General features: G+C 42.7%; 2 protein-coding genes and 2 long non-coding RNA genes across 4 annotated transcripts; 1 reads left to right on the forward strand and 3 right to left on the reverse strand.

Moving 5' to 3' along the window:
- Nucleotides 1-28,023: 28,023 nt before the first annotated feature.
- Nucleotides 28,024-30,502, reverse strand: LOC139813273 (putative nuclease HARBI1). The gene is made up of 5 exons (XM_071778663.1): nucleotides 30,097-30,502; nucleotides 29,337-29,571; nucleotides 28,937-29,266; nucleotides 28,720-28,864; nucleotides 28,024-28,479 (listed from the first exon to the last, which is right to left on the reverse strand). The coding sequence occupies exons 2-5, from the start codon at nucleotides 29,568-29,570 to the stop codon at nucleotides 28,091-28,093; spliced, it is 1,098 nt and encodes a 365-aa protein (XP_071634764.1). The 5' UTR covers nucleotide 29,571; nucleotides 30,097-30,502; the 3' UTR covers nucleotides 28,024-28,090.
- Nucleotides 30,503-33,296: 2,794 nt separating this feature from the next.
- LOC139813328 (uncharacterized) lies at nucleotides 33,297-34,750 on the reverse strand. The gene is made up of 2 exons (XR_011732136.1): nucleotides 33,895-34,750; nucleotides 33,297-33,730 (listed from the first exon to the last, which is right to left on the reverse strand). It is a non-coding gene; the product is annotated as an uncharacterized lncRNA (long non-coding RNA).
- Nucleotides 34,751-34,860: 110 nt separating this feature from the next.
- Nucleotides 34,861-35,971, reverse strand: LOC139813327 (uncharacterized). The gene is made up of 2 exons (XR_011732135.1): nucleotides 35,791-35,971; nucleotides 34,861-35,524 (listed from the first exon to the last, which is right to left on the reverse strand). It is a non-coding gene; the product is annotated as an uncharacterized lncRNA (long non-coding RNA).
- Nucleotides 35,972-66,707: 30,736 nt separating this feature from the next.
- LOC139813775 (putative nuclease HARBI1) lies at nucleotides 66,708-67,712 on the forward strand. The gene is made up of 2 exons (XM_071779481.1): nucleotides 66,708-66,948; nucleotides 67,041-67,712. The coding sequence occupies exons 1-2, from the start codon at nucleotides 66,841-66,843 to the stop codon at nucleotides 67,662-67,664; spliced, it is 732 nt and encodes a 243-aa protein (XP_071635582.1). The 5' UTR covers nucleotides 66,708-66,840; the 3' UTR covers nucleotides 67,665-67,712.
- The last annotated feature ends 4,377 nt before the right edge of the window (nucleotides 67,713-72,089 follow it).

A 72,089-nucleotide genomic window follows, 5' to 3' on the forward strand; every position in this document is an offset into this window, starting at 1 on the left:
GGACGGCCACGTCGCCCATATTTCCAGGAGGGTACACTTCACGCTGCACAAGCTCAAGTATCACAAAAACTCTTTATCATTCCAGTTGCGCGTAAAACTTGTGTCTGCTTTGATTTGGCCTTTGCTGGATTACTGTTCTCTCGTTTACAACGACGTCACAGACGAGCTTAATACCAAACTGCAAAGGCTTATCAATTGTGCGATTCGGTTTATCTTCAGTTTGAGAAGGGATGAACATATTACTCCTTATCGTCATCGACTCAGGTGGCTGACTGTGAGAAATAGACGTCTATACTTCCTCGGTATTGAGATGTTCAAAATATCTAATGGTATGTCTCCTAGCTATCTCTCTGAGATCTTTGTCAAGGCCGATCTCTCGATGAGGCGATCTTCACGTCTGGCGCTTCCTCACACCTTCCAAATTCCTATCCATAGAACTGAGACTTATCACAGGTCCTTCCACCTTGCGGGCATTTACTTATGGAATTCGCTACCTGTTGAAGTAGTGTTGTCGTCGTCCATCAATGAATTCAAGCAAAAGCTCTATGACTACCTTTTTTCACTTGAATTTGGTTCCGTCTGAGGTTCTGCAGGGGGCCTTACCGTTGGGTGAGACGTGGCGTGAGTGCGTGATCATGTTGCGTCACGTATACTAAGTGTGTTCTAGTCTTTGTAAATAAATTGTTGCTGCGTCAAAATCTACACTAGTGCCAAGTGGCGATGTCATAATTCCGTTTTCAGTTCTTATTCAGTTTGAGAGAGCTCAACGACCGAACTCCGTTGACTCACTAATCTCAGCAATACTTCACACAACATTTCACACAACTTATACCTATTCAACGAAATTTAGTTGTGTGATGTATTGCCATCACATCAATTATGTACATTCAGGCACGTTTCATTTGTTTATTTGGTTTTATAATGATGAAGCGGTGGCCGAGTGTAAATGATTTATTATTATTTTTGCTTTTTACACATCATTATCTTCATCGTTTCCACTTCTGCTCACCGCTTCATTACAGTTATCACACCGTGTCTTTTCTCTTAGTTCTTACTTATTCTAATTTTGTCTTTTGTATTTTGCTCTTGCCTATTACATATTTTCTTGTATTATTCATTATCGCCTAAAATCTTGACTATGGCGAAATAAAGAATCAATCAATCAATCAATCAATCCCTCTCCCTCTCCTTCTCCCTCTCCCTTTCCCTCTCCTTCTCCCTCTTCCTCTTCCTCTCCTTCTCCCTCTCCCTCTCCCTCTCCCTCCCTCTCTCTCTCTCTCTCTCTCGGTGAGTACAGCGTGCCCGTCTGTTTTGTCGTTCTTGCTTTAAACGACCATATCTCTGTCGCAAGCTGCCTTCGGGCAATTCTGTTACAGAATCGAGCAGGTCTTTTGTTGCTTGTTAAGGTGCCTTTTCATGCTGACGCTCGACGCTCATTTTCAGCGGCAAGAAGGTCGCATGACCACAATTGACGCCGGCGTCAATTGAAATTCATGAAAAGGAAAACAGCGTCAAAATTTCGGCGTTTTCGCGCTGCTTTGGCTTTGACGCTTGAAGTTGGAAAAATCCAACTTCTCTTTCTTGACGCTGGCATCATAGTGATGTCACGTGACGTCGCTCAACGCTGTTTTTCAGCGTCCCATGAATTGGCACCTTTAAGATTGGTGTTACATCTTTCTTTCCTTGCAACTGCTATCTTGAGCATTCTGAGGTGAAATATTTTTCTCATTCTAACCTCACTCTTGCCTCACTGTCTTGGATTAACGAGGACTCTCGCTGCGCATGCTCCTGCTTCTCTTATCTCGGTGCTGTCCTGAATTCACACATATTTTGCGCATGTGTTACTATCTGAGGGCTTCTGCGCGTATTGCTGCTGTTTACCGTCCGAGGCTTTCTGACGTTTTACCATCTGCTATCTACGCGGTTGACGTATCCCTGATCTCTTCACGACTGGCTTGGCGCATCACTTATGCAGTGCTTCAAGTGCAAAAGGTCAATAGCGACTACTGCTGCTGCATGCGAGTGCAACAAATTGTTTCACCCTGGTTGCATTAAGATCTTCGCTTTGACTAGATACGCTGATCACTTCTGTAAAGCTTTGGCAGCGCAACAAGACTTACCGACCACACCGCTAGCTGATAAGTGTACACAATCATTAAATTTCGAAGATATGGCTACTTCCACGGATATGAAGTCACAGTCTACTGATGCATTGTTTTTGTCTATAATGTCAAAGATTGAAGAATCTGACCAAAAAATGACTGCTCTTATGGAATCAAACAACAAACTGACCGCTTTTATAGAAGACCAGCGTGAAATAAACAGAGAGATCAACAACAAACTCAGCAAATTAAATTGTATCGCTGAGACTGTTGCACATAACTCTCAGCGCATTACCAAGCTGGAACAAGCGAGTTCAGCCCAGGCGATTGACATACAGGCGCTGAAAACAGCTCAGCCCATTGCGCATACTGAGGAAGAAAATAAGCTCATTATTTCGGGACTGCCGGAGGCGTTGTCGATTACACCAACAGAGCTCGTCAACAATATATTTAGTGCACTGGATAGTCGGAATCTCTCCAGCCACGTGATTGACGTCAGATCCATGAAATGCAGATTGCAGCCTGGTGCAACTCCGAGCCGTTCCTCGAATGCGGGCAGCCTGGGATCGACTGTAGTGACCCTGTCATCAGGTGCTGTCCGCGATGCCATTATCGCGAAGAAGCGTGCAAAGCGTGTGCTTAAGCAGCGTGATGTATGTGGCAATGACTCGGATCGCAATTTATACGTAAATGAGATGCTGCCTAAAGCCACGTACGACTTGTTGCAGCATGCCAAGCGCGTCGCCAAGGAGAAATCCTATAAATACGTCTGGATAAAGCAGGGTCGCATATGTGTCAGATCTTCGGATAGCACTCCCATCATCTATATTGACTCTATGGAGAACCTAACCGACTTGGTTTGACTGGGTCGAGACAGGCATATAGCGGCTTCAGTTATTACGAATCGCTTAACCAAGAACTCTAATTTTTGCATAGCACAATTCAATGCCAACTCCCTTCGCGGTCATATTGATCTTATCAGGCTACAATTCAACGCAAACCTTCATCATATTATTTCTGTGTCAGAAACATGGCTCAATGTGAATGTCTCTGATGCGACTGTGGCCTTGGACAATTACTTCTTGGTTCGTCATGATAGAGTGGGACGGATGGGTGGTGGAGTGGCGTGTTACGTACATAAGTCACTTCAGGTTAAGATCTTGGCCACCTCTAATTACGTCTGTGATAATTCACCTGAATACCTCCTTATCGAGGTACGTCTACCGGATGGTGAATCGGTGCTATTTGCGTCTATTTATAGAAGGCCTAAGGGTCTACTCTTACATGACTTTGTTGAGTCTCTAAACCGATTCTCTCATCTCTACAAAAATATTATTATTGGTGGTGACTTGAATTGCAATTTATCATTGACTAACTTCGAGGCGGATTATTTGCGTGAATTAATTTCTAGTCTATCGTTACATATTGTTAACTCTGAGCCTACCCACCACACTGCGACTTCTGATTCTTGGCTTGACGTGCTTGTAGTGGATGATATGGACAAAATTATATCATTCACTAAATCTCAGAGTCCTTTCATTGCTGGTCATGATCTTTTGGAACTGTCCACGTCTCTCAGCTCTAATCTTAGGCCGGTGTGCTCTATTTCTCGGCGTAACTACAGGGGAATTGTTGACACGGAGTTCTGCGATTACCTTGGATCCATTGCTGGCGCAGTACGGCCTGAAATCGATGGTGTGTCAGAAGACACTGATGTGGACAGATTGTGTGGAGTGCTGTCTGGTGCCTTGTTGGGAGCACTTGACACCTTTGCCCCTATTCGTAACTTTGTAATCAAGAAGCCTCCTGTGCAGTGGCTGACTCCTGAATTGATCGCTTGTCTACATACTCGTGATCAACTATATAAGCGTGCTAAACGAGCCAATAGTCTCTTAGGTTATGCTTCCTACAGACTCTTCCGAAATCAACTCAATGCGGATATCAGGCGGGCTAAGAGCGAATTTTATTATAAGTCTCTCATTGGTATTATTGACCTTGCCAAATTGTGGAGAGAACTTGCTCGACTAGGGCTTGCAAAAACAACTCTCACCTCTCCATTACATTTCTTTTCATCTGATCAGCTGAACTTATATTATGCGTCTGTTTCCAATGCTCAGCTTATATGTCTTCATTCTGACTTTATCTCTGCCACTGCTTTGGTCTCGCGACCTTTTGATCGTCCTGAGTTTGTGTTTTCTACTATCTTACCTCGGTCAGTTTTTGAGTTTTTGTCTATGCGACCTCTCCACTCTTACGCTTCCGGTTTAGATGGTCTACCGCTGTATGTTCTGCGCATTGCTTGGCCTGTTGTTTCGTCATCGCTTGTTCTTTTATTTAATCGATCGTTAGACACTTCGTCGTTCCCGTCAGAGTGGAAGAAGGCATATATTCGCCCGCTTTCAAAAATTCGAACACCACTATCCCCGTCAGATACTAGACCTATCGCGAATTTACCTGAGCTGTCTAAATTATTGGAACAAATTGTTGCTTCACAGATATTAGACTACCTAAACAAATACGACATTCTGAATCCTAGACAGTCTGCGTACCGCTCAGGGTATAACACACAATCTGCGCTTCTGCGGGTTTGTAACGATATCAAGCAGGGGATTGATGAGGAACTTATTACGATTATGATACTGTTTGACTTTAGCAAGGCATTTGATACAGTCTCTCATCTGCTACTGCTTATTAAGCTCAAACAGATAGGCTTCTCTGACGCTGTCTTAAACTGGATTTTCTCCTACCTAACAGGTCGTTCTCAAGCAGTTATTGATGATGAGGGCAATCTTTCTGACTGGATATTTACTTCGTCTGGAGTCCCTCAAGGTTCTGTGCTTGGCTCTCTGTTGTTTTCTTTATATATTAATGACATTTATTGGATATTACGTTATGCATCTCACATGATTTTTGCGGATGATGTTCAGATCTATCGCCTATGTTCACCGGCTAATATTCTTCAGGCTCTGGAATTGATTACATGTGATGCCAATGCTATCTTTGATTATGCTAATACGAATAGACTAAAGCTTAACCCTGCTAAATCTAAAGTTATTATTTTTGGAAGTCAAGCTTATATTAATAGCATCGATCTTGGTAGTCTTCCACCTATCATTGTGAATGATACGCCCCTACCATATGTAAATGAGGTTAGGAATTTGGGTGTCATCTTTATGTCTAATCTTTCGTGGACGAGACATATTTCGTTGATCTCACAAAGAGTGCATTACGCGTTGAATAATTTGAAGTTCAATAAGAATTCTTTTTCTACCAATCTCAGGATTAAACTAGTCACCACCTTAATCATGCCACACATTGATCATTGTTGTCTCGTATATCATGGTTTGAGCAGTGAGTTGAATACAAAATTGCAAAGGCTCGTCAACTGTTGTATTCGGTTCATCTATGACCTTAAGCGTGACGAACACATTACACCGTATCGACGTCAGTTGAGGTGGCTTTTGGTTGAAAATAGGAGATACTACTTTCTCGGATGTCAGACCTATCGTATTCTGCATATGTGTTCTCCTTCATATCTACGTGAGCTTTTTTCTCTTCCTGATCCAACACTTAGGAGATCTGACCGACTAGCTGCTTCATCCACTCAGACGTTCCATATTCCTGCTCACAGAACCGTTGCTTTCAGAAATTCCTTCCAACTTTCTTCCATATATTTCTGGCATTCTCTTTCTAGTACAATAACTTCAGCATCTTCACTTGCATCATTCAAGAGCCTACTTTTTGCGTTTTTGCTTTCGTCTGAATCGGAGTGACGGGCCTTTGTTCTTTTGTTCTTTTGTTGTTCTTTTGTTCTTGCGTACCTCCTGCGAGTATACTAGTCCTTAATTTTAAGTTGCGTTGCGATTCTTTATTAGTTTTAAGTTGCGTTAGTTGTAAGTAGCGTTAGTTTTAAGTAGCGTTGGTTGTCAATTGCTGTAATTGGCATATTGTTATTGAGTGAGAGCAGGTGCTTGCTGTTATAATTTTCTTTGTATCTTTTTGCCCTGTAGCCATTGTTTGGGCATAATAAATGATCAATCAATCAATCAATCAATCTCTCTGAGCGACACCACAACAAATGATCTCCTGTATCAATTCATGGATCAATTGAAGGCGTCAGAAGATAGATTTTCCACTTTTGCTAGAGAGCAGGAGGCTAGATTTTCCGCTTTCGCAAAGGATCAGCAACGTACTAACAACAAGCTTAATGAAAAGCTTAATAAGCTGAATTCTATTGCGAGTAGCGTCGAGCGGAACAATCAGCGCATTGCCACGTTAGAGCAGCACTAGCAGCAGTGTGCTGCTCTGTCAAACGAGATCAGCGAATTGAAGGGTGATCGTGGAGCCTCTGGCTCTTCCTTGCAGAGTCAGTCTGCGAATGAGATTATTGTATCGGGAGTGCCAGCTACGATGTCTATCACCCCCTCGGCATGCGTACGTAATGTGTTCGCGACCTTAGACATCCCTGATCTGTCTTGCCACATTCTCAACGTCAGGGCTGTCGCTCGGAAGCTTTCGCCCGTGGTGCCGCATGGCCGACCTTTGCCTGTCTCCGATACTATTTCCTTGATTGTTACTTTAGCTTCGAGTGCAGTCCGCGATATTGTAATAGCCAAAAAGCGTGTACGACGCACGCTGAGGCAGAGGGACGTTTGTGGCAATGACTCGAATCGGAATGTACACGTAAACGAGCTGCTCCCTAAAGACACGTACGAATTGCTTCAACAGACGAAGGGTGTAGCTAAAGATAAGTCATATGCGTATGTCTGGGTGAGGGGTGGTCGTGTCCGTGTCAGGCGCTCTGACGGTGAGCCCGTAATTCAGATTTCCTCCAAGGCTGATCTCGATAAACTTGTTTGATGTATGCACACATGTAGGTCACTCTGCGTTGTCTGATCATGTAATATCATTATTCACACATTGTCGCTCGGCTTCGGGGACCACTCAATTTCGGGTGGCCCAGTTTAACGCCAATTCTTTGCGTGGTCATATAGATTTCATCCGACTATATTTTAATACCAACTATTATCATGTAATTTCTGTGTCTGAAACTTGGCTTCATGCAGGCGTTTCTGATGACCTTGTGGCTTTAGATAATTATTTTTTGTTACGTCATGACAGAGTGGGACGAGCGGGCGGTGGAGTAGCATGCTATATAAATAAATCGCTCAAGGGGATCCTATAGTGGCGGTAGTTACCGACATTTTTTCATTTTAAGGAATTTTTGAATTGGCTTTACAGAATTGCAAGTTTTTGGTCTAGAATTAAAGTACGCACAAAAATCTACATCGCGTTGTACGATTTCATCGGGAACGAAAAAAAATTAAAAATTTTACTAATTTGGGCACATACAACTGTCATCTGACGACAATAACAAAAACTGCAGTTTATATATATATATATAATGACACCAAGGCGACGTAGGGACAACATGTAGGAACAATATCGTGTAAATAAAACTAAGATTCAACGTCTAGAAAAAAAGATTCCGTAAAATGAAGTTTTATTAAGCAAAAGCACATTTAGGTTGACAGGATAAGCAGTATTGCGTGTAGCGAGAGATGGCGCAGCAATCGAACAAAGACAGATGCCTCTGGTTAGACAAGGACAGACATAGATATATAACATAGAAAACAGGATTAGAAATGTTGACATTACCGACGTCGAGGAAGTTCGGCCTTCGCTATAGGATCCCCTTAAAGTCAAAATTATAGCTGCCTCCAGTAATCTTTATGATAATTCACCTGAGTATCTAATTATTGAAATACGCTTTCCAGATGGTGAATCAGTGCTATTTGCGTCCATTTATAGAAAACCTAATCCTCTTTCCTCCTCTTTCATGACTTTGTCGAGACATTAACTAGATACTCACACCTGTATAAAAATGTAATGATTAAAGGTGATTTGAATTGTAATTTGTCATCGACCAATTATGAAGCGAACTACTTGCGTAAGCTCATGTCCAGCTTATTATTAAACATTATTAATTCTGAACCTACTTATCACACGGCCACCTCAGACTCATAGCTCGACGTTTTGATAGTAGATGATGTTGATAAGCTTTTATCTTTCGCTAAATCTCAGAGTCCTTTCATAGCTGGTCATAATATAATAGAGTTATCTATGTTACTTAATTCTAATTCGATATCTGAGCGTTCTATTTCGCGGCGAAATTACAGGGGCATTGATTGTTTTGAGTTCTCAGATTACCTTGTATCCATTGCTGGTACAGTGCGGACTGAAATTGATGAGGTGTCTAATGACACTGATGTTTATAGATTCTGCGAAGTGATGTCTCACAACCTGTTAAAGGCACTGGATATATTTGCTCCTATTCGTGTATTTACAATTAAGAAGCCTCCAGTGCGGTGGCTCACGGGTGATCTTAGGATTCGGATGCGTACTCGTAATCAGCTATATAAGCAGGCAAAACGCTCTAATAGTTTACTTGGATATGCCACCTATAGACTTTTTCGCAATCAGCTTAATGAAGACATTAGACGCGCTAAAAGTGAGTTTCAATTTAAATCTTTTGAAAATATCACTGATCCTTCAAAACTTTGGAGAGAACTTGCTCGTCTTGGTCTAGTAAAGTCAACTTTAGTTTCTCCTTTACATTTTTTTTACTCCTGATCAATTGAATTCTTATTATGTTTCAGTTTCTACTACTCTGTCACCTTGCTCATTTGCTGACTTCATTTCCGCTATTGATCTGGTCTCTCGTCCATCTCAGCGTCCTGAGTTTGTTTTTTCTGCTAAAAGCAGAATCTTCGCAGATCACTGATTATTTAAACAAGTATAATCTTATAAATCCCAGACAGTCTGCGTATCGCCCGAGTCATAACACTCAATCAGCACTTCTGCGTGTTTGTAATGAGATCAAGAAAGCGATTGACAATAGACTTGTATTGATTATGATTTTTTTCGATTTTAATAAAGCGTTTGACACAGTTCCGCATCTTCGACTTCTGATTAAACTTAGAGAATCAGGATTTTCTGACCCAATCCTGATATGGATTTATTCATACCTGACAAATCGTTCTCAGGCTGTGGTTGACGATGCGGGCGGTCTTTCTTCTTGGCTATTTACGTTGTGTGGTGTGCCTCAGGGCTCTGTGTTGGGACCACCTCTATTTTCTTGTACATAAATGATATTGGCAGAGTATTGCTATATTTAGAACATATGATATTCGCTGATGATGTTCAGATCTATCGAGCGTGTCGACCCTCTGAAATTCTTCACAATTTCAATTTGATCTCTAGGGATGCAAACGCTATCTTTGATTATGTCTCAGTGAATGGTTTGAAACTGAACCCTGCCAAATCTAAAGTAATCATATTTGGCAGTAATAGAAACGCCAACAATATTGATCTCAACCTTCTACCACCTATTACAGTTAACAACATACCTTTACCATTTGTCAGTGAAGTAAGGAATTTGGGAGTCATTTTTGAGTCTAATCTCTCTTGGAGGAAGCACATTTCGCTTGTCTCGCAAAAAGTTAACTGGGCGTTATTTAACAAAAACTCTCTCCACTGAGCTTAGAATTAAGCTTGTGACGACTTTAATTTTACTTCATTTGGATTATTGCTGTCTTGTTTATCATGGCCTAATTGAGGAACTGAACACCAAACTACAGAGACTCGTGAATTGTTGTATCAGATTCATTTACAACTTGCGACGACATGAGCATGTTACTCCGTACAGACGTCGCCTGGGATGGCTTTCAGTCAAAAACAGACGGCTGTATTTTCTTGGATGTCAGATGTATCGCATACTTTATATGTCCTCACCTGTGTATTTAAGTGAGCTATTTACACCTCTTGACTCATCGCTTAGGAGATCTGAACGATTGGCCACTTCTTCAACTCACATTTTTCATATTTTTGCTCATAAAACAGTTACTTACAGAAACTTTTTCCGGTTTTTGTCTATTTATTTCTGGCATTCTCTTCCAGGCAATATTACATCGGCATCGTCTCTTGCATCCTTTAAGTGTCTTCTTCGTGCGTTTTTGTTTTTGTCTGAATCAGAGTGACTGGTTTTTTTGTCTTTGTCTGGTTGTGCAATATTATTTCTGTTAGTTTTAAGTAGCGTTAGATTAAGTAAGCTTCTAAACGGCATATTATACATATATTATCTTAGTTTATTTCGCGTTACGCATTTTTATTAGTTTCTAAGTTTTACAGTAAGTTAGTATTTTGCTTTTGCCTTTGTGGTTCTTTTAGTTAAGCATTAGTTTTAAGTAATACTCACAATGCAATATATTTATCATGCTTCTACTTTTCTTTACTGAGTTAATATTATGTTGCATTCTATGTCCTTCGCTATATTGTATCTTTGCCCTATAGCATATGTTTGGGCATAATAAATAATCAATCAATCAATCAATCAATCAATCAATATATTTCTCTCTCTCTCTCTTTCTCTCTCTCGTTAACTCGTCTATATTCCGTATCTTAGTTGCTTCAAGGTATATATATTACCTGTTCTAATCGTTTAGCCGTTAAGTTATACATTAAGTTGTCTAGTCGACGATTGAGATCGAGAACATTATATTATGTAGTATTTTGTTATTTTTATGTATTATATATTACTGTTACTTCACAACATATCGTGTCATATCGGCGCCAACCAGCATACAAGGAAAATTTTCTTGAGCTCTGCTTCTAGATCCCTAGATCTAGGGATCTCTATACCTTGAGACCTGCTCGTTTGAGCTCTGTATACTTGGACTTTATTGGTTTTTGAATTTTGTAGGTTAAACGCGAATTTTGCGGGTGTTGCGACATAACGGAAAATTGTTGCGTTCGACAAGAGCTATCCATCCCCCCAGGTCCCATCCTCTCCGCACCTCCCGTTTGAGCTCTGTATACTTGGACTTTTATTGGTTTTTGATTTTTGTAGGCTAAACGCGAATTTTGCGGGTGTTGTGACATAATGGAAAGTTGCTGCGTTCGACAAGGGCTATCCATCCCCCTAGGTCCCATCCCTCCACCACCCCCCTTCCGAAATTATGAATTTTTGAAAATTTTTAAAAAATTTTATAACGTCATTAATTGGATAAACTTACGATTCGAATTTTGGCACAGGTCCCATCCCCCTCCGACCCCTCCTTCGAAGGGCTGATTTTGACAATTTTTTGACAATTTTTTTTATGATCCTATAAATTGCGTAAACTTATGATTCGAACTTTGGCACAGGTCCCACCCCCCCACCGACCCCTCCTTCGAGGGGTTGATTATAGCATTTTAGTTTTTTGACTAACTTCTGACGGGGGAAAGGTAGAGGGTTGGGTTCTGAGGACCGAAGGAGTCTTCGATGAGACGCGTCCATCCCTCCAGGTCCCATCCCTTCACCACCCCCCCTTCCGAACTTATTAATTTTTAAAAATTTTGCAAAAATTTTTATGACGAAACCTGGAGCGGAAATTTATGATTCGAACTTTGGCACAGGTCCCATCCCCCTCCGACCACTCCTTCGAGGGGTTGATTTTGGCATTTTTAGTTTTTTGATTGTAGCTTCGAAGGGGGGGGAGGTATAGGGTTGGGGTCTGAGGGAAAGTTGTTGCCCTCGAGGAGGACTATCCATCCCTCCAGATCCCATCCCTCCCCTACCCCCCGTTTGGGCTCTGTACTCTTGGACGAAGGGGTTGAAACTGAAAATTTACAAGTTCCAAGGGGTAACTTTGGAAAAATGTCTTTTTCAGGACCTATGCCACGTGATTCAGAACGTCAATTTGAACCCCCCCTTTTTTTTGACACTTTTTTTGAAAATCTGAAAATTTTTCCAAGTTTTTAAGGCTGGGCCTTTGAAATATTACCCCTCAAGTGTCTATGCGAGGTGACTGCAAATGTCGAGAAACGTCTTTTGGACCCCCCCCTTTTTTTTAACATTTTTTTTTTTACAAAATATTTCTAAGTTTCAAGGATAGACCTTTGTAAATGGACCTCCCAGTGTCTATTCCATTCGACTGGAAATTCATTTCTGAACACATTCCTTCCTGACCCTGCAACCGCACACTTCGGGTAGGCAGGCGAGAGCGGGTGACAGCCCGCAAGGAACGAGTCAGCGGACGCAGCAACCGGAGGAGCGAGCGGAGATGACGACCGCACTCCCGGACAGCGGGCGGAGCGAAAATATTTGCGAGTTCATTGATGTTCGAGCTAAGAAAAAACGGCGCCTGCGCGACGGCGAACGCATACGATGCAAGATGAGAATAAATTTCCCGGCGAGTACGAAGGAGAGACTCGTCGTGAGGAATAGGCGCGAAATCCAGGCGATCATTCGGGTTTTCCAGTTTATTAAATAAGACCGCATCAGGCCCATATGGTGATTTCTTGCTTTGAACACAAAATGGCGTTAAGCCCATATGGCTATTTCTTTATCTAGATATAAGAATCCGACGTCGAAGAAGGCACTCGGAGACAGATATATACAAATTCATTTTATTTTTGGTTTTCTCATTTATCGATAAAGACATTCACGGTTATTTAGTTTCCTTGAGATCATATTTACGGTATAGCTTTACGACTCGTTAGAGATATAGCATTAAGTCGCGTTGAAAGCCCATACGGCCAGTTACATTTAGATTTTTGCGTATTATTGAAATATAGGCTCGGTAAGACGGCAAAGACCGCGCGTACTTATAGGTTAAGAATTATATCCGGCCGATAGATATAAAAGGAAGTTTAGTTGATACTTTGACTCACCGCCGATCAAAAAGGTCCCATATGATTTAGCGGTTGTTATAGTTTAAGTTATATAGTTTAAGCGATAATGATCGTATAACGGTAAGCGCGTTTGATGCGAAACGCCGACATAGAGTTACGGCAATATCCCGTATCGGGGGCACGGAGGAACATCCCCCGGACCCGGTACACGCGTCCATAAGGTGGGCGCCAAGGAAATATTGAGTTCTTGGAAAAAATCATCTTCTCCAGGAACAACCAGGCCGAAACGTCATCCGAGGACCTGGGACACAGCTCCAAGGGGTGCGCGCCATGACCCGGTGAAAATCCCCGGAAAACATAATTCTCCAGGGAAAGAGAGGTCCGACGGACTCGCCAGGACCGGAGAAGCCTCTCCAGGGGGTCGGCGCCATTGTCCGGCAAAATCCCGGCGAAACGCACTTTCGCCAGGTTAGGTTGTAACCGGATCACCGAAGAACAATGAAATATCAAAGTATTAGCCACTTACTACTTGGGCTAAATTACGGTCGCCACTGTATTTTTAGGCCTAAATACAGAAACCTGAGATGTATGCGTTGCCCCGTCCTTCCTCTCAGCTTAATGGCTGCCGTCTTCTACGCCGCGGACGTGTTCAAGGCCGTCGGCCACGCCCTGGTAATGCGTTGCGTAATTCTCGGAAATTGATACGGGAATTGCACTGGGGTCGCAAATAATCACTCTTTTGTTTATTATAAACAAATAACAATTTAATATTCCACAGTTTACAGTTTCTCCGTCGTCGCGGTATCACTCGCTCGCGCAATCACTCGCCACGAGGTCCTTCTCATTCGAATGTCCACGATACAGAGCTTATTGTTACGACTTATCGTCGTTTCGCAATCAAGAACGTGCTCGTACGCTAATGATGTAATGTCGCGTGGTTGTTAGGCCGTCGCGAAGCAAGCCTTCTCGAACCGAGTAATTTTATGCGTAACCGTATTTACGATTCAACGCCTCTATATTCGCACCGAATATTCGCACTTGTCGTAGGCGACCACGGGATAAGTAAACGCTATCGAGTTTTATCGCGTGCCCGATGAAACGTGTTCACGCCTCGATATTCTCGCGAAGACTGTCAGGGAGAAACGGTTCTCATTCCCCCACTTTACTTGCTGACGCAGGCGCGCCGCTCCCCATTTCGGCGGGAAAGATCACGCATCGCGCGCCTTTCTTCGTCATCCAATCGCGTCGCTCGGAGACGAACGACACGATCCTACTATTCACGGCACATTGCCCTTGATAGCTGAGCCGTTGTGATTGGCTCAGCTCCTTCGGATCAGAGAAACTGCGTTCGGATTGGACGGCGGACAAGGGCTCTCGCTTCGACCTCGGCGATGCGGCAACCAATGCCAGCCGTCGCAACGGGCACAAAGTGCACCTTCGCGGCTAGTCACTCGGAACGGTTCCGAGTGACCTCGAATGGTCATTTTGACGTTCCTGGACCTTGCAGGTAAGTAATCTTTCTACCGGAATCAAATCTATTAATTCCCCTTTCTTTTCAGGTACCCGCGTCTCATAGGATCGTCTCGCCCAATCAACGGACGTTATTGGCTTACCAGTAATGACAACGTCGGTAAGCATAAGTAATACATGACATGCATTAAAATATGATAAAATTTCATTCTCTCGACAGGGAAATATAAAATAATAATTATAATGTGTGAATTTACGCGTCCCGACATCATCTCGCTTTGTCGAGCCATTCTGGCCTCTCATTGGTCGGTTTTCCGCGATCACGTAAAAAGGTTGCGCCTCGCGCTCTTATTGGCTCTGGGCCTCGCAAAATCGTAAACTACTCTGAAAACTTGCAAAATAAAATCAAAATGCCAGGAATCGTTCCTATTGGCTGTTACTGCGTCAAGAATGTTTGCTACTGTCAAATTTATCGAAACGCTAATCTTAATAAAATTGACTGGGTCGCTGCCCATTGGTCGTTTCCGGTCGACATGACTGTCTCGCTGTCAAACCGTCTAATGTTAATGCAACAAATGTGAAACCGACTATCTCGAACCCCATTGGTCCATTCTCGTGTAAATTATCTACGCGGCTCATCATTCGTCGACGATCACTCTCGGATCGATATCGATGCTTAGCAATAAAATATATAATGTGTAAAGCGTATAAATCAATGTAACTGTCTGTACGTCTGGGAAGGATATTATTAAGGGAATAAAGATTATTAACGTTACGACTAAGTATTCCTTCAGCCGCATGATTCTGATTAGTTGTTCTAAGTTAGATAATAAGGTTCTGCTTTCACCCGTTGTGAATGGGCTAATAACAATATGGATATGATTGCTATCGCAAATAAAATGAAAATAAATGCCAAAACTACTATACGGAATTTATCCGAATCCATCTCTTTCAAAATTATGACCTTGGCCTCCTATTGGCTCTTTTCTTTACTCTACTGATTCTAATGACTCTAATGACTTTAATGACTCTAATGATTGAATAATAGGTTTTTGGTGTAAGGATTGTTGGGATTGGTCAATGTATGTGTTCTTAACGTAATATAGTCTTGTTTCAACGTCAGTCTTGTTTTAATCAGTCTCTTGTACATAATTGGCGCTCGCTTACGCCTGTTCGCGCCTTCGCTCCCACACTTCTGATAAAACTTATAAAAAACTCTACGAATATAATATTCTCGTGCTCATTGGCACTTGTCGCAATCAATCTCTAAAATAAATCAATAAAATAAAAGAAATAATAAAATTGACTCGAAACTTAATACTTCTCGTTCTGAGACTCTCCTTGACATGCGTTGCAGTAATTTGCAAACAATATATAATAAAAATGAACATATAAGCTAAAAATAATAATGCACACGAATAAGTAATATAGGAGGGTTGAATTTAGTATCGGCAGTCACGGTTCAAAGTTCTGTGAACTGCGATTGGCTCTGGGGCATCTCCGTCTCGATCACCTCCTCCGCTGCTGGTGATTGGATCGTCGCCTCGACAACAACCTCGCCTGGTCCAGCGGGCTGTTCGGCTTCCTCCTGGAGTATGATCGCCTCTGCTACACCCTCTGGTATTAACTGGAGGATCTGCGCGACCTCGGTGTCCTCCTCGACGGTCGGCTCCTCCTGATTGGCCACCTGGGTCAGTGGCTTCGTCGGCTCGATCACGCCCGTCCTCGGCACCTCTGCTCTCTGATCGCTCATCGGGTCCGTGAAGTCGGCTGCGGCACAATCAGAACTCGACGTTGGAACGAGTGACTTGTCACCCGGTTCCAAGGTTAGGTTGTGACCGTACGGAGGTGTGATCTTCCCCACGTTACGCTTAATGATTATTTTTTGAAGTGATTTTATGTCACCGACACAATCGCCACTCGAGTTTTGACCCCCCAAACCGAGAAAGGATGTTAATTATTTAGTGACGGATTTGCCCCACCTGGTTTACGTCGACCTCGCTGATTCCTCTCAACCCCTTCATCCTCTGTTTTAGGTTTCCTCTGTGCCGCCGGATCTTGGATCGCCTGCTGGACTCAGCTTCCCGGACTCTCTCTCTGGACGGCCTCAGCTGTGCACTGACGACTTCGCCCCGGACCGTAGCTGGAACGCTTCTTGGATCTCCCCGCGCGTCGTGGGATCGCCGATGATGGATCAGGTAAGTATCAGGATCAGGTAAGTATCAGGTAAGTATTCAGGATAAGGTATCGACCCGCACTCGAATGATTGTTCAAATACTACTGTTTCAAATAGTAAAATATCCTCTATTTTATTCTATTCCAGATAGTACAAGATTATAGTGAAGATGTGATAAAGATTTTAACGCGTCTGCCGCGGGATCGTTCGACGCCGAGTCTAAGTTCTACTAGAGACGAAGTATTCCTACCGAGGAAAATTACTATCGACCTGCTCGCTTGACTCTCGAGCGAAGACTTACTCGATCGCTGGATTTCGCTCGGGCTCCTCGACTCCCGGCTGCATCCCCCTGTAGGTATTTGGTACCGCAGGAGGTCGATTATGCCTCCGGGTGTCGGCCTACTACCGACGTCTTGATGAGAGGTATCGAGGAATAATTACACACTCGATTACTGCTGATAATATAATACTTTATTGCAGACCACGCAACTGCCTCGAGAGTCAGTACCATTCTAACCGTCGTCGTAACTCAGTTCTGCCAACCTCGTAACTCTCTACCCCCTTGCTAGCGCAGGAGAGGGGGCTGACCAATCAGAAGGGAGACAGATATGCTGCTCCCTACACACTCCCCCCCGAGTGTTAACGAAATAAATAATAAGTAATATTGCGCTAAGCGAATGAGCTCATGCGTTTGGCCAGGTGCTATTGTACAAGGTTAACAATACTTTAACTAAAAATATATTATACGCTTAAACGTAATTTGAGCCGACTTATATCTAATAACATTATATAGAATAGAATTCTGTCTTACAATTAAATCACTTTGGTTTAGTGGACGGCGCAAATGTGACAGTCTTACGAGAATAGGTCTTAAGCGCTGGGTTCGGATTTACATTCCGGTTGAGTATGTTCTCGGAGGTTGATGGGGGTTCGGCGGTGTCGTCAAGGACAAAATATGCCGGTTTCAATAAATCGACGGACACGCTTTTTGTGTTTCCGTTGATATCGATATTAAATACGCGTTCTGAGATGCGTTGCACTATTTTGTGCGGACCGGTGTACGGGCGCTCTAATGCTCTTTTAGCCATATTGCGTAAAAATACATGAGTACAATTATATAAATCTTTAAAATAAAAAGCGCGTTTTTTATGTTTGTGTGCGACGGGAACCGGCCGGACTTGGCGCATATATTCGCGAAACTCTTCAAGGAAATAATTAGGGTTAGGTGTAAAATCATCGGGAAGAAAGAATTCCCCGGGAAGTCGTAAAGTCGTCCCGAACATAAATTCGACGGGAGACGCATTTGTGTCAGCACGGACGTGCGACCGAAGTCCTAATAGAACGGTAGATAAGGTACGCGTCCAGCACGCATCGGCATGGCACATGATTGCGGCTTTAAGCACCCGATGCCAACGTTCAATCATGCCGTTCGACGCCGGGTGGTAGGCGGTTGTGCGAATTCGTTCGCAACCGATTAATGAAAGTAACGCCTCGAATAGGCGAGATTCGAATTGGGCTCCCTGATCCGTAGTTAGTAATCGAGGGATTCCGTAACGGGAGATCCACGCGTCGTAAAATGCTCTAGCAACGATTTGTGCGGAAATATCTTTAAGAGGAATTGCCTCGGCCCAACGCAAAAATCTGTCGATTATAGTGAGACAATAAGCGTAACCCTCAGAAGGAGGTAATGGGCCGATAATGTCAATATGCACTTGATCAAATCGCCCGTCGGGAGCAATAAAGTGCTCAGGAGTTAGTTTTACATGACGAGAGATTTTCGCTTGCTGACATTCGATACAATTTTTACACCATTTAGCGATATCGCGGTGCATGTCAGGCCAGACATAACGCTGTCGGATAGTGCGATCGGTAATTTTGCCACTCGGATGGGCTGGGTTATGAAACATTTGAAATACTTTAATGCGGACTATCGGGGACATATGGCCGAATAGCTTCGCCCGAGATTTCGCAATATACGGTTGTGTGATCTGGGCCCCACTGAATTTTCTTCAACTTTAAAGGATGATCGAGGGCGTTAGCAATCAACTTGAGTTGCTCGTCGTTCTTTTGTAGCTCGGCGAGCTCATTAAGATTAAATTTAACCGGCAAACGCAGGGAATCGATCCGCAAAAGCGAATCCGCGACAACATTTTGTGAACCAGCGACATGTTCAATATGCGTTGTGAACTGCGCGATATATGACAATTGGCGTAGTTGTCGCGGGGACGCCTTGTCAGACCGCTGCATAAACGCATACATGAGCGGTTTATGGTCGGTCAAAATTTTAAATTCACGTCCTTCTACAAAATGACGAAAGTAATTAACGGCTTCAAAAATTGCCGTGAGCTCTCGGTCGTAAGCGCTATACCGAGTCTGCGCGGGAGAGAACTTATGCGAAAAAAATGCTAGGGGCTCCCAAGTATCCCGTTTTTTTTGTTCAAGAACTGCCCCCATGGCGAAATCGGAGGCATCCGCGACTATGCGAAATTCCGCGCCAATATGGGGATGCACCAGCATTGCAGCGTTAGCGAGGCCGTTTTTAGTCTTTTCAAACGCTTCGATTAATTCGTCAGACCATACGATTACACGCTTATCGTTTTTACGCGAGTCGACTAGTAATGCATTTAGTGGTGCTTGAGCTTCTGCCGCGCGAGGGATGTTGCGACGGTAAAAATTTATCATGCCGAGGAAACGGCGTAGGTCGGCGATGGTTTTGGGTCTAGGAAATTTGGTAATCGCCTCAACTTTCTCTGGGATGGGGCTGATTCCTTTACCATTAATTATGTACCCGAGAAACTTTAGTTCATGTGCGCCGAATACGCATTTTTCAACATTAAGGCGGAGGTGAAACTCTTTAAGCCTTTGGAATACAATGCGTAAATGTTTAGCATGCTCCTCTGGAGAAGAGGAAACAATTAGGATATCATCCATATAAATAAAAACAAAATCTAGATCGCCTAAGGCGCGATTTATATATCGTTGAAAGGATTGACCGGCGTTACGAAGGCCAAAGGTCATAAATAAGTATTCGAATAACCCAAAAGGGGTTATGATAGCTGTTTTCTCAATGTTTTCAGGGGCCATTGGAATCTGATTATAGGCTTTATATAAATCGAGGGATGAAAAAATTGTTTTACCGTGTAGATTAACGGAGCAGTCATGCAAGTGGGGGGTGGGGTATCTATCAAGTCGCGTAATTGCGTTTACACCGCGGTAATCGCCGCACACCCGCCAGGTGTCGTCTTTTTTACGGACTAAATAAATGGGACTGGCCCATGGACTGCTAGAGGGGCGGCAAATGCCTGCTTCGACTAAAGCTCTGATCTCGGCCTTTGCGGCCTTAAGTTTATCGGGAAGAAGGCGCCTAGCGCGCGCAGCGACTGGAGGGCCGGTGGTGATAATATGGTGAAACACGTCACAATTGGACGGCGGGGCGAGGGGAAGGGCTCCTGTTATTTGCGGAAAGTCTTTGAGAATTTTGGAAAACTCAGAGGAAGGTTTAATCGTATTAATCGAATGTATCGGGGCCGGTTTTTTAATCGCGAGGGTATATAACTTAGTAGTGGAGTCTATAAGACGTCGTCGTTTTAAGTCTGGTATTAACCCGTAGTGCGATAGTAAGTCAGCGCCAATGATGGGGTACGGAACTGCGGCAATGCAAAAATTCCATCGAATTGACCGTCTTAAACCGAGGTCAAGCTCACGAAGAGATTCCCCAAACGTGTCGATACGCGTATCATTTGCTGCGAAGAGTTTTAATTCAGAGGGCTTTCCCTTGATCCTATCGTTAGCGGGTACAAGAGAGATATCCGCGCCTGTATCGATAAGGAACATTTGGCCACTGGTACGATCACGGACGTGGAGACGATTAGAAATTTGAAGGCCCTTGCCGACCATCTCCGAACGGGGGGGCGGGCTTAGTTTTTTGTACTTTTCCACGCCTCATATTTTGAGCACCACGTTCGACACAAAGTCGGATTATCCGGGTATTTAGTATGAGCCGGACAGAGCGCGGGTGTGATCGCCCTGTTTGGCGAGGTTGAGGTCGTACGCCTGCGGGAGTTGGATCGTGTACGCGAACGCGAACGCGAATTTACCATATTTTCAATTTCTTTTTTAAATGAGGCCATCATATCGGCGATAAGTTGCTGAATATCGGTCTTTGAGGGGGGGGGTGAGTTTCCCTTAGACACGGCGGACGCGTAATCCGCGCCTCTGAGAGTGTTCTCAGCCATACGGTCGGCGATCGGCGAGTTTATAAAAATCGGTAATTTCCGTAGATAATAGGATCGAGCGGTGTTCGCGTGGGAGTTGATCCAGGAAAATTAATTTTATTATGCTATCATCTACCCTCCCGTTATTAAGCCCGCGCAATCGACTGAGAATTAACGAAGGTTTTCCGTCGGTCCCGACTTGTCCGCTTAAAAGTTTTCGTAATTTGGTTTCGTCTGAAGGCGCGTACGTCGCGATAATTCGAGCCTTCACCTGCTTATAAATATCCGCTGGGGGAGGGTCCAAAATAATGATGTCTTTAACGCAACCTAATATTTCGACATCTAGTGCAGCGAGGACGGTGTCGGCTTTGGTGGTTTCAGCGGTAATTCGCGCATTTCTCATGGAAACTTCAGCCTGGATGAACCACAATGCTGGGTCGACTTGTGAAAACGGGGGAAGCTTGGGAACCCTGTAATTATCTATACGCGGAATTTAAATATCATCGATCGCGTCTGAGGTATTTGTGTTAGGGTCTTGAGCGTTTAGCTGAGCTCGTAATTGTGCGAGTTGAGCTTGTGATTGCGCGAGCTGGTTTTCCGCTTCTTCCGCGCGGGCTTGAGCGGCTAAAAAAGCTGCGTTCGACATTGTTTAAAATTTGCTGTAGGATATTAGCGACACAAAAGCGGTAAACGATATGAGCGTTATACGATATAAATGACGGTGCGCGGCGGATTATTATCTTACTTTACATTATTATAGCCGGGTAAATGGTGGGTAGAATCCAAAGCCCCGATGACGATAGAACCCAAGGCGCCGGAGACGTTGGCTTCACGCATTAAACGTTTCAACAACGATGGAATTCAAGGCGCCGGTGTCGTTGGCTTCACGCAATCACAGCAATGAGACGATAACGACGTTTGTCGATTCGTGGCATCGGCGAAGGAAGGCCGGTCGCACACCAGAAGAAGGCGGTAACGGCGGGGGCGGAGAAGGGCCGGTCGCACACCAGGAGATGATCGTGGTAACAAGACGGTAGAACCGCTGTGGCCACCCGGGCGCCGGTAGAGTCTCACGTGCCCGCCTCGTGCCTCGTGAAGAAAGCGCGGCAAAAAAGATGGCCGCCCGAATAATGTTTCAGCGCGGCAAGGCTGGCTGGCCGCAGCGTGGACATATAACAGCCAGAGACGCGGCACGGAAATGTACCTTACAGCTGCGGGTAGTTCAATCCGCTACTTCTGCGTCCGTTCCTCGGGGAAGTCTGGTCCACACGAGGATTTATCTCTGACTCGGGCTTCCGGTAGCAATTTGTGCAATAACCGTTGCGTGTTTTTTTAGTCGGGGTCACCAATGTAAGTATTTGGTACCGCAGGAGGTCGATTATGCCTCCGGGTGTCGGCCTACTACCGACGTTTTGATGAGAGGTATCGAGGAATAATTACACACTCGATTACTGCTGATAATATAATACTTTATTGCAGACCACGCAACTGCCTCGAGAGTCAGTACCATTCTAACCGTCGTCGTAACTCAGTTCTGCCAAGCTCGTAACTCTCTACCCCCTTGCTAGCGCAGGAGAGGGGGCTGACCAATCAGAAGGGAGACAGATATGCTGCTCCCTACACCCCACTTGGACGTGGCTCCACCCCATCGAGCATCTCCATCGGCCAGATGTTCCGTACACCTGCCAGCCAGATGTGGTCGTTCGCCGCTTCCGCATTCCTGAGTCCATTGTTCGTTCGAGGCAGGTGTTGCCGCGTACAATAGGCTCATTCATTCGATGTAAACATGTTATTCACAGCTTTCGCAAATACATGGATTTCACACTACGCAGTATTCCGTTTTCTCGATCCTTCCATTCCTTTCATACTTATTTATCTCGAATATTCATAATCACGAAATATTATCGGGGAAAGGGAATATTGCGTTAACATTGTTTTATTTATACGCTCGCTCGCCTATTCGTCTATGTTACAACGTCGTGGTGTCGTTCGCGATTGTTAAACAACCATTAATTATCGTTCGTACATGCTTGTTAACTTATTCGACAATTCTCATTTGACTTTCAATAATCGATTTTGTTTCATAACTCTCGCACGTTCTATTCTACGCGTCGCCCGTTATCTCTCCACCCTCGTGGTCCATGCCTCCACCTGATCACGCCGCTTGAATGATGAATCGATGGTCCATTTGATTTCTCAATGTTGCTTAGAACCCATATTTGTCAAATTTACGTTTTCAATTTATCACCATGTGTCGGCTAGTCCGACCGCGCCTCCGTGGTTACGATTCCTCTACTTCATTACCATTCGATGTATCATTCGACGGTGAATTTGTATTCCCTCGGTCTTTCGAATCGCGTGACAATCGACAAATCTACGATTGACCGTCGATATCGTTGATTTTCGCTTCCTCGCGTCGCGGTTCAGGTTTCGCATGTTTCGCGCGTACTCTTTTATTTAACGACGGTTTCTCGATGATACTTGTAATATTCTCACGCCGTTTTACCGCTCGAATCGTTTCGTTTATCGTCGGATCGCTCGATCGACGGTTCGCTTCGCGTGGTCGCTATTACCCCCAGTTGGGAACCCCTGTCGCGTCTCTCGTCAAACAGGTCAACTTTATTTCGATGTTCGTGTGTCGTACCAGCTGATCCGGACTCTGTTGGATCATCGGACCGGTTCTCACGGTTGCCATACCGATCGTTAATGCCATTCGATGGATAACGCGTTTTCTCGTGTTTTGTACGGGTGACGGTTTCGCTCCGGATTTTCTCAAAGATCTGGGAATCAACGTACACGCGTTCCTAAGTGTTTCGAAGTGATTTTACGTTTCACTGACGGTTTTGCCCCGACCTCGGGAAAATTGCCAAACTACCCTTATTATCGTGAATCTCAATGTAATATCGCGAAATTCCATTTGTACGATTATATTCTGTCAATGCCGTATTGCCAACTTGCCCCAATTTTACTTTTTCGCGTTGTTCGGTCAATTAATGTGTTTTCTGTGAACCGCGCTTTCGAAGTTTTCGATCAATTGATATTTTCGCGTGAATCTATTTGCTCATACTTATCCATTGATGTCATCGCGTTTTATCTTATCAAACTTGTTTCGTTCTGTTGCCTGTGGAAAAGGATGATAGGAAAATTGAGGATACATTACAATGTATTTTGTTGGGTAAAAGGTTTTTTAATCTCGAAATCTTTTTTCCTATTGTTCTGTCTCGCCATCGAATCGGCTTGTACCGCAACGCTTAATCTCTATGCCTGTAGCGGGATTCTCTAACGTGATATCGACGATTGTCGCTATCGCTTATTATCGATTTTTATTGCTTGCGCGATCGACGATGTCGACGCAGCATGATTCTGTAACTTAGCCTTAACGATATTTATCGATGCAAAATTCGTTACCGAAGTATCGACAAAATTCGGTAGCGATTCGGTAAACTTGGCAACGTTGCAGTTTTACGCCAGTAAAAGTCTAGTAACTTTCAGCAGAATTTATGAACGCGGACAAAAATGAAGCTTTTGATGTCTTTATACATGCAGATAAGTTTATGGCCTAATTGTTACGCACTCGATTCAATTGTCGGAACTTGTGAGCACAAGTGAGAATACGTCGTGAGTTCGTTAAAAAGTGATAATTATCAATTACTAATCGGCGAGGAGGCCACTATTCTTCACATTTACTGAAAATATGGCTCAAAATGGGGTGACGTAAGTGTTTATTTGAAATATGTTTTATGTAGAAAATAAAATATATCCGTTTCCAGCGAGAAATGACCCGTCTCGTCGATTAGACCTCTATAGACGGGTCATTTCTCGCTGGGGTTATGAAAACATACAATTGGACTCGCGCGAAAAAACGATTGGAAATAATTGGAAAACCATTCCCAGTAAGCAAGAAACGTCAAAAAACGTCAAGAAACATTTCAACTACATTGCATTAATGTTAAAACGTTGCTGTAATGTAGTTAAAATGTTTCTTGGTGTTTCTTGCTTACTGGGTTCAAATCTAGTATAGTACATTAATTGTTCCAATTCTTTTACTAATCCAATAGTATTTTTCCTCTAGAAAAACAAAATAATTTATATTTATACTTTTATAGCAAGAAAGCACGAAGTTCCCGGACAACAATAATCCAATATACAAAAATGTTGGATTTCTTTTATTTAAACAAAGGCCTCGCTGAAGGGAAATTTAATTCCTTACATGGAAAAGAAGACACACAAAAAAAGTGGGCAGAGCTAGCTGCAGAATTAAATAATGTTGAAGGAGCTACAAAAACTGCTGAACAATGGCAAGTGGTACGTGCATAATATTATATTATTCCAAAGAGAAATTTGCGAGTATTTCGCATTAAAAAAATTATTTACATAATAACAAAATGTATTATATAAATAAACAGCATGCAATTAATTTTAGAGAGTTAATTAACATAGTAAAGGCTGGTTTATGTAGGCCGTAACAGATTGATTTAAGCCGTAAACCCTAACAAATTGACCAATCATAGTCGAATGTAAAAAGAATAATCTGTGATTGGCTAATTTCTTAGGACTTATGGGTTAAATCAACGGTTACGGCCTGCATAAACCAGCCTTAAGACTAATGGTTTCATTGTTCATTTTGAAGTAATTTTTATTACAACTTTAGTTATGCATTTAACTTAAATTTGGATTTGGATATACTTTTTTATAAACAAGAATAAAATAAAAAATAATTGTACATGTTTAGGTATGGAGAGACCTAAAAAGTCGTACTTCTCTGAAGGCACGCAATTTGAGAAAAGCTAAGGGAATGACAGGAAACAAGTCCATCAAGCAATCTGCGGAATTATCTGAAATGGAACTGCGAATTATTGGAATAGTCGGCGTAGAATATATTGAAGGAAGTAAAGATTGTGCTGAAAATATTCCGGAAGAGGAGGTATGTACATATACATATATACGTATGCATGTATACATGTATACATGTACATATGTATGTGTGTGTGTGTGTGTGTGTGTGTGTGTGTGTGTGTGTGTGTGTGTGTGTGTGCGTGTGCGTGTGCTTGTGCGTGTGCGTGTGCGTGTGTGTGTGCACAGGACAAAATTTTATGGTTTGGAGGGGGACGAATAATAGTAAAATTAATTTTTTCGAAAATATATTTATACGTTTATATAAACTGTATATGTTTTGTAAATATTCATTGTAGAATCATTATATATGGAGCATTCATAATTAATAACAATTTCAACAATTTGTCTGACAATAGCAAATGAGATTTGAACTATTGAAAAAAATATATCTACCTACATATAATATAAAGTATATAATTGCTTACTACATAATATATGCCTTTTTTCCATGTTTATATAGTCTATACAAAATGAGCTAATCCGTGGAAATTTGTTAATATTGGAGGACATCCCACAAGTTCGCAATACTCTTCTGCAAGAAAATTTGCAAAAGGGCCCGAAAACGTCGAACGGAGATATAGGTAGTCATTTTTATTAGTATTAAAAGAGAATAAATTAATAATAAAATAAAAATAAATATGAAAGAGAAAGACTCTATTTTTATATTTGACAAAAATAAATATATTTAACACTTCATAAATTATTACATAAAATCATTGTAATTGTTTTGATTTAAAAACAATTATCAATTATATCCTAGTCCAAGAAATTTCCGAAGACTTAACAAGCAGCTTAAAGTCTGGTCTATAATAGGTGTCGTAAGTCGTGAGTCGTAAGAAATTGACCAGTCACAGTTGATTATTCTTCTCAAATTCGACTGTGGTTGGTCAGTTTCTTACGACTCACGACTAACGACCAAATTGTAGACCCGATCTAAGTATCAATGGATCATTATGTCATTATCTTTAGAACCTGAAAATTATTTTAAAAAAGCTATATATATATATTCTTTCTAATTTAGGTTGATTATCACATTAGTACTGTAAACTATTTTAATTATTACTTTGTTTTTATAAAAAAGTGGATTAATTAATATTTAATACATTATATAGTGGCCCTTAATCTAAATATACTTATTTATATTAATTGTAATATATTATTTATTTACAGTTATTCCTTTAGATACTAACATTGGCATCGACATCGCTACGATTGACGATGTTGTACTTGATGATGGAAATGCATCCGACAACGATAACATCCTCGTGCAACAAAATTTCCCAATTGTTATTGATGCTGATCCAGAAATTCAACAGACTCTGAAAACTGCTATCGCTTCCTCATACTTGAAGAAACAGACGAAGAGAAAGACTCCATGCATACTTTCTGCTTCCAAGTCATCGGATCTACCAAGTACTACTCGTAACATCGGTTCATCTGTGTTTTCAAGAAGATGTAATAAAGACATAAATAATATTATATAATAGTATTGTACGAAAATTTAAAGAAATTAATAGTTTTCAATTTTTGTACAATAACGTTATAAGATGCCTTTTTTATTACGTGTTTTAATTATTTATGTTAATAATAATGTTTTTTTATATAAAATTGCAGTAAATCGTGTACGAAATTCTACTGAGCAGTTTTATTCATCGAGAGAGCAATTTGAATACATTGCTCAGAAGCAAGCCGATGCTATGATGGTAAGGACCATTCTACAATACGTCGCAAACGCCCCAATTACGAATGATGGCAACTGTTGAAAAGTGTTATTTCCGGTTGCCGATTGCCAGTTGCTGTTATTATAAAATTAAAAGAGCCAACTCTCGTTTGTGGCAATCCCTTGCCAAGCGGAAAGAGTACTTGTCTTTTCAACTAGCAGTTGTCATCCTTCGTGACTGACAACGAGGCGTTTGCGACGTATTGCAGAATGGTCCTAAAAGAAAAATCTCGAAAATCGGAATTAATAAAATTTTTCGAAGTCGTACGTACATAATTGTATATTGTCACCTCCTAAAATATTGTGCAGATACTTGCCGAGGCCTCGAAAGCTCATGCAGAAGCAGCTACGACGAATGCTCTTGCTATGGCAGAAATGGCCAAAGCTACTACAAAGTTAGCAAATAATGCAGATGTACAGGCTGTGAACGAAGCGGATAGGATACGAGTAATGGAGAAAGTAATACAAGTATTGGATAATTCATTGCCAAGCTATATTCACTAAGAAGTAAGAAATGTCCTAATTTGTTATAAATTATGAAAGTCATACGATTATTATCTAATAAGTATTACTTAATTTCAGACCGAGTATAGGAAGTAGGATTTGACAGGAGTCAAATGGGACAAATCAACACAATACGTGATATTAACCAAAGAATGTGATGATTTGTATGTAAAGTATGCACCAAAGTTTTCGTGTTACGTTAAAATATAATATATTATGATTAAATTATGTATTTTATGTTACACTTATATTACATTACGTAAAATATGTTGCACCTAAATAGTAAATTATATATTTTATAATAAATATAAGTAACGGATTTTTATTTTAAAATTTATCTTCCAAACCTTTCCACAATAAGGCGATCTTGAATTCGACGCGCGAGTGCAAGTGGTCGCAAATTATCATCGTCGTCGATGTGAATGCCGGGCACATCTCCATTCGCGTATTCTTCAAACGGATCATCGTCAAGTATACCGCCAGCAATTCGCATGTTGTGTAGAACCGCACACGCATTAACGATTCTTCCTGCAAAACCAGGCTCATACTGTAAGACCCTGTGCTTGGAAAGGCATCTCCACGTGCTTTTAAGAACTCCAAACAATCGTTCCACGCAATTTCTTGCACTGCATAATGCCTTATTGTAGAAAAATTGTGGAGTTTCTTCAGGCTCATGAGGTAAAGGAGTTAACAGCCAGGGTTCTAATGGATATCCTGAGTCACCTGTAAAAAAAACATGTCTAAAATGAGGCGCTTACCGCAAAAGTGACCAAACTGCCAAAATTCGGCAGTTTTTCCTATTTTAAAGCGTTAATGGTTTCATAAGTTATTAACTTATAAATTATGAAACCATTAACGCTTTAAAATAGGAAACCAAATTGCTGAATTTTGGCAGCTAGGCTACTTTTGCGGTAAACGTTTCAAATATGCAACAAATACAGTGATAATATAAAAAAATCGTACCAATGAGATACGTTCTTCTTTCGCCGCAATTATATGCACGTTCCATAACACCACGCGCAGCAGAGGAACTCCAAATATAAGCGTCATGTCTGGCTCCCGGAAATCTTGCATTCACGTTCAGGATCTTGAGAGTCGGGTCGCATATCTTAATAAAGTAATACACATTATATTATAATAATTATAACGCAATAAATTGATAAATAATTTCAATTAGTACCATTTGGACGTTTATTGAATGGTATCCATTGTGATTCACATAGGCTTCTTCGTGTTCCCTAGGAGCAAGAATTGCCACGTGGGTGCAATCTATTGCTCCGATAGCTCCTTCAAATGGTTGAGGAGCATTCTGAAACTGCTCTCTTGCAAACCATCTGGCTTCTGGAGTCATGGGAAACTGCACCCATTGACAAAAAATATTTTCATTTATCGCGTCTGTAACTCGATGAATACATCTACTGATCGATGGTTGACTCATTGAAATACCCCATTGTTCACCTACTGGACGTTGATAGCATCCAGTCGCGTACAATCTTATTGCAGACAGTACCTATGTGACATATAAATTAGAAATAAGCAACTTTGATTATGATTTCGTGTTAAGTGGAAAGACACATTACTTGTTTTTCAACAGATAGTCCAGTAATTCTTGTGTGCATCAAATGAGGTGCAAATACATCAATGAGATCATTTAACAATTCCGGAGTTAAACGGTACAATTCCCTGAATTCAACATCAGTCAAATCGAATGGTTGTTCTATTTCTCGTAATACCTGTCGATTTACTCTTCGCTCGCGGCGTTGGATACAATATTCTAAGTTTAGTATGTCTGCGGCAAGACAAGCATCAGCCATTCTAAAAATAATTTATTTATTCATATTATTTAACCCTGTTATCTATAAGTCAGCAGTACGAATATAAAGTAAAAAAAAACAGTAGAAAAAGTGATACTGAAATGATTTTTTTCACTTTATATTCCCACCGCATGATTATACGAATAATCATTTTAACATAAACAAGTTGTTATAAATTATTGTAAATATATATTTTACTGTTCAATGTATTTGTAATATTGAAACGCGTTGCAAATATGCAGGATACTTCAGATTTTAATTTATAAACTTTGAGAATACATAGACACAAGAAAAAAATTATGTATTGTGTATATGTATATGTATATATTTAGTTAAAAGTATTTCCATATTTAATTTATGTAATATATGTAATATTTGTTATATCAGATAATTTTTATCATTTAACTATTCTGCCTACAAGTTTGAGGTTATCCTTGGTTACGGAAGCCGCATAACAAATATAACGGTTTTTTAAATGTTATAACGTGTATTAGAAATATTATTATTCATTTGATTTATCTCTTACCTTGTTAAATATGCTGAAATAGCCAGAACATTGTAATTCAAATAATATAATATATTATTAACGAATGTAAAATATCGCTAAGCAGTTAACGAGACTTCCAAGACCCATCGTTAACATAGCGACCGATAGCGACAATTTTCGATACTTAACGATTCGACTTAACGAGAAATGTCGATAACTGCTCGATACAGAATAACCCATAACGAAAATTGTCGATAAGTACAGTTAACGATAGCGACAATTGTCGATAGCACGTTAGAGAATCCCGCTACTGATCGCACGCGCGCCGCTCGTTATACACCGATTGTCGCTCTCGCCCCGCAACCCTACAATTTCAAACCTTTTTCCCTTAATCGGTTATTTTTTTTTTATTCGTGAATCTCTTATTCACTTAATCTATATCTAGAGTCCATTATTATACTGTTCGTGAATCTCTCATCTACTTGATCTATATCTAAAGTCCATTACTATAATCTATATCTAAAGTCCATTATTATATTCTATATCTAAAGTCCATTATTATATTGTTTGCTCGTTATATAATATTTTCACGATTTCTCCGTCACAAATATTCGCGCACGCACTACGCTTGCTCCGCGACCGTTCCCTCTGCTAAGCTGCCCCGTCGTTCCTTCGTAACTCCGTCCTTGGGCTGCTTCGGTTCACTTTGCCCCTTCGGCCTCTTGATCATCGGCTGCGCCAGCACCCTATAATCAGTGATGGTCGGTAGCTGACGTTGCTGCAACCGCTGCTCGTGGACGATCGCTGCCGTCGGCTGCAAAGTTAGGTAATGGGGACCTTTTTAAAAAAAAAGGTAAAAAAATGCGCCAAGTACACGCATAGTAGTACATATGTATTATGTTGTTACCTCGAAAAAAACAAAGTGGTAGTATTATACCTCGAAATAACACCCTGTACATACTGTTTATACAATGCGTAATACTACAAAAAAGCGTGATATCAGTACAAAATTACCTTTTTTAAAAAAAAGGTAAAGAAAGGCGCCAAGTACACGCATAGTAGTGTATATGTTGTTACCTCGAAAAAAAAAACAGTGGTAGTATTATACCTTAAAAAAATCTAAGTAACAAGTGGTAGACGAAATCTTTGTATCTTGAAAAATCTCGAAAAAACCTAAACAGTAGTATCTTCACCTCGAAAAAAAACAAAGTAGTAGTATTATACCTCGAAAAAACCTAAGTAACAAGTGGTGGACGTAATCTTTGTATCTCCAAAAATCTCGAAAAAACCTAAACAGTAGTATCTTCACCTCGAAAAAAAACAAAGTAGTAGTATTATACCTCGAAAAAACCTAAGTAACAAGTGGTGGACGTAATCTTTGTATCTCCAAAAATCTCGAAAAAACCTAAGCAGTATTATTTTTATTTCCAAAAAATTATTACTCAAGTGATACACATCACAAAATTACGTTACCTTATCAAAAAATGAGTCGCGCTTCAAGTGATCTATTATTACAATTACAAAAAGAAATGATATCTCTTTTTAAATTACAGCGCCAATTACAGAGAACATACACTGAGAAAAAAAATTTGTCAATCCCAAGAAATATTTAGTCCGATACGTTCAACTAACCATTTTAGTTAGTTAACTAAACATTAGTTGAATTAATTAATTCTTGATTAAAAAAACGAAATAAATTGTTGAAACAACTAATATTTAGTTAACTAATTAAAATGTTTAGTTGAACGTATCGAACTAAATATTTCTTGGGATTAACAATTTTTTTTCTCAGTGTATTTTTCGAGATACAAAGATTACGTCTACCACTTGTTACTTAGGTTTTTTCGAGGTATAATATTACTACTGCTTTTCTTCGATTAGAATAAAAAATTGAATCATGAAGAATTACACAAAGGTAACAGTACAAAATACAAATATTTTATTAAAATATTTAAACCCAACAAGGGAATACAAGGTATTTAAATACAAAGTTTATATATGTATTTTAAAAGATTTAATCGCATCCCAAAGAATTACAGAGGTAACAGTACAAAAAATAAAAATATTTTATTAAAATACATAAATTTTTCTTGTCAAAAAACTTGGCGCTGCTAGACCTCAAAATTAGGTTAGCCTGGTGTGTATGTGCGAGCGAGTGGGTATGGGCGATGTGTGTGTGTGTGTGTGTGTGTGTGACGGTGAATAATGCGGTTTATTACTAAGTATAGGATAAGTTAGGATAAGTTTAGATTTTTAAAGCGATTAGAATTAAGTATAGAATAAGTATAGAATAAGTAATATCTACATTTGTAAAAGGTCTCTCTCTCTCTCTCTTTCTCTCTCTCTCTAGCAGCGCCAAGTTTTTTGACAAGAAAAATTTATGTATTTTAATAAAATATTTTTATTTTTTGTACTGTTACCTCTGTAATTCTTTGGGATGCGATTAAATCTTTTAAAATACATATATAAACTTTGTATTTAAATACCTTGTATTCCCTTGTTGGGTTTAAATATTTTAATAAAATATTTGTATTTTGTACTGTTACCTTTGTGTAATTCTTCATGATTCAATTTTTTATTCTAATCGAAGAAAAGCAGTAGTAATATTATACCTCGAAAAAACCTAAGTAACAAGTGGTAGACGTAATCTTTGTATCTCGAAAAATACACTGAGAAAAAAAATTGTTAATCCCAAGAAATATTTAGTTCGATACGTTCAACTAAACATTTTAATTAGTTAACTAAATATTAGTTGTTTCAACAATTTATTTCGTTTTTTTAATCAAGAATTAATTAATTCAACTAATGTTTAGTTAACTAACTAAAATGGTTAGTTGAACGTATCGGACTAAATATTTCTTGGGATTGACAAATTTTTTTTCTTAGTGTATGTTCTCTGTAATTGGCGCTGTAATTTAAAAAGAGATATCATTTCTTTTTTGTAATTGTAATAATAGATCACTTGAAGCGCGACTCATTTTTTGATAAGGTAACGTAATTTTGTGATGTGTATCACTTGAGTAATAATTTTTTGGAAATAAAAATAATACTGCTTAGGTTTTTTCGAGATTTTTGGAGATACAAAGATTACGTCCACCACTTGTTACTTAGGTTTTTTCGAGGTATAATACTACTACTTTGTTTTTTTTCGAGGTGAAGATACTACTGTTTAGGTTTTTTCGAGATTTTTGGAGATACAAAGATTACGTCCACCACTTGTTACTTAGGTTTTTTCGAGGTATAATACTACTACTTTGTTTTTTTTCGAGGTGAAGATACTACTGTTTAGGTTTTTTCGAGATTTTTCAAGATACAAAGATTTCGTCTACCACTTGTTACTTAGATTTTTTTAAGGTATAATACTACCACTGTTTTTTTTTCGAGGTAACAACATATACACTACTATGCGTGTACTTGGCGCCTTTCTTTACCTTTTTTTTAAAAAAGGTAATTTTGTACTGATATCACGCCTTTTTGTAGTATTACGCATTGTATAAACAGTATGTACAGGGTGTTATTTCGAGGTATAATACTACCACTTTGTTTTTTTCGAGGTAACAACATAATACATATGTACTACTATGCGTGTACTTGGCGCATTTTTTTACCTTTTTTTTTAAAAAGGTAATTTTGTACGGATATCACGCCTTTTTGTAGTGTTACGCATCTTAATCTTAACAGAAAAAAATTACACCTTATAAAGAAATGTGTCTGAAGTTGTAAATATATATATATACACATTGCCGGACATTGCTTTTATGTAAAATATGCATGTATATTACGTTGCTTGTATAAATTATTTCTTACCAACTTTTTCCAAAAATAATATATAAATACCTTTAGCACCTGTAGGCCATCGTTTATTTTCTATAATTTTTCCATCATCAAATTCAATCCAAAATGTCCTTTCTCTACACATACTTGTATAATGAAGATATTGTCTCAGAGATATCGCAATATATCGACAATATAACCTTCACTCACAGATATGATGAGATTGTAAGCTATTTGCGAAATAGCTTATGAGCCACGAACAACGACGAAATACTATTAATAATAACAACAGAGAGAATTCTTCTCTGCTATTAATCCCACAATGTATTTGTCAACAAAGCGTAGGAACCGGTAACGCGTACGCGGAACGCAACAACCACGAATAATGTAATCAACGACGACGTGATAGGCGACGTGATCGACAGCAACGTGATCGATGGTGACATGATCGGCGGCGACGTTATCGGCGTGTATAGATAGAGCCTTTAGGGCTGCATTCAAAAACTATATTCGAGTGCACACCGCATCGCTTTATCTTGTTACTAAAAATTGAACAAAGACAGGGACCGTATTCTCGAGCCTGCCCTAATGATTTTCGTGTGCGACTTTCTATTTGAAAAACATTGAATTTCGCATGCGAGTTTCATGAAAACGATTCGAGAATAAGGCTCCAGAACGACGCTGATGTGTATTCGAATGACCTAGTTTACACCGATCTCTTGATACGCGTATCAAACCAATAATCAAACTAATTTACTAGTTATTTACTATTTAATACGCGTATCAAGTGATCAATATAAACTAGGCCAGAGTGAAGTTTTCGAATATAGTCTGAAAGGCTCTCTACCCTATAAGGGTATTCCACGCTTTTAAACACTTTACCCGCCATCGTCGCCGATTTCATTCCAGACTTTGTATAACAAACAGTGGCAAATACTGGCCGTATTGTCCTCTGAAAAGAGGCAGGAGCCAACGAAACCACCGTTTCATACTGATTGTGAGAGAAATCGCGAAAGTACAAATGGTAAGTACTGTCTTTTCAATATATATTTCACATAATTTCACATAATTACAATATATAAAAAATTTAATTCATATTATATGTATTTAATTCATAAAATTTCTTATACAATTTTATTATTTTACAGTTCGCAGACCAAGAGGCAGAGCCGCGGGGATACGACGCCAAGAAGAAAGGTTCATGGCCTTCTTATATAAATTGTCATCACCCAATTACCATTGGGGTAGACGAGGCAGAGGCAGACGTTGAGAGCAACAGGATTTAATCTTTGTCTCTATATAATATCTATATATAATAATGTCTCTATATAATCTCTATATATAATTATGTCTCTATATAATCTATATATATATATATATATATATATATATATATATATATATTATCAAATCCTCTTGATTCAAAACGATCTTGATTACTTTTATTAATTTGTATGTAGCTGTTTTGAGACAAATTAGTTGTTTCAACGCTCTCAGGTTGTACAGGTAATTTATCCTCGAGAAAGTCGAATAGGGATATTTTTCCGCTGCTTGGTTTACTGTCCTCGGTTTTCTTTTCCCGTTTGCCACGCGACTCTCGTGGTTCCAATAATACCAGCTTTAAATGGCAATCCTTGACCTATATCTCCCAAAATTAAGTCACCATCTAATTCTCTTTCATCAACAGCTACGTCTAAAAATAAAATAATGTATTAATATGATATTATGGCTACGGTCAACGTGACACTACAAATGCTTCAAAGCATTCCTCTTCTCTTTTCTTTCAATGAAGAAAGAAGGAGAAGAAGAACGCTCCAGAGCATTTGTATCACGTTGACCGTAGCCTATATATCAAGATATATATATATCTTTCAGCAACGTGCACAACTTCATTTGAGGTTATAATTGGGTACAACATTCATCGCACGATACTTTTATAATTGCAAATCGGAAACGTACCTCGAGTTCAGCTCTTCTGCGATCAACGAAGTCGGGATCGAACGTGTCAGTCGTCACTTTCTGCCAAGCGTAGAGAACCTTCTTTTCCGGCAGCGATGGTAACACGATGTAGGGATACGAAATCTCCAGATAAGCACGAAGCAATTCAATTCAGTATATCGCCGGGCCGATTACGGTGTTACTGCCGTTTCGCGTACGCGCATATGCGCGCGTTGTCGCACCTTACCTCGCGACGCGTAATAAAGAGTCACACGGTCGGTCTCGCTCCGCGCGTACTACCGTGTCTCTCGATCGATCGAGATAGGTTAACTCAGGTTAACTGATCAGATGATGAACTGACTGACAGGTGAAACGAACGCACTGTCTGCACTGCACTGCACTGCGATACTAACGCCGTTAGCCGCCAGTGCCGAAAAAGTGAAAGTAAAGCCCCTTGCACAATGCCAGGCAACAGGCAATAGGAACAGGAAATAACCAAAAAATCGTTAATTACAACCTAAAAAATTCAAATGCTATGATTGGTTGGCAATAGGCAATAGGCACAGAATTTCCAACGTGACGGAAACTCTGTGTCTATTGCCTGTGTCACTGTTTATTCTGCATTTATACATGATTTCTGATTTCTATTCCCTGTTCCTATTGCCTGTTGCCTGGCATTGTGCAAGGGGCTTTACGTTTCTGATTATGACGTCATCATATAAAACGTCGGCGTTAGAAGTAGAAGAAGAAGAAGAAGAAGTATCTTAATAAAAAATTTTCACATTTGGACTTTGCGTCGCAATATCTCCGCTCGTAGGGCACGGAGCGGAATATTATAAGAGAGAAACCCCCCCCTAATTGGACCCCAAGCTATCGATCAAGCCTACTTAGAACTTGATCCGTTCACTCGTTATCGAGATCTCAACATCTCGAGTACTCGCAACCCGTCGCGTCGCGTAAAAGAGTCACGGTCGGTCTCGCTCCGCGTGTACTTGGCGCGAGACACTACCGTGTCTCTTGATACTTTGAATTCGATGTCCACGTGTTCCAGGTTGCCGATGACGGGTTTCAGATAGTGCGCTCTATAGTTTTCGGTGTCCAGGTGTAATAATACGTTGAATTCGATGTCTAGGTGTCCCACGTTGCCGATGACGAGGTCCACATAGTGCGCTCCGTAGTTTTCGGTGTCTACGTGTATTAATATTTCGAATTCGATATCTACATGTCCTACATTCAGATTTAAAATTATTAATACACCTAGACACCAAAAACTACAAAGCGCACTATGTGGACCTCGTCATCGGCAACCTGGGACACGTAGACATCGAATTCGAAGTATTATTACATCTAGACACCAAAAACTACGGAGCGCGCTATCTGGACCTTGTCATCAGAAACCTGGGACACCTAGACATCAATTTCAAGATATTAATACACGTAGACACCGACAACTACAAAGCGCACTATGTGGACCTCGTCATCGGCAACCTGGGACACCTAGACATCGAATTCAAGGTATTAATACACGTAGACACCGAAAACTACGGAGCTCACTATCTAGACATTGTCATCGGCAACCTGGGACACCTAGACATCGCATTCAACGTATTATTACACCTGGACACCGAAAACTACGAAGCGCACTATGTGGACCTCGTCATCGCCAACCTGGGACACCTAGACATTGAATTCAACGTACGATTACACCTGTACACCGAAAACTATGAAGCGCACTATCTGGATCCCGTCATCGGCAACCTGGGACACGTGGACATCGAATTCAAGGTATTAATACACGTAGACACCGAAAACTACGAAGCGCACTATGTGGACCTCGTCATTGGCAACCTGGGACACCTAGACATCGAATTCAACGTACGATTACACCTGGACACCGAAAACTATAAAACGCACTATCTGGATCTTGTCATCGGCAACCTGGGACACGTGGACATCGAATTCAAGGTATTAATACACGTAGACACCGAAAACTACGGAGCGCACTATGTGGACTTCGTCATCGCCAACCTGGGACACCTAGACATTGAATTCAACATACGATTACACCTGTACACCGAAAACTATGAAGCGCACTATCTGGATCCCGTCATCGGCAACCTGGGACACGTGGACATCGAATTCAAGGTATTAATACACGTAGACACCGAAAACTACGAAGCGCACTATGTGGACCTCGTCATTGGCAACCTGGGACACCTAGACATCGAATTCAACGTACGATTACACCTGGACACCGAAAACTATAAAACGCACTATCTGGATCTTGTCATCGGCAACCTGGGACACGTGGACATCGAATTCAAGGTATTAATACACGTAGACACCGAAAACTACGGAGCGCACTATGTGGACCTCGTCATCGGCAACCTGGGACACGTAGACATCAAATTCAACGTATTATTACACCTGGACACCGAAAACTATGAAGCGCACTATCTGGATCTTGTCATCGGCAACCTGGGACATGTGGACATCGAATTCAAGGTATTAATACACGTAGACACCGAAAACTACGGAGCGCACTATGTGGACCTCGTCATCGGCAACCTGGGACACGTAGACATCGAATTCAACGTATTATTACACCTGGACACCGAAAACTATGAAGCGCACTATCTGGACCTTGTCATCGGCAACCTGGGATACCTAAACATCGAATTCAAGCTTGATTCATAAGAATCGACTTAAAAATTCCCTAGCGGCACTTTCTGCCAAGCGTAGAGAACCTTCTTTTCCGGCAGCGGTGGTAATACGATGTAAGGATACGAAATCTCTCCAGATAAACATGAAGCAATTGACTCAATATATATTATATAAGTATATACCTAATTTACCTAAATAGAAATCTTCCTCCTGACCGATAAGTCTATCGACCTAATTTTGAAATACGCGCGCGATATCGAAACTGGCGATACCTGCGCCGCCAGCGTCGAAAAAGTGAAAGTGACGTTTCTGATTATGACGTCATCATACACAAGAGCGTTAGAAGTATCTTAAAAATAAATTTTCACATTTAGACTTTGCGTCGCAATATCTCCGCTCGTAGGGCACGTAGCGGAATATTATGAGAGAAACCCCCCCCTAATTGGACCCCAAGCTATCGATCAAGCCTACTTAGAACTTGATCCGTTCACTCGTTATCGAGATCTCAACATCGCGGGTACTCGCAACCCGTCGCGTCGCGTAAAAGAGTCACGGTCGGTCTCGCTCCGCGTGTACTTGGCGCGAGACACTACCGTGTCTCTTGATAGTGCCAGTTTTTTGACACCCTCTTTTTATGATCCTATAAATTGCGTAAACTTATGATTCGAACTTTGGCACAGGTCCCACCCCCCTCCGACCCTTTCTTCGAGGGGTTGATTTTGGCATTTTTAGTTTTTCGACGGTAACTTCTGACGGGGGAAAGGTAGGGGGTTGGGTTCTGAGGACCGAAGGTAGTCCTCGACGAGACGCGTCCATCCCCCCAGGTCCCATCTCTCCACCACCCCCCCTTCAGGACTTGTAAAATTTTGAAAATTTTGTCAAAATTTTTTATAATCCTATAAATTGCGTAAACTTATGATTCGAACTTTGGCACAGGTCCCACCCCCCTCCGGCCACTCCTTCGAGGGGTTGATTTTGGCACTTTTAGTTTTTCGACCGTAGCTTCCAAGGGGGAGGAGGTATGGGGTTGGTGTCTGAGGAAAAGTTGTTGCCCTCAAGGAGGACTATCCATCCCCCCAGGTCCCATCTTTCTTGCACCCCTTGTTTGGGCTCTGTATACTTGGACAAAGGGGTTGAAAATGAAAATTTACAAGTTCCAAGGGGTAACTTTGGAAAAATGTCTTTCAGGACCTATGCCACGTGATTCTAAATGTCGAGAACGTCAATTTGGACCCCTCCTTTTTTTTTTTTTTTGGAAAATCTGAAAATTTTTCCAAGTTTTTAAGGCTGGGCCTTTGAAATATTACCCCTCAAGTGTCTATGCGAGGTGAATGAAAATATCGAGAAACGTGTTTTGGACCCCCTTTTTTCATGACATTTTTTTTTTTTTTTTTTTTACAAATATTTCTAAGTTCCAAGGATAGACCTTTGTAAATGGACCTCCCAGTGTCTATTCCATTCGACTGGAAATTCATTTCTGAACACATTCCTTCCTGACCCGACCTGACCCTTTCCCAAACTGACCGGTCAGGCTCGTCCAAACCACATTTTATCAGTCAGGGCGAACCTGACCACTCCCAGCCGACTCTGAAGCGAGTACGGTTAGGTTAGGTTGTGACCGGAACAACGATTGATGATGTGAAAATCGAAATATAGCCACTTACTACTTGGGCTGAATTATACGGTCGCCACTGTATTTTAAGGCTCAAATACAGAAACCTCTGGTTGTTGCTATGCCCCTCGCTTCCTTCCAGCTCGATGGCCGCCGTCTTCTACGCCGTGGACGTGTTCAAGGCCGTCAGCCACGCCCTGTTATTGCGTCGCGTAATATACGGAACTCGGATAGGAATTATGACCGGGCCGAGATATTAACACTCTCGTTTTTATTATAAACAAATAATAATTTATTGTTCCTTCACTTCTACAAACGTAACCCGCGTTCGGGTCTGAATCTCCCTCTCAGGGTGTATATCTAAACGTCGACTTACACGAATGGATCGTTATCCCGTATCGCGTATCGAATCGTTATTAATCACGCTGTTAACGCAAGCGGTCAACGGGATAAGCCACGTCGGCTTCGATTTGTTTCGCGATCACCGCAACGTGCAACCGCATCGAAGTTTCACGACGAACTGTCCGGGAGGAATGGGTCGAGTCTCCCCACTTTGAGGCAACGCATGCGCCGGTGTGCCTGTTCGGGCGCGAAGCCCTCCCATTGGTTAGTCGTACCTACGGGTGTAGCGCGGTACGACTCCTTCGACACTCTGAGTGTAACCGGCGCGTAGAGACGGTTTCTCATGCACTCTATCTCTACACCCAGGAGAGTAGCTCTCCTCCCAAAGTGCAACGTCGCGAAGGGCTATCGCCGAGGCGATACCGAGGTGAACCGATTCGCGTCGCTGCACCGCGACGATTCGCTCGGTAGCGAATCAAGAGTCACTCGAACGGTTTTCGAGTGACTCGAAAAAAGTCACACGGACGAATCCTATGGAAGCCAGGTAAGTATGAACGGTCATTGCGTCCGTCATTAATTATATCTTTTCTTTTCAGGTACCCGGGTTCATCGAAGGAATCGTCCCAACGTAATGTAACGAAATGCATCGGCGATGCTCAAACTTGCACCTTTTGGTGTAAATACGGTAAGTACATAAGGTAAGTATCGCGTCGACTTAATTCTATCGCGCGTATATGAAAATGATGAAATTAAACTTAAAATTGACAGGGAATATTGTATTAATAATAAAACCATGCAAATGAAGTTAATTTAGCTCTAAGCCTATCAAAAGTGTAGAGAGAACACTAAAGTGTAAAAAAGTGTAATCAAAATGTATGAAATTAATGTCAAATGTAAAATGTAATATGTCTTGGCCTGGAATAGCTCCATTATGCCCGTTCTCTCTCTAGTTTGTTGTAATTAATGATATAATGATAAAATATAAAGGTTTTACCCCAAAGTGTATCAAAGTGTAGTAAAGTGTAATTAAAAAGTGTAAAGCTCGCGCTGGCTCGTTCCGCAGACCTATTCTAAGTCATTTGTACGGAAAGTGTAGCAAAGTGTAAACAAAGTGTAGAGTTCGCGCTCGCTCGTTCCGCAGACCTATAACTAAGTCGCTTATACGGAAAGTGTAGAAAAGTGTAAAAGGTGTAACACCCTTTTCGTCCGTCTGTATCGTAAACGTGTTTGTCTGGTGTCTAAGTTCAAAAAGTGTAATAAAGTGTAACGTTTGAAGTGTAAATACCTCAATTCCCTTCGGGATCCTCCGGATTGTTCAAAATCACGATGTAAAGTGTAATGAGTATGAATAGCGTGCAAACTAAGTTTGGATCAGGGAAATTGAGCATCATTGGTAAAAAGATAACTATTGAAACTATCGCGTACGTTGTAAACTGCATTGTTGATATTTTTACGTGCTCTATGGCGTGTAATAGGGTTCTGAAATCGTTCTCTGTGAATAAACTAGCAATAATATGCAAATCAAAGAAATGGCAAAAACAATGAATATAAAAGCCAATATTATTATTCTAAATTTATCTGAATCCATCTTGGATCGTTTGTTAAATAATTGGGTACGTTTAAGGTGGGTTTTCTATGTATTTCGTATGAATCGTCTTTATTAATAAGTTTTCTGTATGTTTCGAATGTGTTCGCTGTGTTTGTAGTGTACTAAGTGTAACGCAGTGGCACTTTGCCCCGCCGCAATCCACGTATGGATGTCTAAAATTAATAAAAGTGTAGCACTCGGTGTACTCTAGACTCTAATGGATAAAATATTAATATAAATCAAATGACTCGATCAAATAACATGTGCGATCTACGCTTAAATGAACTCGAAATAATATCGCGATAAAAATACTAGAAAGTAAATAGTAAAAACACAAAACTGAAAAATCAATGTTATCAAAAATGTTTCGAACACGCATGCCATTACAATTCGGTGTAGCACTGCGAGCACTGCACCTCCTCCGCTTCCATCTGCTGGCTCTCGTCCCCTGGTCTGCTCTCCGACTGCTCCCTCTGCACCTCGGTAGAGAATATCATCGACCCTGGAGATGCCGTTTCACGTATAGGCGTAATGCCCCCGGTTAGCAGCCTCGCCACCTCCTCGTCTGCAATGCGTTTGTAATCGGGTGGCACCGATTGGTCCACCAATGAATCGGTCAGACTCGGCTGAGCCTTGTCCGGCTGTTGTCCGGCTCGTTCGGGTTTCCCCTGTTGCACCCTCTGCTCCCTGTTGTCTGTCTCGGCTCGTGCGGGTTCCTGAGACATGATTAGAGTTTCGGCGGAAGAATCCCGACTCGCCTGGGAAACGGGCACTTTAGTGTACGGTCCCAATGTTGTGACCGGATCAACGATTGATGATGTTAATATAATGTTATTAGCCACTTACTACTTGGGCTGTTATTACGGTCGCCACTGTATCTTTCCGGGTGAATACAGAAACCCTGTTGCTATGCGGTGCCCCGTCCTTCCTTCAGGCTTAATGGCCGCCAGTATCTACGACGCGGACGTGTTCAAGGCCGTTGGCAACGCCCGTTTTATGCGCACGTAGGATACGGTCGTTGGGAGAGGATATTCACTGGGGTCGCGAATAATGAACGTTTGTTTATTATAAACAAATAATATTTTAATAATTTCACATTTACAGTATCTCAGTACACGAACGGACAGGTTCTATCGCGCGTTGACCTGCGTCGATTGTTCACGAACTCTGCGTACCGTCGCTTTGAGCTATACTCGGTCAAAACCGTTAACGCGTGGTTAATATTCGCGTAATTATCGTATACGGCCACGGGATAAGCAAGCTGAGTCGAGTTATTTCGCGCAACCGTTGGAACGAGTTGACGCCTCGAGCTTCTCAAGCAAACTGTCCACGAGGAGAGGGTCTCGTTTCCCCTCCTTAATACCTAGCGCAGGCGCGTTGCCTCGCATTTGCGCGCGAGAATGATGTAATCCCGCGCTTTCTTTCTTTCGACCTATCGCGTCGCTTGGTGACGAGCGACACGATCCTTGCGGCGCTTATTCTTTCGACTGAGCCGATCTCATTGGCTCAGCTCATGATTTGACTGAGATACCATAGGGGTATCGCAACGGCGGACACGGGCTCTCGCTTCGGACGCGGCAACCAATGCCAGCCGTCGCAACATGCACAAAGTGCAAATCGCGGCGAGTCACTCGGAACGTTTTCCGAGTGACCGAAAATGGTCTCTTTGACGTTCCCCATAACGACCAGGTAAGTAAACTACGTACTAGAATCAATTTAATTAATTCTCCTTTTCTTTCAGGTACCGGGTTCTCCGTGGGATCGTCTCGCCCAATCAATGGACTGATTCGTATCGTCGGTGAGTATCCGAACGGTAAGTATATAAAATAATTAAGAATGCATAATGTTGCATGAAATACGACTAATCGTACTTGTCTCGACAAGGAAAACGTAAAATAAAAGTTATACAATGCAAATTCGCGCTTCACGACATTGTCTCGCTTCGCGGAGCTACGCTCGCTTCCTATTGGTCGATTCGTCGCGCTTATAGTAAAAAGTTGCGCCTCGCGCTCTCATTGGCTCTGGGCCTAGCAAAATCGTAAATCAATCTAAAACTCTGAAAAATAATATCAAACTGCCAGAAATCGTTCCTATTGGCTATCGCTGTGTCGAGAATACTCAAAACTAATAAATCTAGAGAAACTAACGCGATTCTTAACAAAATAGACCGGGATGAGTCCCATTGGTCCTCGCGTGTCGGCATTTCGCCTCTACTGTCAAACTTGTAATAAAATATCAAAAACGTGTTATCTTGAACCCTATTGGTCCTCGCGTCTCTGTGACGTCTTTATGCATGCAAAATTGTGTGTGTCGGTTCATGGCTCTTCGGGAACCAATCGTGGCTCGATTTCGAGACTCAACAATAGTATGTAAAGTGTGTACAATATGTAAATGGTTAGGATAGTGGATATGTCTGGAAATGTCATTACGACAGGAATGAATATAATTAGGGTTACGACGATGTACTCCTTGAACCTCATGGCTTCGCTGTGATGGAGTAGATCGCGTATAGGCTGTATAAAATTAATGTTGAAAACAACAAGAAAATTGCCGTTAATATTAGCGAAGTGATCCTCTCGGGATTCATCTCCGACTGTGTTCCAGGCTCTGATTGGCCCATCAATGACTCTATCTTTAATCGAATTATGCAAAGGTGCTTTGGGATTGGTAGGATTGGTTGATGTGTAAATCGTGTGTTTTACAAAAGTTTTCAAGTGTATTCTTAGAAATAGGGTGTGTATTACATGCATATATATCTGTTCGCTTTATCTCAAATAAAATAAAATAAAAAGTCTCTATATCTCTTTCGCAATCGTTCTTTGGCTTGTCAATATGTCTTTTCGCACTCACGGCGCTTGTTACTCGCTACTAAACTTCGCGATGCTAACTTTCGTATGATAAAAGGTTATAATATCCAAATAAAATAAAATGAGATAAACTATTACACAAAATAATAAAATAAGATAAAATATAGAAAAAGGGTTATTTCCGCACGGGTCTTTGCCTCGGCGTCTCCCTATTGGCTCGTTCTCGGTCCCGACTCGTCCTGCCGTCCCTCCGCCTGGGATTGCTGGATCGGCGGCTCGTCGTCGTCCTCCGGAACCACCTCTGGACCAGCGGGCTGTTTCGCCTCGCTACCCACGATCACCTGAGCTACCTGGTCTGGAATCCGCTGCAGGATCTCGCCTATTTCAATGCTCTCAAAGCTAGCGTCTTTCACTTCTTCGTTGGCCGCTACGCTGGCCGGCCGCGGTGTGCCCGACATTCCCCGGTACGGCTCGTCCTCAGGGTAGTCGTCCGTTGGCTCCACGAGTACCGGTGCGCCTCGACCCGAACCCGACGATAAAGTGGTAGGTTCACCCTGCGACTTCAAGGTTAGGTTAGGTTAGGTTGGAGTCTGAGCCAAGGCTTTAAGGAGGACGGACGCTCTTTATATCGCTCCGTATATGTGGGATTTTGTGACTTTAAATATTGAGAATTTTTGAAAGTGTCTGATATGTGTCGATTCGCGCTGTTATTACGAGTCGAACTATGTAAATTTCGTTACTGACATTATTAGGATTACTTAGATTTTAACATTTTTGTCTCTGATGTGATATGGCTGTGCGTTTCGCGAGAGTCTTGTGTGCCGCATGGCGACCGTTGACTCTTTGACTTTTTGACTTTAAGAACTAAGAAATATCGCGAATCCTTAGAATATCACTTAAGATTGGACATTTACACTTTAGACTCGGACCTTGTGCATCGAACAGTATATATATTATTCGTGATGTATACGATTTAATATAATTTTCATTAAATTTTTCCTCGGGCCACATCCAATACGTGAAGATGGCCGCCTTGATAGGAGAAAGGAGGATAGAATTAAGAAGGAAGGACGTTATATATGTCTGGCTGCAATTAATTCATATCTATGCTCACTTTGGTGAGTTATATGTTACTTCAAGTTGAAACATGTGTCTGCCTGTTCGTTTATACTTGTATCGATACAGGGGGAAAGAAGTGTCATAATGCACATATCTCTTCCTCGACGATTTAAATTGTCGATCATGAAAATGGCCGATTTTCACACGCCTCGTGTCTATACGAACGTTAGAGACAAATGGCCGTTCGCGTCGTCTCGCACCGTTGATTCTGAGAAGTTAAAATGGCCGACTTAAGCACTCTTCGTGTCTTTCGCGTCTGTAATGGTGCATGACGCGATTATAATTAGAGACAATATATCAATGGTAACTTGACTCAGTGTTATGGCTTCTGTTCGCGACTGAGGCAACGACGGTCGTTTTATCGCGTCGGGAAGTACTTATACTTATGCATCTCGCGATTTCTATAGACCTGTGAAACTGCATAACTGCGATGTCACTGGGAATGCATTATTAAACTATTCGGGCTTCGTTTTGATAACGACAGTGACAAGTGTTTTACGCTCGGGGATATATGTGTGCAGTATTTCGCGGTGATTGGCCGATGTCGTTCCTTTGGCTGTCTGTCGCGAGACTTAAGTTTAAGTTTATTCTGTGTACCTGATGTGCATATGACTTTTTGAGACTGCACTTATCGTGCGTGCATCTTATTCTTTGGGCCTCATCGTACTGGCTCGACACATGAACACATTCACATAAATCACTTTACAATGAGGTTATCTCTTTGCCTTGGCTCTTTCAAAACTCTTAAACTCTTATACTATTTCACACTTAATAATTCGACGAGACCTTAGTCTCTATTATATTCATACGCTCTTGAAGCTTAATCTATTTAATATGTTCTTGCGTGCGAGATAATTCTATTGTATATCTAATATTAAGTTAGTTTTATGATAGTTAACTCTTCATACCGCGTGTTATTGTAGAGATTTCAACCTCTTATTCTCATAGATGCTCTGGAAGCTCTTTTTCGCGGGATAATTCTATACTTTATACAAAATATTAATCTAGTACAATAGTTCTGTTTCATTACATTCTAATGTTATTGATTTGCGTATACATATATAGGAATCTGCGTACTACAATGTGCAATGTGTTCTGCATACTGCGACCGTTCGTTTCAGTAATATATTACAATGCGATGGGTGATCGAATAAATTGAAGTGGTTGTCTCTGTGATTGTCATAGTTGTTTAGTCTTTGTGACTGTATTGTGTTTTCTCCCGTTAATTACTTATTGTAGAGCATATGCATTCATGATTGTGAGTTTATAATAAAGAAATGAATCAGGAAGTGATGTGACGGTGTACATATACTGTTTATTTATGATTCTCCTCTCCTATCCTACATAACCTATATGGAGTGTCAGACTGGAGTGGCTAGTGTAGGCTGAATTTGTACTTGCAGCATTATATTAAACTGCAACAGTTATATATATCTTATCTGACATCTCTATGCACTTATAGTTTTCATATAGAGTTAATGTGATGATATACTAAGATTCATATTCTGACAAAGAGTGGTGTCAATGTTATATGGAAAATAACATATTTTCTAGACTAAATTTCACATAAAATGACAATATTTAGCTCTTTTACACATATACACATATACTGTTAAACTGTTAATTTCTGTGTATATGCAATCATATTCTATATATTGAACGGTCTTAGATCAGATCAAATGATTGGGAAGTGGTCAGGAAATGGTCAGGAAATGGTCAGGTTGAAATGGTCAGGAAATGGACAGGTAATGATCAGGAAATGGTCATGAGAACGGTCAGGATAATGGTCAGGAAAACGGTCAGAAAGTGGCCAGGGATGGCGATTACTCATTGATACTTAGTCATATTTTTTATATTAAGTGGCCCAGCTATTAGACAGACTGTCAGGCTTTGAAGATGGTTGTATTTTGGAGTGGATATACATTGACAATCTTAACTGTTAATAATTATTCATACTTTAATTAATTTTCTATATATTTCATGTTTTTGTCACAAAAATCAGTTAATTCATATACTGAGTATCATATTTCGATATCGAAGGATTTGAATATCATATCTTGAAAAATGACATATTTCTGGCTCAAATTTGCATTAATATCACCGAACAGTTAAATCTAAACATGATAGATGTAATATTTCTATGTATTTTACACTCTTTTATACCTATAAGTGGTCTTTTCTTGTATGTTCAAGTCATATCTTAATATCAAATGGTCTAACTATCAGATCTTGAAAGACGATCATATTTTGGAGTAGACATACATTTATAGCGTTAATTATTAGCAATTATATATACTTTAACTAATTCTTTCTATACACTTTATGTTTTTTATTACATAAAATCAGTTAATTCACATACTAAGTTTTATGTTTTTGATATTGAAGGATCTGAATATCATATATTGAAAAATGACATATTTTTGGTTCAAATTTGCATTAATATCACCGAACAGTTAAATCTAAACATGATAGATGTAATATTTCTATGTATTTTACACTCTTTCATACCTATAAGTGGTCTTTTCTTGTATGTTCAAGTCATATCTTAATATCAAATGGTCCAACTATCAGACCTGGAAAGATGATCGTATTTTGGACTTGACACACTTTGGCAATGTTAATTATTAACAACTATACATACTTTAATTAATTCTTCTTATATATTTCATATTTTGTTACATAAATTCAGTTAATTCACATACTAAGTGTTATGTTTTAATATCGAAGGATCTGAATATCATATCTTGGAAAATGACATTTCTGGCTCAAATCTGCATTAATATCACTGAATAGCAAAATTTAAACATGATAGACGTAATATTTCCATGCATTTTACACTTTTTGATACTTATAACTGGTCTTTTCTTGTATGTTCAAGTCATATCTTAATATCAAATGGTCCAACTACCAGACCTTGAAAGATGATCATATTTTGGAGTTGACATACTTTGGCAATGTTAATTATTAACAATTATACATATTTTAATTAATTCTTTTTATATATTTCATATTTTTGTTACATAAATTCAGTTAATTTACATACTAGATATTATGTTTCAATATCGTAAGATCTGAATATCATATCTTGGAAAACGACATATTTCTGGCTCAAATTTGCATTAATATCACTGAACAGTTAAATTTAAACATGACAGACGTAATATTACTATGTATTTTACACTCTTTGATACTTATAATCAGTTTTTTCTTGTTTGTTCAAGTCATATCTTAATATCAAATGGTCCAATTACCAGACCTTTAAAGATGATCATATTTTGGAGTGGACATGCATTGGAAGTGTTAATCATTAATAATTATACACACTCTCATTAACTCCTTCTATATATTTCATGTTTTGTTTCACAAAAGTAGTTAATTCACATACTAAATGTCGTGCTTCGATATCAAAGGATTTGAATATTATATTTTTTGGAAATGATATATTTCTGGATTAAACTACATCAATATTACTGTACAAGAATATTCACACACGATATTTACACACGATAGACATAATATTCTATATATTTCACACTTTTTGATACTCATAATCAGTTTTTTTTCCTGGATTTTAAGTCATATCTTTACATTAAGTAGTCCAATTATATTTTTTGGTATGATATACACTGGCAATGTTAAATCTTAACAATTATACATATTTCATTTAATTTCTCCTATATATACTTTACACTTTTGCCACATAAAATCAGTAAACTTACATACTAAGCATTGTGTTTCGATGTCGAAGGATATTAACATTGTGTGTGGAAGAATGACAATTTTCTGGGTCAAATTCACATTAACAACACTGAATAGCAATATTTACATATTATAAAAGTAATATTTATTATATATTTTACACTCCTTATACACATAGTCAAATTTTCTTTGGCAGTTGAATTATACCTTGGGCATCAGGTGGTTTCACCACCAAGTATTTTAACCCTCAGGGTACGATCTATAAAAAAGTTACGTTCCGTACGGACATGGGTTAGCCTAACCCGGCGACTTTGATTGACTGTATATCGGGCTGTAATTTATCAATTGAAACAAATTTTTTTTTCTTTGGATCGGAAATTTTCTCAAAAATACAATGGCGTTGGTAGATTTATTACCTTATTTGTTTAAACAAAGATACATTTGAAAATGTAAACCATTCTCAAAAAATTTTCATAAAAATTCATTTTTTCTTTTAAATTGCATAACTTTATGAAAAAAAAAGATATCGACATTTTTTAAGTCGCGTTTGAAAGCTAAAAAGTTGTTCTTTGAAATGGCTGAATTCGTTTTTTGATCCATTCCAAAAAGTATATTTTTTTTAACTATGAAAATACCCGTTTTTTTGCGATAGCGATATAACGTTACTTGCTTGATTTATCGTAATAACGCAAAAAAAAATATCTTAAAGTAAAAATAGTTCTTTTGGATGTTGTTGATTAGTATAATATAAATAAATAACAAAAATTGCATGCACGGATACGTTATGCTGGTATGCTACAGAGCATCATTTTGAGGTTAGAATGCACAAAAGTATATTAAAAATAGTAAATTATACATACCAGAATACTCTACTGCAGCAAATACTCGAAAAACACAAATTTTTTTTGTTTGAAAAACACGGATTTTGTAACGTTCCGTACGAACTGGGTGTAGACTACCCGAGTTCAATTTTCAAACTCGTATACCTTGAGCACCAAGTGTAGACTGACGCTGCCCCTTGGCGCTTACATAGTAGCTACCTCAAAGATTTCCCCCCCCTCGGTACGGACTCCCACCATTCACTTCCTTTAAAATGGCGCTACTTTCAAAATTACGCTCGGGTTACGCTAACCCAGATCGTACCCTGAGGGGTAAGACGTCTGTTTTCTGGGATATTTGTACACTGGCAACATTAATTAATGACAACTGTTTATATCTTGACTGAGACTTTCGCATATTTCGTGTTCTGCTATACGAAATCAGATAAATTTACACATTAAAGATCACACCTGATTGTGTAACGCCTGCTGGCTATGCATGATAAAGTGATGCATTTCTGAGTTGAAGATACATTGACAACATTATATAACAACAGCTACACATAATAGAAGCAACATCCTGATCTTTATTTCACTTTTGAGATATAAATTTAATCTTAGATAACTAAACTCATGTCCCGTTACTTTGCTTTGCAATAAGTACTACCCTCTTTGTTTATTTGTCCTTGTTTTGTTTATTGTATAAACACAGAGAGGTCCGCAGTTAGGCATTCTCAACGTGTGTTTTAAACAATTGCTTACATTGACATTGAAATGATAAATGAATAGTATCAATGAATAATATGGGGTAACATAACCTCTTGGAGCACACGTTGAGATGCATTATTATTACTATTTATTACGACTAACGTCTGTTTCAGGATCTAAATGGACGGAAGAAGAAATAAAATATATATATATACACCAACTCTTTCTTTCTTCTGTTATTATTTATTTATTTATTTATTATTGATATATAAATACACCATATTTGGACTTCTCTGTTTATGTTTGTCCATGTTTAAAATACGCGATATTACATTGTATTATACATATATATCACTCTACCCACCGATTCCTATTTAATTTGTTTATTTATAGAACCGAATTTTACATCGAATTGTTCACTGAAAGGTAGGTTAACGTAAGACACGCGTGCGTACTGTTATTGATTATCACTATCTTTGGAGCATGAGTCTTGAGAACCATGATAGGTAACTCATCTCCATATGTCGATACCTTAAGGCGGACTTACATGTATGCAAACCTTTAAAGTTCTATCTCTATGATGTTAGATCTATAATCACATTACTGAACTTATGCTTTCTCGATGATTTTATTTATTTATTTATATTCAGAAATCAATGCTTTATTGAGTAAAACCTGTAAAAATCTGATAAATAGGATAGATAAATGAACAAACTGATATTACAATAGACTACAGCTTTAATTTTAGTTAGACGAATTCGTATGCGTGCATACCGAGTTGTATATATAGGAATATATAGATGTATATATGGGTAAAGACTAAATTATTAGTCACTTCTATGGACGTTTGACTCTCTGGAGTCTAATACTGAATAATCTTCGATGATTACTCTTAAATCAATCCCTCGTGCTGCTCATCTCTGCGTGGGATAATGAAACTGGCAGTCTCACATCTGACTGCAAGATTTGCAGCCGGACACTGCGCAATCTTTAATGAGCGGTCCTAGGATGCGCCATGGACGAGGTGCATCCGAATTTTAAGTCTTAAGGGGAGCACACCCCTGAAACAATAAAACACAAACAATATGAAAGGTACAAAGAAAGAGAAAAAAGTTACCGTCTTAGGGGGTTCGGAGACCCAGAGACCGGCGCGGGGGGGTTGTAGTCCCAGCGAACCCCGTGTCGATGGGCTTGGCCCTAAAAAGCCAAGTCCAGAATCAAGCGATGGGCTAAAAGAAATAAATACACAAATAGCACTGCGTCCTGATTGGACAGGCGCAGCTGCTGAATCAGATACGACGAGGGAAGCCACCAAGGAGGTGGAAATGGAAGAAGAGGATTACGATAAAGGTCTGACACTTGCTAAACAGATTATTGCGGATGTTACAACAAACGAGGATCCTCAGGTCTCAGATGATGCGAGAACTGATCCTATTTTCGTTCCTCCTGGTGTGTCTGATTCTGAGGGATCAGTGCATCGGGACCAACAGTTGACAGGAGACGTGGTTATGATCGATGACGATGATGACGAAGATATCCCTCTGCCTACCCCAAATAGGGAAAAGAGGAAGGAGAGATTTTCTTCGGACTCTCCGGAAAACACGGCTAAACCCCTGAAAAGAAGATACACAACCTCGGAGAATGAGATCTACACTCCGGTGCCAACAACCAAACACAGGCTCTCCATACAGCCGGTGGCTGCAAATAATCTACGTTCTTATGATTCGGACCAACTGAATAAATGCGCTACTGAATGTCTCCAAAAAATGGAGATTATCAGAAATAGTAGCAAAAATATTAAAGGAAACTTTTCTGGATACCTTAGAGACGGTATTTCAAATATATGCGAAATAATAGACATTTATCGTGAACGTTTGGGTGCCGCTGGTGACGTAGCAGATCTCGAATTACAGAACAAAAATCTGACTACACAACTGCGCAAAATTACTCGCGAGCAGGAGCTCCAGAAGAAGGAGTACTCCATACTCCGTAAAGAGAACGAAGATCTCCGCAAGGATATGGACATGCTCCGCAGGGAGATGAAAAGTATGAGAGACACCGCAAACATGAAAGGATCTCCTTTAAAGGTTTCTGAAAATAACTCTGCTGACACTCGCAAAACAAACTTTGGGGAACTATTAACTCGCGTCGAAGACTTTCCCCCTCTCCCACAGAGAAAACCTAGAGTTATCTCTTCGGAGATACTTCGAGATAGAACTGTCAAGTTGTGTAAACATCCCACTAGTGCCTCGGGATCGGAAACGGATGCAATCGGGGTTCCTAATTCATACAAAAAGAGATCTCCTTCCGTTAGGAACAGGAAAACGGACAAAGAGATTCCCATTCAGACTCCAGCTAGTGCTATCTACTCAGAAGAGGATACAGACTCGTACCATATGTTGGAATGCATGAATCAACAGATCCAACAATTGGTGGCCAACATGGAGGTACTTCGTGCCAGGTTTGGCTCGAAATCGGAGGAATTTCCTAAGAAGAAAAGGATAAAGAAGACATCCTTTAGGAACGATACAGACCTCCGGTATCTCGGATGGGGAGTCTATGGGTCCGCAGACCTCTGCACCGCCTATTGAAGCGACGACTCGGAAAGAAGGATCTCGACGTGGGGTTTTCGGAGACGCTCCTCGCTCGACCACTCGCTCACGCAGACCGCCTAAAACCGCCGCGGTGTCCATCACGAGCCTCAAGGATGACGTTAGTTATGCTGATATCCTGAAGAAGGCCCGCGACAATATAAATTTAGATACTCTTGGAATTGAGACCTCCAAGATTAGACGCGGAATCAATGGAGGAATTATCATCGAGATCCCGGGCGCGGACGGCACTACCAAGGCTGACTCACTCGTGGGTAAACTCAGGAAAGTTCTTGATGTCAACAATATCCGCATCACCCGTCCGACCACTATGGGAGAACTGCGAATTTGGAGTTTCGATGACTCCATTTCGCCGACAGAGATACTGAACAAAGTTTCAGTGGTTGGCGACTGCGACGAACACCTCGTCAAACTAGGTAACATTCGCAAAATGAACAACGGACTCAATTCCGTTTGGAGCAGCCATCAAAATTTTGGCAACAAACAAAATTAAAATTGGTTGGACCATTGCCCGAGTTGAGTTACTGGAGGCGAGGCCTGTACAGTGCTTCAAGTGTTGGCGCTATGGTCATGTCCGCACCACGTGCAATTTTCCGGAAGACCGAACGGGCGCTTGTTTTAGATGTGGCGAACGCGGTCACTAAATTGGTGATTGTAGAGAGGATCCCCGCTGTGTCATTTGCAGGGAGGCCGGAAGACCCAGCGACCACCGGCTGGGTTCACTTAATATTTGTACGAGCGTTGAGCCGATTTGAGGAAGACGTAGGGGACCTGTGCCCGACGGTCGAGCGGCGGCACAGAGATGACCCTGTGTCTACAGCTAAATCTGAACGGTAACAAGGAGGCCCAGGACCTCCTTGTTCACCACTCTAGAGAGATGGGGGCCGCTGTCTGCGCGATCTCGGAACCCGCCAGATCACAGCCCATACCAGCTATGGTTCCATAGTCATGACGGCCTCGCGGCTATTTACGTCAACAACAGGGCCACTACGCGCCCCGCCACGTTGGAGGCCCGCGGAAGACACTGCGTTTTGATTGGACTGGGAGAGTTTTACTTCCTATCCTGTTATATCTCTCCTAACGTAAACCTCACGGAATTTTCGGACTTTTTGGAGGAGTTATCCACGATCTGTTCTGGCGTGGCTCACAATAACAGGCTTGTTATTTGCGGGGACTTTAATGCCCACTCTGTTTCCTGGGGCTCAAATACATCCAACGTTAGAGGCGACGCTCTTGAGGAGCTTGCGTCGCAACTCGATTGGAGACTTGCGAATCGAGGTAATCATCCCACGTTTTCGAGTCATCAGGGGACCTCGATAGTTGATCTCACTTGGACCTCCCCTGACCTATTTAACAGAGTGCGCGGTTGGTCGGTCCGTGAAGACTTGGAGTCCATGTCGGACCATTTCTACATCTCCTTCGTAATTACGGACTCACTCTCTCGGCGTATAACACCATCTCTACCCCGAAGGTGGAATTTCAGAAGGATGGATATCGGGCTCTTTCAGGAAGCAATCGAATGGAAGTGCGCGGTTACTCCTGGTGACCCGGAGTATCTTAATAGAGTGGGCCCAGACAAGTGGATTAACAATTGTATCTATGATGCTTGTCAGGCGGCAGTCCCTCGCCTACGCGCTCCCAGAGTGGGTAGGGCCCATTGGTGGAACGACCAAATTGCGCACCTGAGAACCGAGGCTATCGCCGCGAGGAGGGCCTGGACCCGCGGTAAACGCAGAGACTCCCCGGTTGTTTTGGAGGCCAAGAGGACCGCGTATATGGCTGCTACCCAGAATCTCAAACACGAGATCCAAAACGCTAAGTCCGTTGCATGGCAGGAGCTCATTGATACACTCAGGGATGACCCGTGGGGTCTTCCTTATAAGCTGGTTATGGGTAGACTTAGGAAACCCACTCCTGCGCTTAGTTCCACCCTTGAGCCGGAGGTGTTGAGTCGTTTGCTAGACGATCTGTTTCCACCTGGTAGAGAGCTTTCTCGGGTCAACCTGGGAGACTGCGAGACGGGGAGAACCCCAATCACTTCTGACGAAGTGGAGGAGGCAATTGCAGCCAAAAAGACTACAAACAGCGCCTGGTCCTGACGGTTTCAAGGCGACCGTCCTTAAAAAGTTTCCTCCGTGTATGGTGCATCAACTAACAGCCAGCTTTAACATATGTATGCAGTTTGGGGTTTTCCCATCTAATTGGAAGGTTGCGGACCTTGTCTTGATTCCTAAGGGGGATATTCCACCTCGCGGTGAAATTCCTAAAGCTAGGCCAATCTGTCTCTTAAATGAGACGGGAAAAGTTTTTGAACGCGTTATTTCCAATCGTTTGGCCAACCATCTCGAACAGAATCCCAGACATGATCTCTCGGTGAACCAGTTTGGCTTCCGTAAGATGCGTTCTACGACAGACGCTCTTTTTCTGGTGAAAAACATAATTACCGAGGCCCGCGCGAACGGTCGAGTTGTACTTGCCGTTTTATTGGATATTAAAAACGCGTTTAACTCCATAAAACATTCAAGGATTAGAGCTGCTTTGAGGAACAAGCGTCTTCCGCAATACCTGAGACGTATTATAGAAGACTATCTGAGAAATAGAACAATCAGATACACCTCGTCAGATGGCACCAGACGCTGCAGGCGGGTTAACAGAAGGGTTCCCCAGGGCTCGGTGCTGGGTCCTCCACTCTGGAATCTAGGATTCGATCAGGTGTTGCGCACCCTGCTTCCAGGCGATTCCCACGTCGTGTGTTACGCCGACGATACTTTGTTGCTTGTGGCCGAAGAAGACTTTGACTCCGCGTGTGCCCTCGCGTCAGAGTGCCTCGATAGACTTATGATAAACATAAGAGACCTTGGCCTGTCTGTTTCTTGGCCCAAGACAGAGGCCGTATTCTTCGGTCACTGTCCCCGAAACTCAGTCTTCGCCTACGAGGGACAGAACATCAAAATCTCTACTAGCATGAAGTATCTTGGAGTTATCATCGACAAGAATTGGGCGTTCAATGCACATGTGAACTACGTCGCCGAGAAGATTTCGAAGGTGAATCGTGCTTTGTGCGCGATCCTACCAAATCTCAGAGGGCCCGTAGAAAATAAGCGCCGTCTATATTACTCCGTGGCAACATCCATCGCGCTTTACGCCGCCCCTATCTGGAGCAAAGAGTTCCTAGCTTCGGTGTCGGCTCCTGCCGTACGTCAGAAAGAATGGGACGCGCTGCGCGATCAATGGCGCACTTATGTCACACGCGCTAATCTCCCCGGTAGGAGAACTCGAGAAGCTATCGCTCCTAGCTTTGACGATTGGTTGGATCGCAGTGCCGGCTTCCTCACATATAGGATAACACAATTCCTAACAGGTCACGGATGCTTCGGCACCTACCTGAATAGAATCGGTAAGGAGGATTCCCCGATATGCCGGTACTGTGATTCGGCGGAGGACACCCCGGAGCACACTTTGGAGGTGTGTCACTTTTGGGCCTTGGAACGTGGCGAACTCACCGCTGTGATTGGACAGGACCTCTCTTTGAGAAACATTATCGCCAGAATTTGTAACTCTAAAGAACGTTGGAGCGCGTTCTCAGTTTTCGTCGAACGGGTCCTCCAGCGTAAGGAGGAAGACGAGCGAAGGAGACAGCAGCAAGCCCTTGATCAGGGATAGTCGCGTTGCTTGCGTTTTCATTGCGGCTTTGTCGTTGCGTGCGGTTATCTCTATGTGCGATTTATTTATTCTTTGCGATTTATTATTTACTTATTTGCGTGCGGACGGGGTTCTCCTGTCGCTCCTGGTTTGCTCGGGCGCGGGCCGGTTCTGGCTCTCCTCCACCTGGGGTCCGGTGCGTCGCTTAGGCGACGTTCCTGGATTCCTGGGGGGTGGTGGGTGAGGGGCGGTCGGCGTGCGGGTTTCCCTATGGGCGGCTGGATGGCCCTGTAACTGAGAATAGTACTAGTTTGTATCTATACACAAACATATCTAATTGTCTCTTCTGGGAGCTCCGCTGCGATGGGTTGGGGGTTCCCTGGGGGTCGGTCGCCCGTGGTCTCGCCGCTCACCGCTGTGCTTGCGGGGCTCCGGCCCCACTGCTCCGCAGTGGGTTTGCCGGAGGCCCCGTTGTGGCTGCGGGGTGCGGGTGGTCGTCCTTCTGGGTTTCCTCGGCCTGCGGCGGGGCTCTTGGAAACTCTTCTCTTTTCGCGCCCCTCCCTCTCCCTCTCCCCCCCTTCTGGGGGGCCTGGGGGCGGGACGGGCGTGATCACTACTATAGCCGTTGAATCGGCCCGTGATGCGGACTTAGTCCGAATGTTTCCCGGTGTTGGGTTTATGTTAACCCTCAATGTTAACGAGCATCGCTCGTGTTTTGATTTTTGTGTAGAACCTCTCTCCGGGTAGGGGGGTTCCAGTTCGTTTGGTACGTGCATGTCCTTTGGCCCTGTGCGTTTTCCTAGGGACGTCCGTGATTCCCTATGGAATGGCCTCGCAGCCAATGAAGAGCGTCCTCAATGATATGACTGCCCGCGGTCACTATCATGAGGACCTCCGAGGCGGTCGAACGTTGGCACTTGTGCCAAACTTTCGACTAGTGCGTCATCCCGGCGGGTCCCACGGCGCCCCTGTTTGATCCTTTGTGTGATCTCGTCTCCGGTTTACGTTTTCTGTCGCCTCTGCGAGAGGACTGTTGTGGCACGTGACGTAATACCTCGAGTCTCCCGCGTGTTGCAACTGTTGTCCAGCGTGCTAAATGTTTGGGAGAGTTTTTTTTTTTTTTTTTTTGTGGGTGCAAGCCCCACATATCCTGGGGGACGGCCCCGGTAGAATGCGCGAGGCATTTTTCCTCTTCCACGAAACAAAAAAAAAAAAAAAAGGTTAGGTTGTGACCGGACGTCACTCTTCGGGTACGTGGATCACGCGAAACTGTAAGATTTCAGCCAGATTTGTCTGTCTAACGGTCGCCACTCGGTTTGACCCATGTGTACCGAGAAGGTGAGTAACGAAATTATGACGCGATATTGCAACGATATCACATTAATTCTCTCTTATTTCCCGGTTCTCGACGCAGGATGTCTCGACGCCCCGACGCTGCCTCCCCACTGCTGGATCATCGATGGACAACGTGGGACCACCCCCGTGGCACCAGGCAAGTAGACAATGGATACGCTTAATTAATCGGTCTAATTCTGTTTCAGGTATTTCACCCGAGTGTATTTCGACTATCGCGGACTATCCCAGATCCTCGCAGAATCGCATACTGGAACGTCGCTCTAGTTAATCCTCTCGCCCCGGATGGATCTCAACGGCCGCTGACTGCTCCAGATCCTCGCAGTATCGCATACTGGAACGCCGCTGGACTTCGCTGGATCGATGCCGTGGGACAAGGTAAGTAATTAGAAATTGGCAGGTAAGTAATTAGAAATTAACTTGACACTGCATATATTAACAAACGATTGATTTATTTCAGATCGTCGTCGTGTTTCACAATTCCACGTTGACACATTTCGTCGAACGTTGTTACATATGGCATACTAGTGCCTCTCGCAATTGTAATACGAGCGATGTTTAACGCGCACATACGCGGGCGTGCTTCCAGGTAATACACTACAATGTTAAACTACGCGCTAAGTCCGAACTATGAGCGAATCTTACGAACGTGTTATCCCTATCGCGGTATCCGAGCGACTGCCTCGAGTTGCCGAGCGCTCTCGGCTATCCCACCTCGGTATATCTATCCCTACCGCCGGGTTGTTATTCACATCCCGGTACTTTTCCGTGCCAGGTGTTACCCGCATTCACTTTTCTTCAGGCAGTTTTTGCCTGTTTTCGTCGTCGGTGACGGCTGCGGTTCTCATGACTAAACGCGCCTGCGGTTCTCAATTTACGCCTTATCTCTACTCGCACGCATCGGCATGGGTCCCGCTGGACCCCGCTCTTCTGGTTCCCGGGTTCGGGTATTTCACGATCGAGTGGTCTCGCTGACCCTCCGAATTTACTCCGGCGCCTCCTCTGGAGATTCTCCACCCGTCAATTTCCCCCGGGCTTCCTCGGTTCCCGATATCCGGGGAACATTATTGGCCCCCGCTAACCACGCTTCCGTTGTCGGTATCGCGTCGCGAGTCGTTCGGTTGTCCTTCGGGTCGCCCTTTAGGAGTATTGGGCGAGTCGGTTGCCCGCGGTGACCTCCGTGCCCTTCGGCGCGGGGGTCATTGTTATGACCCCGCGATTTTCGCGCCCGTCGGTGGTATCGCGTCGCGGTTCGGTGGGTCGTTGTTGGTGCGTCCCCCGAGCCGACTTCCCCGGCTCAGCCTTCGGCTAAGACCTCCGTGCCCCCCGGTGCGGGGGTCATTCCCGCGACCCCGCGATCTCCGCGCTTGTCGGTGATATCGCGTCGCGGTTCGGTGGGTCGTTGTTGGTGCGTCCCCTGAGACGACTTCCACGGCTCAGCCTTCGGCTAGGACCTCCGTGCCCCCCGGTACGAGGGTTATTCCCGTGACCCCGCGATCTCCGCGCCCGTCGGTGATATCGCGTCGCGGTTCGGTGGGTCTTTGTTCGGGACCCCCGTGAGACGATCTCCGTGGTTCGGCTATTGGCTGCGACCTCCGTGCCCCTCAGCGCGGGGTTCGCCCCCGTGACGCCACGATCTTTGTGCCCGCTGGCGCTATCGAGTGGGAGTTAGTTCGATCGCTCCCCGGGTCGCCCCTGAAACGCTTCCCGCAGCTCGGACCCCGGCTATGACCGCCGTGCCCCTCTGCGCGGGGTTCATTCGCGTGACCCCGCTATTTCCGCGTTGGTCGTTGTCGGCGCTTCGCGTATCGGGTGATTGGCCTCCGGGTCACCCCTGAGACCTGTTCCGGGGTTCGGCTCCCGGCTATTACCGATATACCCCTGTTTGCGGGGGTCATTCTCGTGGCCCTGCTATCTCGCGTGCCCGTTGCGCCATCTCGACCGCGCTCGTCTCAATCTGCTCTGCTTGGCTCTCCTTCCCAGGCCCGCTCGATGGCTCGCTCGGTCGATCATCCGCCGCTTGCCTACCGGGGTCAATCGTACCCCGGTCACCTATATTTCGGGATTCAGGTAAACGCTAGCCATATGGGCTCTTCGGACTCGCTTATCCGGTAATTTTATTTGAGAAATGTCGATGTCCGCTGCTCTCCCGGTCGTTGTTGGCCCTCAGGGTTGTCCGGCTGCTCAGCTATGCGAACGGTTGCAAGGTTAGGTTGTGACCGGACGTCACTCTCCGGGTACGTGGATCACACGAAATGTGAGAATTTAGCCAGATTTGCCTATCAAACGGTCGCCACTCGGTTTGACCCATATGTACCGAGAAGGTGAGCTACGAAATCATGACACGATATTGCAACGATATCCCATTAATTCTCTCTTATTTTCAGGTCCTCGACGCAGGATGTCTCGACGCCCCGACGCTGCCTCCCCACTGCTGGATCATCGATGGACAACGTGGGACCACCCTCGGAGTACCAGGTAAGTAGATAACGGATACGTTTAATTAATCGGTCGATTTCTGTTTCAGGTATTTCACCCGAGCAAATCCTCTCGCCCCGGATGGATCTCAACTGTCGCTGACTGTCCCAGATCCTCGCAGAATCGCATACTGGAACGCCGCTGGACTTCGCTGGATCGATGCCGTAGGACAAGGTAAGTAGCAGGTAAGTAATTCGAAATTAACTTGACACTGCGTATATAAACAAACGATTGATTTATTTCAGATCATCGTTGTGGTTTACAAATTCACGTTGACACATTTCGTCGAACGTTGTTACAAATGGCTATTGATTGCCTCTCGCAATTATAATACGAGCTATGTTTAACGCGCTAGTACGCGGGAGTGCCGGTTGTTACATACCGCAACGATAAACTACGCGCTAAGTCCGAACTATGAGCGAATCTTGCAAGCGTGTTACCCCGATCGCGGTATCCGAGCGACTGCCTCGAGTTGCCGAGCGCTCTCGGCTATCCCACCTCGGGAGATCTATCCCTACCATCGGGTTGTTATTCACATCCTGGTACTTTTCCGTGCCAGGTGTTACCCGTTTTCACTTTTCTTTTGATAGTTTTTGCCTGTTTTCGTCGGTTGTTATTCCCATCCTGGTACCTTTCCGTGCCAGGTGTTACCCGCTTCCACTTTTTTCTTTTGATAGTTTTTGCGTGTTTTCGTCGCCGGTTACGGCTGCGGTTCTCAACCTACGCCTTGTGACCAAACGCGCCTGCGGTTCTTAATCTATGCCTTATATCTACTCGCACGCATCGGCATGGGTCCCGCTGGACCCCGCTCCTCCGGTTCTCGGGTTCGGGTATTTCACAATGGATTGGTCTCGCTGACCCTGCGGATTCGCTTCGGCGCCTCCGCTAACGACATTCCACCCGTCGGTTTTTCCCCGGGCTCCCTCGGTTTCCGATATCCGGGGGTCATCGTCTGTTCCCGCCAGACTCGTCTCCGTTATCGATATCGCGTCGCGAGTCGATCGGATGTTATTCGGGTCGCCCTTGAAACGTATTCGGCGAGTCGGTTGCCCGCTGTGACCTCCGTGCCCTTCGGCGCGGGGGTCATTGTTATGACCCCGCGGTTTTCGTTCCCGTCGGTGGTATCGCGTCGCGCTCCGGTGAGTCGTTGCTTTCGCGTCCCCCGAAACGACCTCCGCGACTCAGCCTCCGGCTAAGGCCTCCGTGCCCCCGGTACGGGGGTCATTTCCGTGACCCCGCGATCTCCGCGCCCGTCGGCGATATCGCTTCGCGGTCCGGTGGGTCATCATTCGGGACCCTTGTGAGACGATTTCCGCAGTTCGGCTATTGGCTGCGACCTCCGTGCCCCTCGGCGCGGGGGTCACCCCCGTGACGCCGCGATCTTTGCGCCCGCTGGCGCTATCGCGTCGGAGTCGACTCGATTGCCCTCCGGGTTGCCCCTGAAACGACTCACGCGGCTCGGCCCCCGGCCATGCCCGCCGTGCCCCTCTGTGCGGGGGTCATTCGCGTGACCCCGCTATTTCCGCGTTGATCTCTCTCGGCGCTTCGCGTATCGGGTGGTCGGCTTCCGAGTCATCCCCGAGACGTATTCCGGGGTTCGGCCCCCGGTTATCACCGTTGTACCCCCGTTCGCGGGGGTCAGTCTCGTGACCCGCTATCTCGCGTGCCCGTTGCGCTATCTCGACCGCGCTCGTCCCGATCTGCTCTGCTTGGCTCTTCTTCCAAGGCCCGCTCGTTGGCTCGCTCGGTCGATCATCCGCCGCTCGCCTGCCGGGGTCAATCGTACCCCGGTCACCTATATTTCGGGATTCAGGTAAACGCTAGCCATATGGGCTCTTTGGACTCGCTTATCCGGTAATATTGTTCGCAAATGTCGATGTCCGCTGCTCTCCCGGTCGTTGTTGGCCCTCAGGGTTGTCCGGCTGCTCAGCTATGCGAACGGTTGCAAGGTTAGGTTAGGTTTATGCAACCGTTCGCATAGCTGAGCAGCCGGACAACCTCGAGGGGCATCAGCGACCAGGGGAGCAGCGGACATCGACAATTTGCAAACAATATTACCGGATAAGCGAGTCCGAAGAGCCCATATGGCTAGCGTTTACTTGAATCCCGAAATATAGGTGACCGGGGTACGATTGACCCCGGCAGGCGAGCGGCAGATGATCGACCGAGCGAGCCAACGAGCGGGCCTTGGAAGGAGAGCCAAGCAGAGCAGATCGGGACGAGCGCGGTCGAGATAGCGCAACGGGCACGCGAGATAGCGGGGTCACGAGACTGACCCCCGCGAACGGGGGTACAACGGTGATAACCGGGGGCCGAACCCCGGAATACGTCTCGGGGATGACTCGGAGGCCGACCACCCGATACGCGAAGCGCCGAGAGCGATCAACGCGGAAATAGCGGGGTCACGCGAATGACCCCCGCGCAGAGGGGCACGGCGGTCATAGCCGGGGGCCGAGCCGTGTGAGTCGTTTCAGGGGCAACCCGGAGGGCAATCGAGTCGACTCCGACGCGATAGCGCCAGCGGGCGCAAAGATTGCGGCGTCACGGGGGTGACCCCCGCGCCGAGGGGCACGGAGGTCGCAGCCAATAGCCGAACTGCGGAAATCGTCTCACAAAGGTCCCGAATGATGACCCACCGGACCGCGAAGCGATATCGCCGACGGGCGCGGAGATCGCGGGGTCACGGAAATGACCCCCGTACCGGGGGGCACGGAGGCCTTAGCCGGAGGCTGAGTCGCGGAGGTCGTTTCGGGGGACGCGAAAGCAACGACTCACCGGAGCGCGACGCGATACCACCGACGGGAACGAAAACCGCGGGGTCATAAGAATGACCCCCGCGCCGAAGGGCACGGAGGTCACAGCGGGCAACCGACTCGCCGAATACGTTTCAAGGGCGACCCGAATAACATCCGATCGACTCGCGACGCGATATCGATAACGGAGACGAGTCTGGCGGGGACAGACGATGACCCCCGGATATCGGAAACCGAGGGAGCCCGGGGAAAACCGACGGGTGGAATGTCGCTAGCGGAGGCGCCGAAGCGAATCCGCAGGGTCAGCGAGACCAATCCATTGTGAAATACCCGAACCCGAGAACCGGAGGAGCGGGGTCCAGCGGGACCCATGCCGATGCGTGCGAGTAGATATAAGGCACAGATTGAGAACCGCAGGCGCGTTTGGTCACAAGGCGTAGGTTGAGAACCGCAGCCGTAACCGGCGACGAAAACACGCAAAAACTATCAAAAGAAAAGTGGAAGCGGGTAACACCTGGCACGGAAAAGTACCAGGATGTGAATAACAACCCGATGGTAGGGATAGATCTCCCGAGGTGGGATAGCCGAGAGCGCTCGGCAACTCGAGGCAGTCGCTCGGATACCGCGATAGGAATAACACGTTCGTAAGATTCGCTCATAGTTCGGACTTCGCGCGTAGTTTAACATCGTAGTGTATTACCTGGAAGCACGCCCGCGTATGTGCGCGTTAAACATCGCTCGTATTACAATTGCGAGAGGCACTAGTATGCCATATGTAACAACGTTCGACGAAATGTGTCAACGTGGAATTGTGAAACACAACGACGATCTGAAATAAATCAATCGTTTGTTAATATATGCAGTGTCAAGTTAATTTCTAATTACTTACCTGCCACTTACCTTGTCCTACGGCATCGATCCAGCGAAGTCCAGCGGCGTTCCAGTATGCGATACTGCGAGGATCTGGGACAGTCAGCGGCCGTTGAGATCCATCCGGGGCGAGAGGATTAGCTAGAGCGACGTTCCAGTATGCGATTCTGCGAGGATCTGGGATAGTCCGCGATAGTCGAAATACACTCGGGTGAAATACCTGAAACAGAATTAGACCGATTAATTAAGCGTATCCATTATCTACTTACCTGGTGCCACGGGGGTGGTCCCACGTTGTCCATCGATGATCCAGCAGTCGGGAGGCAGCGTCGGGGCGTCGAGACATCCTGCGTCGAGAACCGGGAAATAAGAGAGAATTAATGTGATATCGTTGCAATATCGCGTCATAATTTCGTTACTCACCTTCTCGGTACACATGGGTCAAACCGAGTGGCGACCGTTAGACAGACAAATCTGGCTGAAATCTCACAGTTTCGCGTGATCCACGTACCCGAAGAGTGACGTCCGGTCACAACCTAACCAAAATCAACCCTTCGAAGGAGTGGTCGGAGGGGGATGGGACCTGTGCCAAAGTTCGAATCATAAATTTACGCAATTTATAGGATCATAAAAAAAAATTGTCAAAAAAATGTCAAAATCAACCCCTCGAAGGAGGGGTCGGAGGGGGGTGGGACCAGTGCCAAAGTTCGAATCATAAGTTTACGCAATTTATAAGATCATAAAAAAAATTGTCAAAAACTGGCACAATCCTGGTAACCTAATTTACCTAAATAGAAATCTTCCTCCTGACCGATAAGTCTATCGACCTAATTTCGAAATACGCGCGCGATATCGAAACTGGCGATACCTGCGCCGCCAGCGTCGAAAAAGTGAAAGTGACGTTTCTCTGATAATCATAATAATATTGAGATGAGAGCGGTCGACGTAGACGACGACGACGTATCTTAAAAATAAATTTTCCCATTTGGACTTTGCGTCGCAATATCTCCGCTCGTAGGGCACGTAGCGGAATATTATGAGAGAAACCCCCCCCTAATTGGACCCCAAGCTATCGATCAAGCCTACTTAGAACTTGATCCGTTCACTCGTTATCGAGATCTCAACATCTCGGGTACTCGCAACCCGTCGCGTCGCGTAAAAGAGTCACGGTCGGTCTCGCTCCGCGTGTACTTGGCGCGAGACACTACCGTGTCTCTTGATAGATAAGATATTGGTAAAATAAATTCAATGTGTTTATAATGCTTGGGTAACACTAGGCCTTCTGCTACCCTGGCTGATTGTTTTACCTTGACATATATATCGAGTTCACATGGAATACGTCAATATAGGGAGCTTTCCAGCAAGCGACACAAATACACAAGTCGACATAAGCATCGTTTTATCTTTCTTTTTTGGCAATGAGTAAAAGATAAAACAATACTTGTTTCGACTTGTATCGCTTGCTAGAAAGCTCCGATAATGTGCCTACTTCACACTCTGTTGACACTCACCTAAAAATATTTTTATTAAGGTCTGAGTAGTTAAAAATGAAGATTTTTAGCACCAGAAGAAAAGAATAAAGTAACAGAAATTATGGAATAATTGATTCCATAAATTAACGACTTAAATTCTATTTAAAATATTTTTAGTATATAATATATTTAGTTAAATATGTAAATAACTTGCTTCGTAAGTTTTTGATAAAACTAATAGGAATTGTTTGTCAATTTATGGAATATATATTTTTGTTCGTTTATCCTTGTTTTCAGGAGTCTCCAATGTTCATTTACACCTACTGTACTAAATATAAATATTTAAAGTTGAGTGCGTAAACTATGTGTTTTGTCGTACTTCCAGTGTAAACAAATCCACCAGGGCACTGCTCAATTTTTGTTTTATTTGTTAACAATTGAACAATTATTTTGTTCTATAGGTTTGCAGGTAACAAAGCAGTTTACCGGACCGTAGCTCATATTTTTGGAATTAGTATATCGACAGCACACAAGATGATAGATAGTGTAATAAATTTTTTAACTGACGAATTGGGCCCATCAGTAATAAAATTTCCAAGTACTGAAGAAGACAAGCAACAAAATGCAGAAGAATTCGAGCAGGTAATTTTTTTGTTACAAATTTTTGCTTAAATTTAATTTTTTATTTTACAATTAAAATAACTGTTTCTTTGATTAATTTCTTGTTCGAAAAGATTGCAGGGTTTCCAGGAGTAGTTGGATGCATTGATGGAACATTCATCAACATTCGTACACCTATCCATAAAATTAAATCAACTTATGTCAATCGTCACGATATCACTTCATTAACTTTGCAAGCAATATGTGATGCGAACCAAAAGTTTTTGGATGTCTTCACCGGAGTACCAGGCAAGATCCACGATGCAAGAACATTTTCATTATCATTTATTCGGCCTAAAGTGCTGCAGATGGGACGAGACTTTCATATACTGGGAGATGCCGCATATCCAATAAATGAAAACGTCATGACGTCATATCGAGAGTATAGAGATTTGACAGAAGAACAACGAGAATTTAACTACCGATTTTGTCGTACAAGAGTTAAAATTGAAAATGCTTTCGGGCTCCTGAAACAAAGGTGGAGGCAGTTGATAGGGACGGATATGTGGCGTGTTTTGAAAACATCAAAATTTATAATTTCATGTTGCGTGATGCACAATTTATGCATTGAACGGAATGATTTTCTAAATGAGTTAGAAAATAATGCAAGAAACGACCAAGAAAATTTTGTAAATCATGACGACAATGCTAGACTTGGTCAGCTAAAACGTGATGAATTGGCTAGACAATTTGTATAAAAATTGACTCAATCTCTACTACTAAACTTAACACAAAATGATGACATAATTAATATTGACATTGTAAAAGAAAATGTATTGTAAATTGTAAAGAATATATAACGATTAAATATATGGACCAATTAAAAACATTTATTTAAAAAAGTCTCTTTACACTTTTTTATTTATGACGATTTCTTTATCTTATTCAAATTTAACAAATACAACTTTTAATTTGTTTCTTCCTTCATAATAGTTTAATTATACATAGCAATAAAATTATTTGCAAAAACTTATAGAAACTTATATATAGTCTTTATCAAGTATTATTTTACCATAAAATAGCAAATTTTAGTTATAAAAGCTTCAAAAAATAAATTAAAGGTCGAGTCGAAATATCTTAAAAAAATATCACAGGATACATTAAAAACATCACAGCACAAAATATCACAATATAAATCCGACATGGCACTAAAAAATAATTAGTCTTTCAATTAGTCTTTAAGTTTTAAGTACAATTGCTTCCAGTGCGATCATTTTCTAGTGCCACGCTTCCTTTATACAGCATCAAAATATCAAAAAAAAAATATCACAGTTTTTGGTATATGGATATTTTATAGCTTTGTGAATTTTGAACATTTGAAAAAATGTATCCTGTGATATTTAATTAATGATATTTCGATGAAACTCTAGAAAAGAAATTTCAAGTTTGTATAACAATTCAAAAATTTTCATAAAAATTTGACAAGTTTACATTATCCTTATTATGTAGATAAATAGATATTAGAAAAACTCTAAGTTATAATAACGAGATAATATACTATAATATATATTATAATATGAAATGCTATAACTAAAAGTTGACTCCTCAAGTTTACTCCTTCTTACTCAGGAATTCTCGCAACAATGCAAGTTTTTCTTCATGCCTACGTTGCCTGTTGGCTTCCCTCCTTTCCTGCGATTCACGAAATGCAGTAATAAGTGGATCTTCTGTTTTCTTTTTCTTGTTATCCTGACGAGATTGTTCTGCTAGACACTTTTGAGAGTTGTTTTTCAAAACTTTAATGCTACCAGGACTCACAAGAACTTCAGGTTTAATACTATCATCCATACTTTTAATTTCATCAATCTCGTCTTGGTATGGAACTTCCACGGGATCATTACCTGATTGTTTATTATGCTTTACAGCACCAGTCTTACGTTTTAAGACATTTTTGAAACGAGATTCGCATTGAATTTCGCTTACGTAAATTTTAAACTCGTTTGATATATCCGTAGCAATACATTCCCACATCAATTTTTTGTTTCTGAATTTTTTCATTGGTCCAACTTTCACCACGTTCTCGTTGTATAGAGCAAGCATTTTCTTCGTCTCACCATCAGTCCATTTTCTTGAAGCAGTGGCTTTGTTACTTGTTCCTGGAAGTATGACTGCAGAAGAAGAAGGAATCGCAGGACTAACCCTGTTTGTAATAAGATCATCACCTTTTCCAGAAGTACCAGCTGTATTAAAATCCTCAAGATTTTCTTTATCTAAAAAAATATAAAACGTAATCAATAACACTTTCATTGTAATTTGACAAACATTTTTTTAATATGCGTGTGTGTATGAACTGACCTTCGAGGTTATCCGATGTTTCCTCCATGCCTAAAGTCTCCCTTGTTAAATACGCCAATTTATATTCTTCAGCTATTAAAAAAAGCAGATATTTTTTTTAACGTTTTCAATTATAACCCAAACACAAAATAATCACATATAAAAACGGATTAATAATAAAGGACAACACAAAAAAAACAAAGTATTCTGATAAGTTAATGTTCTTACCTGGTCCAATCGCAACTTCACATAGGATACCTTCGGAAGTTTCGATTATTTGATCATTTTCATCAAGCACCATTCCTCGGAATTTTATTTCTTCTGAATTTAAAGCCATTTCTGATTTTTTAATTTTTCTACTATTTATTAATGCACAGAACAATGGAAGTCTTTATCAACAGAATAACCACGGAATAACTCTAGATGGCGTCTGATGACGTCAACGTGCGATCGCATTGCACTCGAACATGATTTAGAGCATGATTTGACCCAAGAGCGATCACGGAGCAATTCTAGGGCGAATCTCGAGCATTCACTCGAAAACGGCATAAGACGAGTAGATTTTACGCGATAGTACGCGGGAGTTCTCGGTTGTAAAGTATAACGCGTATGCCGATCGTACAGAGTGTGATACGTGTATTCGCCACGGCTATACCCGAGAGACTGCCTCGAGCGCTTGCTCTCGCTTGGGCTCCCCACTTATGCCGGATCGTTCCCACTCCTCGGAACTTTCTCGATCGTCTATTGTTCGCGGCCGGCACATCTGGCGCGATCATGCGAAAACACGATGATTTTCACTACCCTCTCGCGTGCTCTTTTGCGCATCTCTCACTTATGCCCGTTCTAGAAGGTTCCCGTGGAAATTTCCACGCGCAACGCAGTGCGAGAACCTTCCTTCCTCGGTACCGCTGCACCAGGTTATCATTCGCGGAAACTTTGACGCGGACGACGTCGACCAATGCGCACCTCATCGGAGATGTCCCTGATGGTGAATTTGGGTGTTCTTCCCGTAAACGACGTCCGGGTGACGTCGATGTCGTCGGCCGTTGACGTCGACCCTCTGGCTAGGTTTCTCGGGAGCTGGTACCGCTGTTCCGGGCCACTGTTCCCGTAGATGATGCGTATCCTGGGGATCTTTGTCGGAGCTCGACGTCGACCCCCTAGGCGGGTGTCCCAGGACCTCTCGCGACGGATTACGTCGTTTGTTACCGGAGAAGATACTTTTCCCGGGGAACTGACTTTGACGCCAACCCCCTGGGAAGGTGTCCCAGGTCCTGATGGGACCATCGGATGGATAAGTTCCTGGCAAAAGTGCGTTTTGCCGGGATTTTGCCGGACAATGGCGCCGACCCTCTGGAGAGGCTCCTCTGGTCCTGGCGAGTCCGTCTGGCCTCTCTTTCCCTGGAGAAGTTACGTTTCCCGGGGATTTTCATCGGGTCATGGCGCGAACCCCCTGGGAGGATATCCCAGGTCTCGCCCAATCCGTCGGGCGTCCTTGTGCCCGAAGCTGGTATCTTTTTCGGGAACCTTGCTTCGTCGGTAAATTTGGCATCGCACATTCGTGCGCCAGGTATGCGGGATGGTCCTCTGGCCCATTGCCTCTGCAGGTCACTGGTTTGGGCGTCTCACGTTACCGATCTTCGCCTTCGTCCCCTCAGTCGGTATCTTTTCCATCGAGCATGCTCGTCGGATCGTTTCCGACCTCGCCTCCGAAGCGCGCAGTCGCAAGGTTAGGTTGTGACCGGAACAACGATTGTTAATGTTAATATAATGTTATAAGCCACTTACTACTTGGGCTGTAATTACGGTCGCCACTGTATCTTTCCGGGAGAATACAGAAACCCTGTTGCTATGCGGTGCCCCGTCCTTCCTTCCAGCGTAACGGCCGCCGATGTCCACGACGCGGACGTGTTCAAGGCCGAACGGCAACGCCCTTGTTAAACGCACGTGTGACACGGATAATCGGAGAGGATATTCACTAGGGTCGCTAGTAATGAGTCTTTGTTTATTATAAACAAATAATAGTTTAATAATTTCACAGTTACAGTATCTCGGTACACGAACGGACAGGTTCTCTCGCACGCTGCACTACGTCGATTGTTAACGAACACTGATTGCCGTCGCTTCGAGCTATCTTCGGTTAATTACCGTAAACGCGTGGTTAATAGTCGCGTAATTATCGTATACGGCCACGGGATAAGCATACGGGATCGAGTATTATCGCGCGACGCTCGAAAGCTGTACGCGCCTCGATGTTCTCGCGTAGACTGTCCGGGAGGAAAGCTTCTCATCCCCCCACTTTAATGCTGGCGCAGGCGCTTCGCCTCGCTTTTACGCGCGAAACGATGTAATCTCGCGCGCTTTCCTTCTCGACCAATCGCGTCGCTTGATGACGAGCGACACGATCCCATTGTCGCTTATCCTATTGGCTGAGCCGATCTCGTTGGCTCAGCTCAAAATTAAACTGAGATACTGCATTGGCTTTGCAACGGCGGACATGGGCTCTCGCTTTGGACGCGGCAACCAATGCCAGCCGTCGCAATCTGCACTATGTGCAAATTCGCGGCAAGTCACTCGGAACGTTTTCCGAGTGACCGAAAATGGTCTCTTTGACGTTCCCTTATTTAACCAGGTAAGTAGCATATTACTAGAATTAATTTATTATTAATTCTCCTTTTCTTTCAGGTACCGGGTTTTCGCGGGATCGTCTCGCCCAATCAATGGACTGGTTCGTATCGTCGGTAAGTATCCGAACGGTAAGTATATAAAATAAATAATAATGCATAATATCGCATATAATACGACTAATCGTACTTGTCTCGACAGGGAATAAATGAAATAATACGTAA

The sequence above is a fragment of the Temnothorax longispinosus genome, chromosome 5, assembly GCF_030848805.1.
Source record: "Temnothorax longispinosus isolate EJ_2023e chromosome 5, Tlon_JGU_v1, whole genome shotgun sequence".
NCBI lineage: Eukaryota > Metazoa > Arthropoda > Insecta > Hymenoptera > Formicidae > Temnothorax > Temnothorax longispinosus.

What these genes read in the sequence shown, in the direction of transcription:
- LOC139813273 (XM_071778663.1), bottom strand. Translation starts at nt 29,570, where the DNA reads ATGGCTGATGCTTGTCTTGCCGCAGACATACTAAACTTAGAATATTGT. An exon ending in ATTCAATAAACGTCCAAATG is followed by an intron (nt 28,865 to 28,936) that starts GTACTAATTGAA and finishes TACTTTATTAAG; the next exon opens with ATATGCGACCCGACTCTCAA. An exon ending in AAGAAGAACGTATCTCATTG is followed by an intron (nt 28,480 to 28,719) that starts GTACGATTTTTT and finishes TTTTTTTTACAG; the next exon opens with GTGACTCAGGATATCCATTA.
- LOC139813775 (XM_071779481.1), top strand. Translation starts at nt 66,841, where the DNA reads ATGATAGATAGTGTAATAAATTTTTTAACTGACGAATTGGGCCCATCA. An exon ending in ATGCAGAAGAATTCGAGCAG is followed by an intron (nt 66,949 to 67,040) that starts GTAATTTTTTTG and finishes TTGTTCGAAAAG; the next exon opens with ATTGCAGGGTTTCCAGGAGT.